Source organism: Tamandua tetradactyla, chromosome 4, assembly GCF_023851605.1.
Source record: "Tamandua tetradactyla isolate mTamTet1 chromosome 4, mTamTet1.pri, whole genome shotgun sequence".
NCBI classification, from domain to species: domain Eukaryota; kingdom Metazoa; phylum Chordata; class Mammalia; order Pilosa; family Myrmecophagidae; genus Tamandua; species Tamandua tetradactyla.
This window is the reverse complement of record NC_135330.1, coordinates 6320538-6388784: the sequence shown is the minus strand read 5'-3', so window position 1 is coordinate 6388784 and position 68247 is coordinate 6320538. Positions and strand designations below refer to the sequence as shown.

The 68247-nt window shown below is 51.8% G+C and overlaps 5 protein-coding genes and 1 long non-coding RNA gene across 7 annotated transcripts in view; all 6 read left to right on the top strand.

Annotated features, from left to right (window-relative positions):
* LOC143678735 (protein S100-A2-like) overlaps positions 1-4067 on the top strand; it is a 4954-nt gene extending 887 nt beyond the window's left edge. The window contains exons 2-3 of one of the 2 annotated variants that reach the window (XM_077155686.1): positions 2502-2649; positions 3585-4067. In XM_077155686.1, coding sequence (XP_077011801.1) covers positions 2502-2649; positions 3585-3848 — 412 coding nt within the window. In that variant the 3' untranslated portion in view covers positions 3849-4067. Of the gene's footprint in view, positions 1-2501; positions 2650-2913; positions 3385-3584 lie in introns of those variants that run through there. The other variant, XM_077155685.1, reaches the window with a different exon arrangement.
* Positions 4068-18178: 14111 nt separating this feature from the next.
* Positions 18179-20390, top strand: LOC143678734 (protein S100-A4). Its single transcript, XM_077155684.1, has 3 exons — positions 18179-18241; positions 19178-19333; positions 20093-20390. The coding sequence occupies exons 2-3, from the start codon at positions 19193-19195 to the stop codon at positions 20255-20257; spliced, it is 306 nt and encodes a 101-aa protein (XP_077011799.1). The 5' UTR covers positions 18179-18241; positions 19178-19192; the 3' UTR covers positions 20258-20390.
* Positions 20391-22860: 2470 nt separating this feature from the next.
* On the top strand, positions 22861-25882 carry S100A5 (S100 calcium binding protein A5). The gene is made up of 3 exons (XM_077155683.1): positions 22861-22889; positions 23955-24106; positions 25739-25882. Exons 2-3 carry the CDS (start codon positions 23969-23971, stop codon positions 25880-25882), a joined length of 282 nt encoding a protein of 93 aa, XP_077011798.1. The 5' UTR covers positions 22861-22889; positions 23955-23968.
* A 703-nt stretch (positions 25883-26585) lies between these two features.
* LOC143678731 (protein S100-A6) lies at positions 26586-28090 on the top strand. Its single transcript, XM_077155682.1, has 3 exons — positions 26586-26721; positions 27376-27530; positions 27874-28090. The coding sequence occupies exons 2-3, from the start codon at positions 27393-27395 to the stop codon at positions 28006-28008; spliced, it is 273 nt and encodes a 90-aa protein (XP_077011797.1). The 5' UTR covers positions 26586-26721; positions 27376-27392; the 3' UTR covers positions 28009-28090.
* A 1686-nt stretch (positions 28091-29776) lies between these two features.
* On the top strand, positions 29777-35919 carry LOC143678730 (uncharacterized). Its single transcript, XR_013173426.1, has 6 exons — positions 29777-29860; positions 30416-30536; positions 31095-31364; positions 34313-34390; positions 35193-35247; positions 35846-35919. It is a non-coding gene; the product is annotated as an uncharacterized LOC143678730 (long non-coding RNA).
* Positions 35920-39034: 3115 nt separating this feature from the next.
* LOC143680130 (uncharacterized) lies at positions 39035-50255 on the top strand. Its single transcript, XM_077156757.1, has 4 exons — positions 39035-39162; positions 41911-42135; positions 48703-48957; positions 49960-50255. Exons 1-4 carry the CDS (start codon positions 39035-39037, stop codon positions 50174-50176), a joined length of 825 nt encoding a protein of 274 aa, XP_077012872.1. The 3' UTR covers positions 50177-50255.
* The last annotated feature ends 17992 nt before the right edge of the window (positions 50256-68247 follow it).

Here is a 68247-nt window from a genome sequence, read left to right as displayed (position 1 = left end):
TGGGCTCAGTTCTGAATGGAGCCCGGGGAGGGGCGTGAGAGGCATGGGGGTGGCGAGGGGCTACCGGCCCTGGCCTTGGCCGTAGGCCTGGCCTCCTGGCTTGGAGAGCTGTCCAGTCCCATCTTCTCAGAGTGGGGGATGTCCCCCCGATTCCTGCCACCTCCCAAGGTGGAGAAGAAGAGGCCACGCTTGTCATCGTTGGTTTGCTTTGTTCTGTTTTTTCCTGGAAAATGAGAAGGTTCTCAAATTGCCTGTGGTGGTGAATGCATACCTGTGTGTTATACCAAGAGCTGCACTTTGTGTTTTTGTTTTAAACCCACGGGGGCTCACCCCAAACCCGGAGCCCTCTGCAGGCGTGTGCAGAGCAGCCCCCCTGCCTTTGCGGCTTCCCAGGCCCCCTCCAGTCTCCTGCCAACTCCAAGGGGGCCTTTCAGAGTACTTTTTTAAGAACACAGTTGCCTTATTATCTCGTCAGAGGTGCTCTGGGTGGGCCCTTAAAAGTAGCTTTGTCGGGCGGGCCACGGTGGCTCAGCAGGTAAGAGTGCTTGCCTGCCATGCCCGAGAACCCGGGTTCGATTGCCGGTGCCTGCCCATGTAAAAAACAAAAGTAGCTTTGTCTCCCCCACCCCCAGGCTGGCCTCTGCCCTCCTCCTCCTGATACCTCCCACCCCTACTTTCTCATGGTGGCCCTAGACCCCCCCCACCGGCTCTCTGTCTGTCTCTCTCTCTCTCTCTCTCTCTCACACACACACACACACACACACACACTCCTTACTTACTCATTCGGCCCATTAGAAAAAAATGGACAACTAAGGCCTCGGGGCTGTGGGTTTAGATCCCACGTGCTCGTGCGGGAAGCCGCCCCCCTGCGGCTGTGACTCACGGGCCACCCCAAGAATCAGCTCCCACGGCCAGGGGCTGCCCCCGGTGTCTGGGTCCAGGCCTCCTCCCCAGACGCCTCTACCCGGTCTGTGGCCAGGGCCGGCCGAGGCAGGCCTGAGCTGGGCCTAGAGCCCCGGGGCCTGCGGGCAGAGCTGGCGGCCTCTGGGCGGGAGGGACCGGGAGGGAGTGGCGGGCGGCCAGGCTGCGGTGGGTCAGGTTAAGGCAGGTTCAGTTTCCTTCGGGTGCCAAGTTGGGGCCGGGGGCATATGAGGCCCTGCCTGGGCGCCTGGCCGCTGGGCTTCCTTCCTAGGTCCCTCCCCGCCTGGGCTGGTGAGTGTCTCTCCTCGTCCTGTGATGGCTCAGTCTCCATGGCCGCTTGGTGGGAACAGCCTGCCGCCTCTCTGGGTCTCTCTTATTTGGGGGCCCTTCTGCGAAGTGTCAGATTGAGGGGTCTTACCCTGTTCTCTTCTGTGGGGGTCTCGGTTTGGGGCTTGTGCTGACGCTCTCTCTTAGGTTTCCCAGTCTGAGGGTCCCTCAGGGAGTCTGCCAGTTTGGGGGTCCCTCTGTGGGTCCCTCAGTTTGGGTATCTCAGTCCAGGGGCCCTTCTCTGGGGGTCTAGGCCTGGGCATATGAGCTGGGTGTTTGGGGGCTGCTTTAAGGAGACTCTTGAGTTTGGTTTTGGTTTCTGGGTTTGTTTTTGCGAAGTCCTAGACTCTAGCGGGCTAAGGAGCAAGAGCCAGGGTTGTCACACACAGGGCGCTCCCGAGTGGCAGCCCAGCCCCGCATACCGCCCCCGCCTTCTTCCCCCATGGCTGGTCCCGCTCTCCCGGGACCCGGTCTGGCCTTCCCAGGCCGGTCTGAGCATGCGCAGAAACAGGGCCTTGGAAAAAAATGACCTCCGAGGTCTCTCCTTGTGTCCCCAGACTTTTCCCTGATCCCTGGGCCCCGGACATTTCATTTCTTTAGTTCCAATCCAAAAGATGATCATGCTGCTTGCTGGTGGGGAGAATGTTTAGTTGCCACCACCCTGCCCAAACCCGCCCTGAGTCCTGGAGACAGCACCCCATGGCTCAGTGTGAGGGAGACCAGGGCCCTGTCCAGGCCGGCAGTCTAAGGAGGAAATAGCCCTGCCCCAAGAGCTGCCAGTTAGATGCGACAGAGATGCCCTCCGGCCTTAGGAGCCCCTTGTCTGGTAGGGAAGTGGCTCCTCAGGGAGCCTCATACTCCCACGCCACAGCCAGCACCTCAGCGGGCAGCCCATGACCCCCACAGGGAGACGCCAAGTGCCGACTGCCTGGCACAAGGCCCCCTGTTCTGTGGCATGACGGGGTCAGCATGGACACTCTGGTCACTTTGTCGTTTCCTTCCCCCGAGAGATTCAAATAGGGGTGCCCTACCCTCAGGGAGGAGCTGAGGCCCTGCCCTTGGCGACCCCTGAACACAGAGGGAGATTTAGCGGCTGCCCTAGGGACCCCTGGTTTGAGGGGAGGAGGCCGCCCCTGCCTTCCTGTCCGGAAGTGGGTGTGGTGCAGTGGCCCTGGGACACAAGGACAAAAGTGGGTCCTGCAGGCCCACGAACCTTGGGGTGGGTCCATCACCTGCCACCTCTGTGGCTCCAGATCCAAGATGTCCAGTCCCTTGGGGCAGGCACTGGCTGTGATGGTCACCACCTTCCACAAGTACTCAGGCCAAGAGGGCCACAAGTTCAAGCTGAGTAAGGGGGAAATGAAGGAACTTCTGCAGAAGGAGCTGCCCAGCTTTGTGGGGGTGAGTGGGGCCGGCCTGCAGGCAGGGGGCCTCCAACATCCTGGTGTGGGGGGGACAGGCCGAGCTGTCCGCTTCTGTCCCATGGCCGCACGGCGGGAGAGGGGCCCGTGCGCCAGTGCTCTCTGAATGGCGTGTTCCCTGAAGCAGTCCAGAGAACGAAGTGCTGCAAGTCCCTCTGAGTCCAGCTGTCCAGTCCCCTCATTGTAGAGTGGAGCAAACCAGAGCCCAGAGTGGGGAGGTAACTGGCACCAGATCACACAGCTCTCTCTTCTTTTCCATGTTTAAGAAGCTGTGTAGAGAGAGAAAACCCAGCTAAGACATGCATCCTGGGGCATTTTGCAGAGAAATACAGTCAATTTGCCCCCTCCCCTGCCCAAACTGACTGGTGGATAATCCCTCCTCCTCCTCCTCTTCTTTCTTCATCTCCATCTTTGTTAAACTTTTCTGTTTTGGCCTGGTATTAAGATGCGTTTGCCTTTTCTGACTTCACCCTGCTGGAGGTGAATGTGGGGGGCAGCAGTGGCCCCCCAAAGCTTTGGTTGCCTCGACAGCAAAATGGGGGGCATTGTTCCCACTTTGCCAGGTTCCCCCGGGCACTGGAACGAATCCCATGCTCAGAAGAGCGCCAGCCCACTGCCCGTCCCCACAGGCGGTGCCGGATGCTCCCACCAACGGTGTCTGTCTGTCCATCCTGCCTCTCAGGGCCTCCCAGTCCGCTGCTCAGCCGGCGGTCAGGTGGGGAGGGAGAGCTGGACCTGGGCCGTTAAGCATGTGTGTCTGCGGCGGCTAGCGTGTGTGTGTGCGTGCGTGTATGTTGTTTGGTGTGTGTGCATGTGCATGTGTCTGATGTGCGTGTGCGTGTGTGTCTGGCGTGTCTGTGTGTGTCTGCGGCGGCTGGCGTGGGCGTGGTGCGGACTCCCTCCCTGTGCCTCCAGGCCGAGATGGACGAGGCGGGGCTGAGGAAGCTGGTGGACGACCTGGATGAGAACAGCGACCAGCAGGTGGACTTCCAGGAGTACGTGGTCTTCCTGGCCCTTGTCACCGTGATGTGCAACGACTTCTTCCAGGGCTACTCAGAGCGGCCCCGAAGCGGGGTCTCGGCCCCTGCCCATGGGCCTCTTGGGCCCAGGAGGACTCTATCCTTTTCGCTTTTGTTCTCAATAAATGATTTTGTTTGGAGATTATGTCTTAGTTGCTGAGTGATTCCTGCAGCCCAGCCGGCTCCACCGGAATGCTGGAAACTGAGGGCACCCTAGACCCCACCCTCTTTGGGGCCCTGATCTGCCTTCTGGAAATCTTCCCGGGGAGATTGGCTGTGCCTTAGGTCTCAGACTTTGGCATTTCAAATCCTAGTAAAATTTTGGAAACTGAGACAGGTCGCCAGTATTTTATTTTGCCAAATAAAGATATTAAAAGAAATCAAATACCATCGACAATTACTATTGTTTCATAAAAAGAGAAAATTTCAGTTCCAACAAAGATGGAAGGAAATACTCTCAGAATGAAACAATGAATAGACCTTGGCATTGTACCAGAACCTGCTCAGAAGGCATAAGATGCTCTAATCAATCCTGTGAGCCTTCATATTAAAGATTCCTTGTCAGATTACAGGCCATAGGCTGTATATATGTATATGCTTTTAAAAAATTATTAGTGAAGCTGTTTTTCTTTCCATATCTGTCATCAGGATGGCTACCTCTAGTTTGCATTCTTTCCTCTCTTACTGGTCTTCTCTGAAAGCAACAAGGACCCAGTGCATGTCAGCATTCTGATTTTTTCCTTACCATTTCCCCTAAAACTATGGCCTGGGTTGCCATATATTCTGCATCCTCAGGTATATCAGGTGACAGTGTGACCACATGCTTTCCTGTTTCATAACAAGGGTTACCAACTTTCTAACCTGCAAAGGTTAGGTCCTCATGTTTTCTCCCTTTCCTTCCTTCATTCAGTCAATTCCATATTTTAGGTTCTCTTTCTTTACGAATCTTGCTTCTAGTTACCAATTCTCTACCAGTTAGGAATGTATTCAGTTAAATGTATTACAGAAAACCTGACAAATACTGGTTTAAATATAATGGCATTTAAATGCCACACAACAAGAAGTCTGGGGTAGGCAGTTCAGTGACTCAGAGATGCTCTTCTGGTTATCTATTGCTGCACGACAAGCCATCATGATGCTTGGAAGCTTAAAACATAGATTCATTGTCTCTCAAGGTTCGTACTAGACTGGACTCAGTTGGTGATTCTCACTGGGGTTTTCCCATGTTGTTGCAGATGGAAGTTGAGGCTGGAGCAATCTGAAAGTTCAACCTACACAACACCCAAGGTAGCACTCATGCCTGGCAACTGATATTGGTTGCCAGCTGGGAGCTCAGTGGGGCCTGTCACCTGGAGTGCCCACCTGTGACCCCTCTATGTGACTTGGGTTCTCAGAGCATGGCAGCTGGATTCTGAGAGAGAGAATCCCCAAACTGAGCATGCCAAGAAATCTGAATAGAAGTTGTCAGGCCTCTTAAGACAAGCTCAGAAATCCTAGAATATCACTTCTGCTGCACTGTATTGACCAAGCAAGTCTTCAAGACTGGTCCAGATTCAAGGAAAGGAGAATTAGACTCCATCTCTTAAAGTGAGAGCATGCATGAAGTTGATGGTCACCATCTTTGGAGATTATGCACTAAAGTCTTCCCTCTAGAGACCACAATTTATTTCCTTCCTACAACCTCCTTTCTAAGACCCAAAAAGTCTCATCCTGTTAAGGAATCAGCTTGAAGCCCAAGATCTTGTCATCTAAGTCAGGTCAGATGAGGATGAGGCTTTTCTGGTATAGTTCCTCCAGTATGGCTCTTTAAGTATGATTTCTCTTGACCTGAAGTCTTTTGAACAGCACACTCAATGTACAATGATAAGACAGAGACAGGTACTTGTAACCAATGTTCCCTTCAAAAGGTTCTGTATTTTAGAACCTAAAATGGGGGTGCAAGAGTAGTTTCGTGTACAATTCTTGCCTGCCATGCGGGACACCCAGGTTCAATTCCTGGCCCATGCACTTCCCAAACAAACAAACAAATGAAAAACCGAGCAAAGAAAAATTCTACACATGATGCTGCAATAAGGGGATGCCCACATGGAAAAAGAATGAAATGTGACACCCACCGTACAGCATACAAAAATAAAAATGAATAAATGAAACCTAAAGCATGTGGCATTAGTTTGGGGCCCAGACAGTGGTGCAAGCTGGAAGAACCCTCAGAAGGCTGTTAGTAGGGATTTGAAGGACAGTTCTTCAAATTGTATAATAGAGTATAATAGAGTAACTTAGCTACAAACACAGCTATTTCTTATGGAAAAGGAAAGGCTAACTCAGATAACGAAGCCTAGGGGCTAGAACCAAGAGCCAAGAAGAACCATTTATAGGAACCAGAACTGGGCTTTAATTAAGAATCTGGTAATGTGTCTGAACTCAGAATTGCGGTGCACCAATGAACCTTTTGAACCTTTCCTCCATCTCTTTCTTCCTTTTATCGTAGACATCAAGAAGAAGCCAGTTGGCCTTTCAGAATTCTGCTTGAGAATCTCCTGGATGTGATTTATCAGTTCTTTAGGCAGCTTTTCTGCTAAGTGCCCTCGTTACTCCAGACAACATTGCTGCCAGATGTTTCCTACAACATAACAGGGCTGTCTCTTTGGGGGCCTCTTGTGACAACCCCTCACTGTCCTTCAAATTCCTACTAACAGCCTTCTGAGGGTCCTTCCAGCTTGCACCACTGTCTGGGCCCCAAACTAATGCCACATGCTTTAGGTTTCATTTATTCATTTTTATTTTTGTATGCTGTACGGTGGGCGTCACATTTCATTCTTTTTCCATGTGGGCATCCCCTTACTGCAGCATCATGTGTAGAATTTTTCTTTGCTCGGTTTTTCATTTGTTTGTTTGTTTGGGAAGTGCATGGGCCAGGAATTGAACCTGGGTGTCCCGCATGGCAGGCAAGAATTGTACACGAAACTATTCTTGCACCCCCATTTTAGGTTCTAAAATACAGTATCTGCTCTTATAGGTCTTTGCTGAAAGATGCAAGGGAACTTTTGGGGTTTGAATCATGTCATCTAGAAAAGACATGTTCAAGTCACAGACCATGTTCAGTTTTTGAAGGCTTTTGAAGACATTCGCTAAGGGGTGGGTCATTTGCAAATAGGATCTTTGAAGATCTCAGCTAGATGAGGCCAAAGTGAATTAGGGTGGTCCTTAATCCATATTACTAGAGTCCTTAAAAGCAAAGAAAATTGGATCCAGAGGTAGAAGCCAGAAGTCAAAAGAGGCCATAGAATGAAGCAGATTGCCATGTGCTAGAGGCAGGGATGTTAGCCAAGGGGCCCCAAGGAGTGTGGCAAATCAACACCAGAATGTTGCAGACTCTTGGGGAAAGCATGGCCTGTCAAGATCTTGATCTGGGTCTTTTTTTGTTTGTTTGTTTTGTTTTGTTTTTTAAATTTTGTACCAAATAAACATTTTTTGCTTTAGTCTCATACAGAAGTTGAAGTTTTAAAATATGAATGACCATCTATTTTCAATACCCTGCAATATTGACATTTTTTGTTCTTCCTCATGCAAAGACATTTTTTGATTTGTACATTTAGTCACTATCCGTGTCCACTCTAGGCGTTCTTAGATTATATCGTCTCAGTCTTTATCGTCTATCTTTCCTTCTGGTTGCATTTGTGCCCCCAGGCCTCCTCCCTCTATCATTCTCACATTCAGCTTCATTCAGTGTACTAACATTATTGTGCTACAATGAGGTAGTATTGTACTATCCATTTCTGAATCTTTACAATCAGTCCTGTTGCACAATCCGTATCCCTCAGCTCCAATTACTCAATCTCTACCCTATTTCTAGCTCTTGATGGTCTCTGTTCTTAACTGAAATTCTCCAAGTTCACTCATTAATGTCAGTTCATATCAGTGAAACCATACGGTATTTGTCCTTTTGTTTCGGACTAATCTCACTCAGCATAATACCCTCAAATTCTATCCATGTTTTTACATACTTCATGACTATATTCTGCCTTACAGCTGCATAATATTCCATCGTATGTATATACCACAGCTTGTTTAGCTACTCGTCCGTTGATGGGTATTTTGGCTGTTTCCATCTCTTGGCAATTGTAAATAATGCTGCTATAAGAATTGGTGTGCAAATGTCTATTTGTGTCCTTGCCCTCATGTCCTCTAAATAGATACCTAGCAATGGTATTGCCGGGTCATATGGCAATTCTATGCTCAGCTTCCTGGGGAACCACTAAACTGCCTTTCACATTAGTTGTACCATTTTCAATTCCAACCAACAGTGGGTTAAGTGTGCCTCTTTCTCCACATCCTCTCTAGCACTAGTCGTTTTCTGCTTGTGCGTATGAGATGGTAGCTCATTGTGGTTTTGATTTGCATTTCCCTAACAGCCAGGAAAGTTGAGCATCTTTTCATGTACCTTTTTGCCATTTGTATTTCCTCTTCTCGAAAGTGTCTGTTCATATTTTTTGTCCGTTTTTTAATTGGGTAATTTGTCTTTTTATTGTTGAGTTGAACGATCTCTTTATGTTTTCTGGATACTAGACCCTTATCTGATATGTCATTTCTGAGACAATTAATTCTTGTAGCTTAAGTAACCAATATGCAGCCCTGGCAAACTAAGACAAGGTGAGTTCATGCTAACTTTCAAAACTTTCCCTAGTACTTTCTCTATCACTACAACAAATTTTCATTTGGTCTGCATCCCAAGGTACATCAGAGGACAGTTTGACCAAATGTTTTGTCATTTTTATAATTAATGTCACCAATGTTCCAGCCTGCATACGTCGAGCCCTCATATCTCACTGCCTTCCTTCCTCCATTCGGCCAATTCCACATTTTTGGTTCTTTTACTTGAGGACCTTATTTCTAGATATCACATTTCAGAATTTATTCAGCTATAAGTTATAGAAAACCTGACGAATAACAGTAGTTTTAATTGTCTTATGCAGCAGGAAGTTAAGGTTAGGCACTTCAGGGTTGGTTCAGGGGCCCAGAGGTGCCACCTGGGACCCAACATCTTTTCATTTTTCTGCTTTATAATATGTAGCACATAAGCTTTTGCTCTTATGCTTGCTGCTTCATGAGCACAAGGTGGCTGCTGATGTTCCAGCTGGAAGACAGAGCACCTGCAAAAAGGTTTTTCCTCAAGAGCCTTTGTGCTTTTACTGTAGAAGGGGTGCCCTCTCTGGGGGCGTGTACCTACATCTCTTTGGTCTAAATTATGTCACGTGGTGCTCCTCACTACAGTCAAGTATTTTAATCCGGGCATATTGTCACCTTGAAAAAAAAAGAAACCACGGTTCCAGTAATAAAGAGAGGATGACTAGGAGGAAAATGATGGTCAATATTTCCTTGAATTATTTCCTTACTTTTATTACTTCCATAGGATACTCTGATGCTTGGGAACCATCTAAAGGGTAGCTTGGACTAGAGTTCCCTAGAGATGGAAAGGATCTGAGGTCAACGGTGCTGGGAGAACCGGCCTGCTCTCATTTTACTGCACATCTGGGGCTGGCGAGGCATGACTGGGCAGGTCCTTTAGGATAAATGGTCTTCTTTCATAGCAATAAAAGGAGAGATGCTCCCCTTCCCAATATCTCTAGGAAAGGGAACCAGAAAATACAGGTCAGGGATCCGTGATGATGGTAATTACACTTCTTCAGCAGTTCTCAAAGCTCCTTTCATGCTCGCGAGCATTTCGGCCTCACAGTAACCCCAAGAGGAGCTATCATTAGGCGTCGTTTCCAGCTGAAGAAACCGTGTGGAGGTGGCATGGGCCGTTCATGGAGCACTCCCTCCGGCCAGCCTCTCTGCTGGGCCTGCCCGCTCAAGGACTGTCTCACTCAGTCCCCACAGAAACTGGATGAGAAACTCCTATCACCTTCTGAACTTTGCGGACGAGGAAATAGAGGCTGGAAGGGTTACATAAAGACTGGTGTCAGGACTCAACCTAGATCTGTAAGAAATGTCCTCATCCTGATGGGACACTGGGCCAGCAGCCTGGGCCACATCTCCTCCCCCCCAGCCCCCAGCCCTGTCCAATGCCTTGGACTTGCCTTGGCTGAAGGGGTCCTGGGTCAGCAGGATACTGAGCCAATGGGGTCTCCGTCTACTGAGTCACCGGGGGAACCAAGTCCCTTGCTGGTGGTAACAGATGCTGGGGCTGTTTGCGAGAAGGCCCGGCTTCTGCTGGGGCTTGGTAACAGATGCTGGGGCTGTTTGGGCAGGTGGAGACTGGTCTGCCCTGGCTGCCTCTGGAGCTGTCCCAGGCGAATGACCTGAATAGGGTTAGTGTCCTTTTCTTCTGGGTATTTGACAAACTAACGAACACCAGATATTCCTTTCCAGTCCCCCAAATCCACCCCCACGCTGGTGTCTTCCTCCAAATCTCAGTGCTGAAGCAGGGAAGAGGAGGGCCTAGAAAGTGGCACTGCTCAAAGGGTTGTGGTCTGGGCTCCCTCTCCCCCTTCCTCCGGAAGCTGCGGCTGGGAGGGGAGCCTCAGAAACACATCTCCCTCCCCCCGTGCTCAGAGCCTACCGGCACTCTGGCCTCTGCTCTTTTGGGCCAACCTTGGTGGCCTGTTGACCTTCCAAGAAGAAGGAGGCTCATGACAATCGTGGATTCTGAGACAAAGGAGTGACTGAGATTTGGCTCTCCATGCTCCCATCCTTAGGATACTTGATCTCACAACAACCTCATTGCTCCTATCTGTGAAATGGGCACAATAAGGCACTGACTCGGCAGTCAAAGGATATGCTAGGTCTGTGCCCCAAAGCCTCTCCCTGGTCCCAATTCTGAGCTGCTTTCCCTCTATTCTGGAGTAAAGTCCTTCCTGGCTCAGCCCCAGCCCCAGTAACCAAACACCCCCTTCCTACACTTACCCCAAACTTGGCTCAGATGATGAGAGAGGAGGTCAATTTGTTTGACAAAGGTTCATTGGTCCCTTGGGGCTATGGGATTGGGGGTGGTGTCACCCCATCCTTGGAGCCTGGCCCCTTTGGCCCGAGTCCATGGACCGTCCAGGCACCTAGGACATTTCATTCTATTTCTCTCTGAAGTGCAGGACCTGGCGCTGACCTGCAGGGTGACAGGGGTTTCCCAGGAGCCTTTGTAAGGAGATGGTGTTGAGAGTGAGGGCGCAGGTGGGCGGTAGGGGAGAGGGTCAGGGATGTAAGAAGTCCTGCCAGATCAGATAGCTTCCGCTCTCACCCTTCTCACGCCCCCACACCGCTCCTGCAGGACAGAGATCCTTATCTCCAGCTGCTGTGCGTTCCTTAGCGGTCACCTCCACATTTGTAGGGGGAGCTCTGGGAAGGCCAAAGGCCCAGGGTACGGAGCTGAGCGTGCGGACAGAGGGGGTAGCTGCTGACCGGGCCTCAGAGGCATACGGGGTGCGTTTGGAGCCCCTGCAGAAAGGCAGATTCAGGGCAGATGCGGGGAAAGAACTTCCTGCAAGGCAGCAGGGGTCCCGAACACCGCGAGGAGAGTGTGGGCAGGTAAGGGAAGAGCAGTGGGAACCCCGCCCTCCACGCCTGTGGAGACAGAAGGTTGGATGAAAGGGCCTGGGGGCAGGGCTGGCTCGCCCCACGCGCCTCCACCTTCTTTCCGATGAGTGATAAAAACTACTTTCACGACACTTGTCACATCACAATCTTAGGGCATCTCCATTTTGGAGGCAAGGAAATTAAAGTCCGAAGAAAATAAGGGGCATGCTGGAGTTCCGGAGGCAGGAGAGTGGTGGTACAAGGTTTCTTCCCCTGAGTGTCCTTTGACCCCCAAATACCTGCACCCAGTGGTCGTTCCCCCACCCACCCCTCATCTTCTGCCTGTAGGGTGAGCTCCTGCCACCTCTGCAGTCTCAGCCTCTCCCATCTCACTCCCAGCTGGCAACGCGCAAGCTGAGCATCATTAATGGCTAGCAGATGCAGCGAGGGCTCTGGAGCCAGGCTGCTGGGAAAATCCCTCATCACTGAGATAGGTCCTTACCATAACTTTCTTTCCCACAGCTATGCTTAATTTTTCTGCCCATCATTATACCACCTTTCTGCCATACATTTATTTGCTAGTGTCTGTTTCTCCTGCTACATTATTTCCATGGGCAACGAATAGACCTTAGACCTGGCAACCAGTTATGCGACCCTGGGCAAGCTGCCTGCCTCTTTGTGAACATTTCCTGAGCTCTTACATGGGCTGGGCACTATTTAACCTATGACGTTGGGTGTATTAACTCATTCAAGCCCCACGACCGCCCGACGCAGCTGTTGCTATCATTCTCCATCATTGACAGAAGAGGGAAACGAGGCTTGGAGGGCGTGGCTATGCTGGACGTAGGCTGAGCACCGACCTGACCCAGCCCGGACTTAACCACTGCTTCCCTCTGGCCCCAGCTCTGCTGCACGGCCTGCTCCTCCCTCCACCCTGACTCCTGTTCATTCTTTGCCTATAAACAGGGTTAATCACAGCCATCCCTGTCCCCCACTGCTCGCTGCCCTCACCCAGTGGGACTGAGTCTTCAGGCAGATGAAGGCCCAGGCAACAGCTGGGTGCTGGGGACTGAGGGTGCGGTCAGGGTATCATGAGTGACTCGGGCTGCCTCCTTGGGTGGAGGGTTCCTCTTTCCCGCCCCCTTCCCCCCCCACCCCGGCCTCGGGTTCTCTTTCTGTGAAATGGGGACGGGGGTCTCTCAGGCTCAGGATGGAGGAGGGAGACAAGTGACATGAAGGGACACCCATTTTTGGTAATCAATGTCAGCTGCAGCTGAAACCAGCTAAAAATGCTGGCTAGAGGGCAAAAACAGGAACAAAAACTTCAAAGCACTGAAGGGCTGGCCAGGCAGTAAAGAAGGACTGGGCTGAAGATAAAGTGAAGGCAGAACCAGGAGGTGTCTTGAGGGCGCCTGACCTTTGGCTTTGAGTGAGGAGGGTACAAGGCCAAGCCCAGGGCTCACCTGAAGAGACAAATGGGATCCCTGCCTCACTACCCCGCCGTAAAGCTGGGATGCCAAATTGCTACAGGTTTACGTTAACAACTAGAGGAAATCCCACCCCATGGGGCTGCAACGAGGGTTGCCTGGGAGCTGAACAGGGCTGGGGAGGAAAGAAAACCCCTGTGGAGCTCTAGCCAGGAGCCAGTCCGCCAGGCAGCCGCAGCCCCCACAGGCAGCCGCAGCCCCCCCAGGCAGCTTCAGCCCCCCCAGGCAGCTTCAGCCCCCACAGGCAGCCGCAGGCCACATTCATCCACTTCCCTTAGCCAGGAGGCAAGCAAAGCCTCAGGACAGACGACTGCAGGTGCCCCAGCAGTAACGCACCTTCATCCTATGCCTCAAAAATATCCTACAAATGACTTTCCAAGGAAAATGAGTGATTTACTCCAAAAAATGACCGAGCACGGAAGACGTGACCTGGGAAGCATGCAAGGGGGGTGCCTTGGCCTCCGCCTTCTCGTCTGTAACCGAGGGGTCTCACCAGACACTCTCAAGGTCTCCTCTGGCACAGGAGCTCTCTGAAGCACCAACCTAAGTGGATGCAAAGTGTGTCCCCCACTTTGTATTCTGGGGGTGCCTCTTCAGAGTGAAGCCTATAGACCTCCAAATGGGCAGGAGGCCAAACCCAGCTACTGACTCTGGGGGAGGGCAGCAGGGAAGTGAGAGGGGTGGGGGTGGGGTGGGGGTGGGGTGTCTGAGGCCCCAGGCTGGGTCTTTGATGTGTGCGTAGACAGGTGGGTGGATGGGGCCTGTAATAGAGGAAGCGGAAGGAAGGATACAGGGAGCCCCTGTGGGCATCCCCCATACTGACCCAGTTGGGCTCCCCATAATTGCTCTCTTCTTTCCTTGGGAAGCTACAAATAGGGATTCCCTGCCTCTGGGCTCTGACAGGTGAAACTCCAACACCAGTGGTGAGTGCCAATTGCTGCCCTGAGTTGGGTGTTAGGGGGTTTCAGGGGGCCCCCAATAGCCAGCCTGTCTTCTGGCCCAGGGCCTGGGCATAGGGGCAGGGGCTGGCCAACCGATAAGGTGAGGGAAGGCAGGTATGGCGGACTTGTGCATGCAAAGCTGAGGTCTGGCGCTGGGGGCAGAGCGGTGGGCTGGAAATGCAGGGGCTGCTCTCAATTAGCCCCCTCTCCCTCCTCTTTGCCTCCTTTGCTTTGTTTCTGGGGACCGGCTGAGATGGCTCAGGGCGGCCTAGGAAAGGAGGATTCCCAGCCCATCTCCGGGCACTGAACTTTGGAAACAGCAACAGCGGTGGCGCCAGGCAGGCTGGCAGCAGCCCAGAGGGCTAAGCACCTCCTGTGTCTCCCTTACTCCCTGGGATCTCAGTCCCTTCCTCCTCTGGGCACCTGGATACCCTGCCCCAAGTCTAGGCTATCACAGACAGTTAGCTGCCCCCCCCAGCCCCCCACCAGTCATGACCGTGAGGCCATTTGCTCCATGGGGTCTGCAGAAGGGACTCAGTAGGGAGAGAGCCTGGCCCCTGCTGCTCTGCGGTGCAGGGCTCCCGTCCCTGTCCCTGGGGGAGGCGGTGGTGAGTCACAGGCTCACATGGAAACAACTCTCCTGCCTGGCTGCCTTAGGGTTCCCCTGGCAGGGCATCGGCCCAGAAGGGTGGGGGGAGGGGATGGTGAAATTGGGGTTGGGGGGAGGTGGGCAACTCCAGGCAGCGCTTCTTGGCCTCTAACAGAACAGGGCACTTCTACAAAGAATCTTCTATCTCAAGAACCCCCAGGTCGGGGGTGGCCTCAGGGTGGGGCCATCAGGGTGGGGTCAGCACTGGAGCCAGCAGGGCCTCCGGAGACCATCTGGCCCGGATCCCCGGCTGGACCTGAAAGGCGGAACTAACCACATTTCACACACCAGGCTAGAGAGGGGCAGAGGCGAGCCTGGAGGATTTTCCTTGAGTTTGGGGAGGAGGGATTGTAGGGGAGGGTGTTGGGACGTCCCTCCAGGCCTCCCCCCACCCCCCAGCCCCACCTGCTATGTCCAGCTTCTCCAAACGCCTGAGGACAAGTCAGCCCTGGGTGAGGGTCTCTGTGCAAATTCTTACAAGAAGGAGCTCTGGGGTCCTGAAGGGGGCTGCATCTCAGAGAGTGGCACAGAGTGGGATTGCCACCTTCCTGGGTGCTGGGGGCTGAGAAAAGGTGGGATTCATCAGGAACCCGCAGGGGTGCAAGTGGTGGGGTGGGAGACACCCTCTTTCCTTGAGGGACATGCAGTGATGTTGGGGAAATAAGATCTTTGTTGAGAAAAATCACAAGGGGTGGGGGTGGGGAGGCAGTAATGAGATGAGTTAAGAGGAGCTGGTGGGGCCTAAGAGGGCTTCTCAGAGCTAGGGTAGCTTCTGGGGCCCCACACCTGACAGAGACTGAGAGAGGCCTGGGAGCACAGAGGGCAGAGGTGAGCAGGGACGCTGGCCTGGGACCCCACCATGAGTCGCCCTCTTGCTCTGTTGCAGAGAGAATGACCTGTCCCCTGGAACAGGCACTGGACACCATCCTGGAAGTCTATCGAAGATATGTCACCGCAGACGACAGGCCCACGCTTTGCCAGACTGAGCTCAAATTGCTGCTGCAGAGGGAGCTGCCCACTTGGAGGCCAGTGAGTACCCGGATGTGCCTCTCCTTCGAGTCTGCAGAGTCTGGGCCACCCACGAACAAAGGAAAGTGAGAAGGGAGGCTAGGAAGGGACCCACCTGGCAAGCAGGTGCCTCAGTTTTCTCCCCTGTAAAACGAAGTGACGACAGTCCCACCTGCTGCATTGGGAGGGTTGAGTGCAAACACCGTGAAGAATGCCTGGCATATAATAGGCGCTCAGTAGCAAACAGTTGGTGCTCAATAAATGATCTGAGAAGGAAGATTTGGAGTGGGTGGGCAGGGTTGAAATAGGTATGCAACTGGAACCGGCTGGCTGAGGTTGGCCCTCCGAAGCAGTGTGGATTGGGAGGAGAGGGGCTTCCTCGGAGGGGAGGGACAGAAGAGGGCCAGTCCCCCTCCCCCAGCTCCTCACCCCTCCCCCCCGCTCCTCACCCCTCCCCCACCTCCCGTCGCACAGACTGAGCTTCGGGAGTGTGACTACAATAAATTCATGAGCCTTCTGGACACCAACAAGGACTGCCAGGTGGACTTTGCGGAATACATGCGCGCACTTGCCTGCCTCTGTCTCTACTGCCACGTGGCTTGGAGAACTGTGCCCCGGAGGCTCCCTGCGCCCCGGAGACTGCCTGTGCCCAGTAGCCTGCGCCCAGGGGGCCGGGAGGTCCGGACTTGCCCCGCCTCTGCCCCGCGTGGTCCGGGGCAGGTCACCAACAGTCTCCCACATGCCCCTCTGCCCTCCTTCCTAAATCTCTCTTTTTTTCCTCTTTTTGGGGGTGTGTGTGTGCCTGGGCTGGGAATCGAACCGGGGTCTCCCACATGGCAGGCGGGAATTCTACCCTGAGCCGCCCCAGCACCCACCTATACTCTTTTTAATGAGGGATCTGCCAGGTCCACCCCGATATGCCGCCCCATATCATAGGCTGCGCCGCAGTGAGGGATACAGCAGCCGCGGGCCCCTCTGCGCCCCCTCTTCTGCCTCCCTGCTGCGATGCCGGGCCCGGGGGCGGGACGCGGGGCTGCTGGGGGGAAGTGAAGACCCGGCAGAGCGTGGCCCCAGTGAGGCCGAGCACCCAGGGGCCCAGTGAGACCGAGCACCCGGGGGCCCAGTGAGACCGAGCACCCGGGGGCCCAGTGAGACCGAGCACCCGGGGGCCCAGTGAGACCGAGCACCCGGGGGCCCAGTGAGACCGAGCACCCGAGACCCCAGTGAGACCGAGCACCCGAGACCCCAGTGAGACCGAGCACCCGGGGGCCCAGTGAGACCAAGCACCCGAGACCCCAGTGAGACCGAGCACCCGAGGTCCCAGTGAGACCGAGCACCCGGGGGCCCAGTGAGACCGAGCACCCGGGGGCCCAGTGAGACCGAGCACCCGAGACCCCAGTGAGACCCAGCACCCGAGACCCCAGTGAGACCCAGCACCCGGGGGCCCAGTGAGACCGAGCACCCAAAAGGCAGTTTAACTCCTAATAAAGAGCTGGTGTCAGCGTGGCTGGTTTGGTTCTGCTGAGAGGACAGGCCGGGTCTTGGGGCGGCCGCTGGCTGAGGCTCTGCCCTACCCGGGCCTTTGGGGGGAAGCGGGCAGCTGAGGGGCCCCCGAGCAGCCCACGCACCCCAGGGCCGTTTCAGACCCGGAGGAAATGACCTGGTCTCAGCAGCCCGGCAAAAGGGGTGGGGTCCCACGCAGTGACTCCCATCCTGGGGGAGGGGCCACAGGGCCTCTCTCTGGGGCCCCTGAGGGTGGAGTGCCCTCCAGGCGGGGCAGCCAGTGGTTCAGCGGGGACAGAAGAGCTGAGCTCGACCCAGCCCAGCCCTCGTGACAGGATGCTCTGAGGCGGGTGGGGCCGTGGGGCGGGGTGGGGGGGGTGTATGCCCAGCCCAGGGCTGAGGGAGCCCTGAAAACAGGATTCATGGGTTTAGGATGTCTGAAGTGTCTGCACCCAACCAAGGAGGGGTGCCCTGTGTTGGAAGGGGTAGGGGAGACCTTGGGGCAGACCCCATTCCTGAGGTCATAGTTACCGAGGGCCCAGACCCCCACTTCCGAGCTTCACTCTATCCCTGGGGTCCTCCCCCACCCTGAGCCTCAATGCCCCCGCCCCCGCCTCATCAGCTCAGCCCATCAGCCCAAAACCCCCATCCTTGAGCTCAAGCCCCTCCCTGGAAACTTAACCCTCATCCCTGACTTGTCCCTATGGGACCATTTCACCCCTGACTCCTGCCCCAACCTGGCTTCTGAATTCCTGACACGCACCCCTACGCCAGCCACCCCCACTCCCACCCCTGTCCCTAACCACCCCACCCTTGTTTCTTCACCCCATCTCTGAGCCCCGTCCCCCTCCACCACTGCATGCCACCTCACCCAGGTCCTTTGTTGACAGACATTCTGGGGCGTCCTGAGCCTGCTTTGGGTGTCAGCCAGTTCCCCGTCCTGAGTGCCCCCTGTTCCCCGACCCCATCACCATGGCAGGTGCCCTTTGGGGAGGGGAAGGGCTGATTGAGCCTGGGGCTCCCCACCAAGCCCCATACTGTCAGGGGCATTTGCCATCCTTCCCCCACCACCCCTGAACCCCTTTTCCCAGGCCCTCCTACTCCCTGACCCCCACATTCCATTCACACACCGCCCCCTCCTCTAGCTCCAGGAACCCCAGGTTGAGCTCTGTGCGCTGGGCATGCCCACCCAGCGGAGGTGTCTGCCCAGGCTCACTGGTGCCCACCCACTGTCCACCTGGGCCTGCCCGGGGGCAGGAAGCTTGGTTTCCTGGGCAGGATGGTCGAGGGGGCTGTGGCAAACATGGGCCCACAGCAGGAGGCCAGTCTCCCGCTTTCCCCCATCCCCTGCCATGGGCAGGGCTTGGCCCCGGGTATAAATAGGTCAGACCGCTGGGCTTTCCCCACTCTTCTGTCCCCAGCCCTCTCTCTTTGGCGCTTCCTCTCACTTGTCCTGGTGAGTTGTGGCTGCTTGGCTGGCATGCAAGGGGTGTCTGACCCAGGCTCCGGGGCAGGAGAAAGGGAGGTTGGTGGGGACCAGATGTGCTAAATGGATCCAGATGTGCAATTCAGATGTGGAGGCTCTGGGGTGGGATGTGTGTGTGCAAGAGAGAGAAACAGAAAGTGTGCAGGTGTACTGAAAGGCGGGGGCTGCAGGCAGTGTTGTTGGGGTGTGCTGTGGCATGTGTGTGACCCATGGCTTGTGCTTGCTGGGTTGCATATGGCCATGTGCGTACGCCCAGCAGTGGGAGGCAGATGGAGGCAGAAGGCACTGTGGGCTTCTGTCCGGCAGTGTCCCAGGAGCCTCTGCCCTGCACGGAGCAGCCCAGCCCGGGAGAGCCCGGCTTCCCCTCCCCTCCTCTAGTCTTTCTTCCCTTCTTTTTCCTTCTCTCTTCTCCCCCCTCCTCTTCTCCCCTCCCCTCCCATGCCTGCCTCTGCCACCTCACCCTGCCCCTCCCTAGGCCCGGCAGCTGGTTTTTTCCGCTCCAGGCCCCTGGGCTGGGCTCCAGCAGCCACACCCAGCCTGGAAGCAAGAAGAATGGCTCAGGGTGGAGCCGCTGCCCGGCTGGGGGAGTGGGGGGGTCTGTAAGGGGTGGAAACAACACTGTGGTTGAGACACGACCTGAGTGAGGCCCAGGGTGCTGGCGGCTTGAATCTCCAGAGCCTGTGCAGTGGACCCTGCCAATGTTTGCTGCCTGGAGCTTGCATCTCCCACTCTATACAGCCCCTGACGCCACCAGGAGCTGAGCCCCGCCTCTGTAGGCTCCCCCCACGGCAGGACCAGAGTCTCATCAAATGCTCCATGAGGGGTGGGGAGTGGGTTGGGGGCTGTGGATGCTTAGCTGGCACGTAGGGTAGATAAGGGTGCCTCTGTGAACCCCCCCACCCCCAGATCCTGATTGCTGCCATGGCGTACCCCCTGGAAAAAGCCCTGGATGTGATGGTGTCCACCTTCCACAAGTACTCAGGCAAGGAGGGTGACAAGTTTAAGCTCAATAAGTCAGAGCTAAAGGAGCTGCTGACCAGGGAGCTGCCCAGCTTCTTGGGGGTAAGTAGGTGCCCAGAAGAGGGGCGAGGCCCTGGAAGGTGCTAGTCTTTGCTACAGGTGGTATCTCTCACTGGAAGGGGGAAGGAGGGGGCAGAGAGCTTGCCCTGGCTGCCTTCAGAGAAAGACAGCCGGTGCCCAGCATGCACGGGTCCCCGGCGCAGGCTGATGGAGGGTGAGTTACCAGCTGGACGTGCAGCCAGGTGCTTTGTACTTATTATGTAACTTAGCTGAAGGGAAAGCTGACGCTCAGGGAGGCTAAGTAACTTTGCAAAGTGGTCCATGCATGCAACCGAGAGCTGCACCAGGACTCTTGCTGCCACTCTAGCAATGGAAAAATTTTGAGCTTCTATTTGGCTTGTGAATGTGCCGATGTAGCTATGGAGGCTGGCATACGCCTACAGATCTCCCCTCAAGCAATAAAGCAGCTCTCATCCATGTCAAACCGTCCCTTGTGTGCTGTTTTATGGCCATTACCTAAATGGAGTCTTAAAACAGCCTTGGGAAAAGATGTCCCGCCTTTTCAGTTGACAGCATCCAGGTAGGTATTCAGCAGAGTCCTTCTCACCCAAGGGACAGCCTCCTCCTGCACTAGCTTCGCCCTGAAGGTGGAAGGTCCTAAAGCCTGGGCTTCCCAAGGAGTGGCCAAGCACCTTCTCGAGCCCAGATCTGGGGGGGCACTCGGTTCTCGTCTGGGCTTCACTCCCTAGGCTATGGCGCTTGACCTGTCGCCTCCTCACCTGTCGCCTCCTCTCTCTCCAGAAAAGGACGGACGAGGCCGCCTTCCAGAAGCTGATGAGCAACTTGGACAACAACAGGGACAATGAGGTGGACTTCCAGGAGTACAGCGTCTTCCTGTCCTGCATCGCCATGATGTGCAACGACTTCTTTGAGGGCTTCCCCGACAAGCAGCCCCGGAAGAAATGAGTGACCCCGAGCTGCGGCTGCGGGGGCTTGGCCGGGCCTTGGCTGGGGGCCGTGGGGGCGGTGCCTTCCCCTGGCTCCTCCAGACTCGTGTGTGATGCTGAGCAACTCCAATAAAGAGTCTTGAAAGCTTTAAGGCTGCTGGTCTGAGAGACTTGGTGTGCGGGGTAGGGGCCGGGGGATACGTCCGGGGAAGGCGCAGGCTCATGGAGAGGCAGCTCAGCTGCAGATTTTTGGGGAGCAGACTAGTGGAGGGGAGCTGACCAGGATATGTGCATGGGGAAGGGGCCGGGGAGGACAGAGCTGGCTTTGGATGGCGCTAGGAGCAGGGAAAGGGACCACCGGAGACCAGGGGATCACAGCCAGCCAGCTCACCCCACCCACCCCTCTCCAATCTTGCCTGTGGCAGGACCTCTAACTGAGGCCCAGATGGGATGGAAGGTCACATCTGCTCCTGGTTGGGGTCTGGAATGGGCTTGGGTTGCCAGGGAGTGAGATGGAAGGAAGGAGTCATGGGGAGGGAAGGGGGGATGTAGCAGGCCGGGTGTGTGGGTGTGAGAGCCCGGGGCCACAGGGGGCGGGGAGGAGGGCTGGCCCGCAATCCTGACATTTGCAATCAGGACCCACAGGGACAGATTCATCCTTTCCTATCCATGGTTGGATAAGGAGGGAGACAGGGCTGTTCGCAGAAGTCATTCTCCAGTCCACTGTCCCTGGGATGAGATCTGCTATCAATTAGGAGTCACGTGTTTTCAGAGAAGGACAAAGGACCTGGTTGGGGTGGGAGGGAGATGGGGAGGAGGTGCCTGAAGTTTTGTTTTTTTCTTTTTTTTTTTAATTAACTTTTCAATTTTTAAAAAAATATGACAAGAAAGAAACCCAAACATTCTTAACATATGCTCATTCCGTTCTACATATATAATCATTAGTTCACAATATCATCACATAGTTGCATATTCATTGTTATGATCATTTCTTAGAACATTTGCATCAATTCAGAGAGAGAAATAAAAAGACAACAGAAAAAAATTCATACATACCATACCCCTTACCCCTCCCTTTCATTGATCACTAGCATTTCAACCTAAGTTTATTTTCACATTTGTGCCCCTTATTATTTATTTTTATTCCACATGTTTCACTCGTCTGTTGATAAGGTAGATAAAAGGAGCATCAGACACAAGGTTTTCACAATCACACGTGACTGAAGTTTTTGAGACAAAAATTCCAGACACATGATCTGATAAATGAAATTGAGATTTCTCTCCGCAGGAAATCAAGCATGTGTTGCTTCCACTTCGGGGAGACTAAGGCTCAATGGGCTGCAGGGGCCGGTGGGTGGGTTTCAAGTTAGACCTCAAGGCCATGCCCGGATGACGCGGGGCACCTTTAAGGAAGAGGTGAGTCAAGGTCAGGCCAAGAAGCAGGATCTGGGGCCATTGGCCCATCAAACTCTCCCCTTTCCTCTCATCCCTGTTCTCCTCTCACATTCCACATTCACAGGAAAGGGGCACGTGACTCAGCGGTTCCCTTAGAATTTGGCTACAGAGACGTGGGTGGAATTTTGGTCCCAGAAAAACGGGCTTCTCTGCCCTTTTCTCCCCTTCTTTCTCCCTTCTTCCACACCCCCCCCCACACTGACCCCCCCCCCCCAGGCCAGCCTTCCGGCCGCCGTCTTCCCTGGGACCGCCCTCCCCTGAGCCTCCTCCTGCAGCGCTCTCTCGTCTTCGGAAACTCCTGTTGCTCAGCAACGTGTTCCTGCTGCCTCCTGAGCCCTGCCAGCCGGGGGCGGGGGTGGAGCAGGGGGCAGCAGGGAGGGCCCAGGCAGGCAAGGGTTGGGGCCGTGGCAGGGACTGCTTGCTAAGCCCCTAAGTTGTTCTGTTCCCATTCTCAGAACAGTGTTCCAGTCTTCCTGAGATGCAGGCAACGCTCCCCAAGCCTCACCATGTCTATCAGTGCGCCTTGAACCGGGACCTGTCTTCTCATCCACAACCTCATCCCGTCGCCAGGCCCCTCGTCCTTCCCTGGATCCCTTCCCCAATTCCTGATTCTCAGTCCTCCATTCCAAGGGTCTCCAACAATTTTTAACCCATGAAGATTTGGGATGCTTAAAAGAAATCATTCATTTTAAAGCACTTTGAAAATCTTAGGCTCCAGGCTAGCTAATGACCTTGGCCCCGTCCTTGGCTAGAAACTTTCCCTACTGACCCCTAGCTCAAGGTCTGTTTGCTCTTAGTGAGTGGAAGGATGGGTGGGAGTGGCCCACTGGGGACAGTGGTCTACCCATACCTTCCGAGTTTTCTTTTCCCTGCAGCCTGGCTTGCCCTCTTCTGCTCTGCTAGCCCATCACTGTGAGTTCTGATGCAGGGTTTGAGAACCATAGTTTCTGGGATGTGTGTGCCATGGTGAACTCAGTGTGTTCCCACAGTAAACAAGGAAGGAAAGTGAGATAGAGAGGGGGTTTCTCCCCACCCCAGTCCCAGGAGGCTCTGACCTAAGCCTCCTCATCTCCCTGTACCCTTCTCATTGGTTCTCCCTGGTTTCCTGGGGACTGGGGCAAGGGAATAAAGGCAGAGGGCAGTGGGAAGGAGCCCGCTGCTGCTACTTTCATTCTCTGGTCTCACTCGCTCCCTTGGTGAGTTCTTCTTGGGTGATGAAGCTGGAGGACAATCAGCCATGTTGACCCATAAGGGAGGCCTGGCCCGAGGAGCGGGCATTTGCTCTGGGAAGAGTAGGCAGAAGGTTTGGAGTTGTGATGATCAGAACTTTCCTGAGAAATGGCTCTGGGGGAGCAGGTGGGAATCAGAACCAGCCAGGATGACCCTGTGTCCTGGCTGCGTCTCCTTGAGGTTTTCGAGTGGTGGGAGATGAATGACAGGTCTAGTTCGACACCCATCGGTGGGCTTCGGGCTGGAGGTGGGAGCCGACAGCTCCTTCCTTCTTGCTCAGGACCCTCCAGCAGGATTCGCCTGCAGCCCCCAAGCTCCTTGGGTGTTGTCCCCTTTGTGGTTTTCAAGTCTGAGCCACAGGAGCTCCACCTGCCTCGTGGAATCAAGGGCCCCATTTCATCCCAACCTCTGGACTCAGGTCTCAGAATGATCCTGGAGTTGTCGTATGTCCACCGCCCGGGCTCCTGGCCAGCCTCTGGGTGTGTGGGTCTCTGGGCCTTGAGACTGGAGACCCACTGGGCAAGTCAGTCACCTTTCTTTCTCTTACTTCCTGTTGACGCCTCATCTCCAGTTCCGGCTCCAGCCGCCTCTAGCCCCTGGACTCTCTTTGCCCTGACCCCCCCCCCTTCTAGAATGGACCCTCCGGGACAGCAGGTGATTCCGGCACTGCGGTACAGGAGGGGCTCGGGTGGAGACTCCTCTGGTGCCCAGAGCTCACGCGATGAGGCAGACAGAAAACCGTGACCCTTTCCTGTTCGGCCAGCCTGTCACCAGTTCTTCTTTGAAGAACCATCTTGGCATTCTTTTGCGCCCAGGGCCCTTTTCTCAAACACCCCATAGGCTGTGGAGCCTGTGGTCTTATAGGGTGACCCGGCAGGCTTCCTGCTCGGCGGGGCCCAGGTTAGCCTTGGGTCTCATTGTAAGCTGCCTGCATGCGGCTGTCTCATCGTGGGGTTCAGTCCCTGGTCCCCTGAGGAAGGGGCCTTAGAGGGGGCCAGTGTAGAAGGTGGTCGCCTGTTCCTCCCCCCCAGAGCTGTGCGCTGTGATGGAGACGCCTCTGGAGAAGGCCCTGACGACCATGGTCACCACATTCCACAAATACTCTGGAAGAGAGGGCAGCAAGCTGACTCTGAGCAGGAAGGAACTGAAAGAGCTGATTATGAAGGAGCTGTGTCTTGGGGAGGTAAGTGGCTGTTCCCTCACCCCCACTGCAATGGCTGAGTGCTTCCTGTGGCTGCCAGGGGGGCAGGGGGCAAAAAATAAATAAATTAGAAATAAAATAAATAAATAAATAAAAGAAGAGGCGGAAACAGCAAGCCCACTGTGGGAGGTGGGGCCCGGCCCTTGGCTGCACAGGGCCCCAGCCTGAGGGCGCACACGCGCTCGGCCTCAGGGCCCTCCAGTCTGAGCCTGGAGCGAGGTGGCCAAAGGGCACCTAAAGAGACCCAGGAGGAAGTTCTAGACCTCAGCGTGGGGGGTGGGCCAGGTTCACTGGGAAGGAGGAGCTGAGCATGGAGGGTGGGGTGAGCGCAAGGAGCAGGGTCGGGTGGGCCCAGCTCCCCCCGCGGTGGCAGAGCCTGGGCGAGGGATTGCGGGGTGAAGGGTCCAGGTGCCTGGGTGGAGCTGTGTACACCTCGAGGGCTCCTGATGGTTCCCCATGCGCCTGAGGGGCGTTGACGTGGGAACCAAGAGGAGAGGCCTGCTAACCCGAGAACACAGGGTAGGAGGGAGGCAGGACCGATTCCCACCAGCTGGAGATGATGGAGATGGTGGGAGGGAGGTGACAGTGAGGGAAATCGAGGCTCAGACACATTATATAACTTGTTCAAAGATACCCAGCTAGTGAGAGGCTAAGCTGGAATTTCAGGCCAGGCCTATGTCTTACCCTCCCTTTTCCCTGTAACACTCAGCCTAGGGGCTCTCCCATCACCCCGCATCCTGGTACCCGGCAGCCTCCACAGAGGAGACGCTCCCTGGAGTGTGCTCGGCTGGGCAGGAGACTGAGTCAGGTGTGGGTGTCCCGCAGGCTCCCCGCATCCCGGGCTCATGAGGGCAGAGGAGGGGCCACATGCCCTGCAGGAGTTAATGACAGGGGGGCCGAGGCTCAGGAGGCCTCAGTCTAACAGGAGGTCAGGCTGGGGCCAAGTCACATCGCCACAAGGCTGTTTCCGTCTCTGTATGTCCTGACATCCCGACTCCTGAGGAAAACACGGAGCTGAGGGCAATGCAAGGCGGGCAGGGCCTCCCGGTCTGTAGTTTCTTCCTGGTTCACCTCCAGGACCCTCTCTCCCTCCTTCTGGTGGAGCCGTGGGGAGGGTAGGGGAGCAGGCAGAGGACATGAGTGGGCAGCCAGGCTCCCTCTGCATGCCAGCTTTCCTGCCGGCTTGGAGGGACGGGGTGGCTTCTCAGAACCAATTCTCAGTTGTCTCTTAAAATGAGGCCAGACTGAGTCTTGGCTCATCTTCAGAGCCATACAGCCACCATCCCATTTTCATTAGGTGCTGGTAGGAAATCTAGATGATCTAGATTTATCTACAGCTGGAAATCTCCATCCATTTCTTTGGGTGGGGAAGGATGTGGAGGGGGTCGTGTCTGTACCAGGCTCCCCACTGCCATTTATCTGGATTCGGGAGGCATCACGGAGCCCTTACCCGCTGCCAGGCCCTGTGCTGGGCAAGACTCCCGGGGCGTCTGACCCGGCGGGGATCGGCCCTGGCCGGGGGCTGCCTTCTGGGGTGGGGGGATGGCCCCCCCCCGCGAGGTCAGGGCGGGCTGAGCGCCTTGCCGAGCTGGCCCTCCTCCTGGCCCCTCACAGAAGATGGAGGAGGGCAGCATCGACAACTTGATGAAGAGCCTGGACAAAAACAGCGACCAGGAGATCGACTTCAAGGAATACTCGGTGTTCCTGAGCACGCTGTGCATGGCCTACAACGACTTCTTCCTGGAGGACAGCAAGTGACCAGGCGGCCCCGCCCCCGGCCCCGCCCCGCCCTCCGCAGCCCCTCCCCCACGCCCGCCCCGCCCCGCCCTCCCCCACGCCCGCCTTAGGCCCCGCCCTCCTTACGCCCTCCCGGATGGACCCCGCCCCAACCTTCCCTCCCAGCGGAGGAAATAAAGATCTTGCACTTCGGGGCCTGGAAGCTGGTTTTGGAGTTGTCTCGTTCACGCTGGCTGGGCGCGGGGGCGTGGGGTGCCGGTGGCAGGGACTTGTCTTCCGTGGGGGCATGGGTGCTTCCAGATGTTCATCGGTGCACCATTGGGCGCCGCCGTCTCCCTCATCTAAGGTTGTCCCTGAGCCCCTCCGCACCCCCCACCCCCGAGCTGCGCTTCTGGGGCCCCCCGCGTTCTAGCACCCGGAGGCCGGGGAAGGACCGGGGCGGCCGCCGCTCCCGCCTCCTTCCCCTCCAGGTGCCCGCGGGCCAATCGAGCTAGGGAGGTTGGGGTGCTGGACGTGGCTGGGCTGGGCTTGCGGGTGTCTCCCCAAGACCCTCCAGTTCTTCCACTAGGGACCCCCCACCCCCTGCCGCAGCCCGGAGCGGCCCCGGGGCAGGGCGGGGCGGGGGGCGGGGTGCGCGTGTCCCGCAGGGCGGGGCGGGGCGGGGGGCGGGGTGTGCGTGTCCCGCAGGGCGGGGCGGGGCGGGGGGCGGGGTGTGCGTGTCCCGCAGGGCGGGGCGGGGGGCGGACGTGGAGGTCGGGCTCTCTCCGCAGCCGGCCCCCGGGCGGTGGCTTTAAGGCGGTCGGGGTGGCGGTTCAGAGCGTCCTGTCCGCTCTCCCTCCGCGCCTCTGTTCCGCGCTGCGGTGAGTTCTTCTCCTGGCCCGTCTGGGTCGTTCCAGGGCCGCCCGGTCCCTCGGGCCGGGGATCCAGGCGCGTCCCCGCCGGCGCCCGCCTGCAGACTGGGGCGGGGGGGACCTGTCTGCGGGGCGGGGGGTTCAGGAGCGGCCGCGCTGGGCCGGGCGGCGCCGCGGGCCAAGGCCACCGGATGGGGCGCTCCCCGGGTGTGCCTTTCTGGGGTGCTGGTGTGTCAGATCGCTGTGTGTGGCCGTGTGAGTGAGTGTATGTGTGGCCGTTATACTCCAGACTTCTCCGGGAACCCCTGGAGGACAGATCTCAGGAGTGCCCAAAGTTGCTGGTCCCATGTGCAGCGTGGAGCCCCGGCCTCTCCTGACTCTCCTGGCCTCTCTTCCCCTCGCCTCCCCTCGCTTCCCCTCGCCTCCCCTCCTCAGCGCTGGTCCCTCAGGGTGCTGGTCTGTTTGGGAGCCCAGCGCTAGAGGCTGCCCTCCTCCTCCCTCTCAAGCCCTGGGCCACCCCCGGGGACCAGTTGTCTGCGGCAGAGCCTTGAGGTCCAGCCCTGGTGGGGGTGGTGGGGGCTCTGCAGCAAGGCTCTTGGCTGTGCTCGGGAGTGAGAGGTCCCTGCTGTCCACTGGGCCTTGAGCAGCCCCCTCTGCCCCCAGCTCTGCCCCGAGAAGCCATGGCATGCCCCCTGGACCAGGCCATCTGCCTCCTGGTGAGCACCTTCCACAAGTACTCTGGCAGGGAGGGAGACAGGAACACCCTGAGCAAGAGGGAGCTGAAGGAGCTGATCCAGAAGGAGCTCGCCATCGGCTCGGTGAGCGCCAACCCCCCTGCCCTGCCCTTTAAGAAGCAGAACTGGGATACGGGGGTGGGGGACAGCACCGGGTGCCGGGCATTCACGCGTTTCTGTGTTCTGGGGCACCGGACCACAGCCCTGCCTGGGTGGGGTCCCGGTCCCCTGGGTGGGGGGATATACCCACCCTGATATTCCCTCCCCCTGAGGGGGGAGCAGGACTCAAGGAGAAGTAAGCCCTGAGCCTGAGGCGCACAGGGACCCTCTTGTGTGGCCACCTGTACGGGAGAGGGCAGCCTGGGCGGGGCGAAGGGAGAGGATGCTGGGTTCTCACGCCTGGGTCTGGACCCCCTTCTGACCTCAGAAGCTGCAGGATGCTGAGATTGCAAAGCTGATGGACGAGCTGGATCGCAACAAGGACCAGGAGGTGAACTTCCAGGAATATGTCACCTTCCTGGGGGCCTTGGCCATGATTTATAGTGAAGCTCTCAAGGGCTGAGGAAATTGGGAAAGGGACCCTTAGGGGTCCGATGGTGGGGAATTGTAAAATAAAATGTCTTTTTTTTCTTTGGTCAAATCTACACCCGTGTCCTGGCCTCATGATTTCTGATTTTCTCCTTCTGCTTGGTGCTGTGCCAGCTAGTCTGAAAGTTTGCTCAGAGGGTGGGTGTCGCTCATGACTCACCAGGCCAGGGTCCAGTGGCAGGCCCACAACGTGGGATCCACCCCGACAAGGCTGCTGTCACCCCTTAAGGTGACTTTATATGAATTACAAAAAGATGTCCCTTCTAGATGAAGCCGTCTTAAGGAAAAGTCCCCAGCTGAGAAGATTCTGGAAGAAGCTTAGAGAAGAAATGGTGCCTGGGTGGGGCTGTGCTGGGAGTGGGGGCAGATAGTCCCAGCAGGCCCCCAGAAGAGTTGAGTCCTAGTGAGAGAGGAACAAGTACCCGGAGGGGGGCCCCTAGGGCAGGGCAGGTCTGGGTTCTCACCACAGTGAAGAGGGCAGTGGGAGGAGGGCACAGCTGAGGTGCCTGAGGCCTGGCCCCATGGAGTCTTCTGTCTGAGGCCGATGAGGAGATTGTATGGCTTTGCTCACCACCGGGGGTGGTGGTGGGGGGTGCTGCACGAGCAGTGCATCATGGGGTGCTCATGAAAGGGCTGGGCTGGGAGTCCCTGGGGCCGGACCCCAAACCTGCTTCAAGCCCTCCAGTCGACAATGAGCAGACAGGATGAGTCACCTTGGAGCCACGCCTAGTTCTCAGTCCCTGTCAGAGAAAGACATCACTGAGTGGGTGCCCAGCCCATTGGCTGAACCCGTATCAGTGGGCAGGAGCCCTGGGTGGAAAGAAGGTGGATGTTCCCCTCAGGCTGATGGGGCATTTGCCTCACGTCTCCCCTCTAGTGCCTAATTCCAGCCGGGCAAGGCAAGTCCCCAAGTCCCCTCTGCCCCCCGCAGCCCCCCACCCCTGCCATGCAGGTTCTGGGGGAAAGAGATCTCTACCTCAGATGGAAAGCACCCTCCCCTTTTTTAGCTGTTTTATTTGCACATCACATAATCCATCCGAAGTGTGCAATCAGTAGTTACACATTCACCACCACATCAGTATGAGAACATTCTCATTTCTTCTGAAGAAAAAAATCCCATGCCCCTCAGACTCCCCTATAATTGACATTTGGCTTTGATTGTAACAGTGGCGTGTGCTTGTTCTAGTCCACGTGAAACGTCTCTTATGTTTATACAATTAACCACCGTCCTCACCCACCCCGGGTTTCGCTGCCTTATGCAGCCCCTGTTCTAATCCTCCGGCTTTCCCCCCCAGGGTGGCACCCAGGACGCCAGCCTGCCTCCTCCATCCGCGCTCACCCACCTCGCCCGCCACCCGCTCGCTCATCTTCCCACCTCCCTGGGGAAGTGGGTGCTCCCACAGGAAGGGGTCCACGTGGGGGTCCAGCCCCCTCTGCACAGCCGCACCCACGTCTTGGCCGTGGTTAGCCCCCTCCGGAGTCGCACTTCTTGTGCATCCCGGGGCGGGGCGTGAGGACAGAGGGCCACACACTGGGGGGCGGAGGGGGGGCTGCCTTTCTCCAGCCTCTCGGCCGGGCCAGTGAAAGCGGTGCTGGCGTCAGGGAGCCTGTCCCATGAAGAGGGAGACAGGACTTGGGCGCCCAGGGAATGCCAAGGTCGGGAGACCATTTTGCTCCTGGCAAACAACCAAAAAATAAAGCGACCCAAATTAATGTAAGACACACCTGCTAGGAGCAAGTCAACGAGGGGAAGGCACCGGGAAGTCGGGTCTGAGCCTTGTTCCTCGGCCTGCCGGGCTCTCAGGACGAGACCTGGGTACAGATCGGTATAAAGCGGCTGGGAGAGGGAGGGGGCGCTGTCTCCGTGGGCTCTGCTGTCTCCGTGGGCCAAGAGCCGCGGCGGAGGGGAGGGGCTGTTTGGGGCAGCTCTGGGTGGGGGGTGGGGGAGGGGGGCAGGCCAAGGAGTGGAAGAGAAACCACAAACGGCACCGTCTACCTGTCATACACAGGTGTGAGCTCCGAGTTTGCCGTAGCAGTGGAGGGTGACAATGTGGATTTAAAACAAACCAAAAAACCCAGCAAGGAACAGATCTTGCGTTTGCTGGGGACATGGTTTCTGACTTAAGCTGGGGGCATGGTGCAGCACGGGGTGGGGAGAGGTGTGCCAATAAGCCGTTTTTATTGCATTTGCATTTATTGCAATTACTAAAGTAGCAACTGAATGCTTGATCACACTCTCTCACGCAGTGTAGTCTGGGCTAGAGCTGTGGAAGGGGCTCGGCTGTGAGCCCAGGGCTTCCTGCCCCAGCCTTCCGCTGAGCCCACAGGTCCCGAAGGCTGCCCTGGGGTGCGGCTCTGCCCGTCTCTCTCCCCATGGACAGGCTCTTCCTCCCGCGCTGTTGACACTCCCCCGGATCTGACATGAACCCTACAAGCCAGCTGCCCTCGCACCCCGGGGACCGCAGCGCCCCACCCATTTCTGTGAGCTGGGCAGGGCAGCAGGTAAGGGAGCTTTAGTGCTTTGGGCCACAGGGTGTCTCTCTTTCTGTCCTTGGCCAGCCTAACCCAAAACTAAGAACAGTGCCACCACTCAGCATCTGTATAACCCTTTTGTTTTTGCAAGGTCCATTCAGGTCCATTGTTCCTTGGGATCCTCGGAGCTTTATTCGTAGTGTATATCATCATCCCCATTCAGCAAGCGAGAAGACCAGGCACAGGGAAGTCCCTCACCCAGAGCAAACCATAAGTTAAGGAGAAGCTGAGGTACTCCTTGTTCAATGTCGGTGCATTAGTGCTTATCTCATGCTTTGCTATTTCTTCTTCATCCTTTTCTTTTAAAGGTTTAATTTAATTAAATGTTGAGGATATGCAAAAAATTATGAAATTACTTATAGAACACATCTAAGATATAGCAACAATGACACAAAACCCATTTAGGTTAGGAAGGGAAGGCAATCATTTTGTAGGTGGAATCTTGATTAGATTATCTCCACAGAGATGTGACTCACCCAGTTGTGGGTATTAACCTTTCATTAGAGGGAAATGTGTCGCCACCTACAGGTGGGTCTTGATTAGTTTCCTGGAATCCTTTAAAAGAGGAAGCATTTTGGAGAGAGCCACGAGATCCATGAGAGAACCACGAGATCCATGAGAGAACCACGAGAACCCACACAGCCCGCGACCTTTGGAGATGAAGAAGGAAAACACTCCCGGGGCAGCTTCATGAAACAAGAATCCCAGAGAGAAAGCCAGCAGACGTTGCCACGTTCACCATGTGCCTTTCCAGTTGAGAGAGAAACCCTGGACTTCATTGGCCTTTCTTGAGCGAAGGTAACTTCTTGTTGGTGCCTTAATTTGGACATTTCTACAGACTTGCTTTAATTGGGACATTTTCATGGCCTTAGAACTGTAAACTCGCAACTTAATAACTTAAAAAGCCATTCTGTTTCTGGCATACTGCATTCTGGCAGCTAGCAAACTAGAGTACAGTCCCTTTCCCTTCCCTTTCAGCGGAGCTGCGGAAATCTGCCAATCCATTTTGTCAGGTTTAGTTTAATTACGGACAATAAAATAAATCCACTTAACGGGCACTTTAAGCCACACTGTATCTCAACAGGAGGAGAGCTAATGAGCCAGGGCGAGCACGTGTCAGCCCCTCTGGGCCGTGGATCCCACTCTGCCTACAGGATATCTTGAGTTCTACGTGCGGCTTGTGCCCCTCTGAATTATGGACCCAGGGAAGGAGGAAGCAATGCCGATAGGCATACTGAATAATAGTCCATCCTATTTTTTCTCCTATTTTTTTGTATGGAAAATAAATTTGAATTTAAGTTCTATTATTTTCACTTTGCACCCAGATTTGGAGCTCATCAGCTAGACCACTGCACTTAAACACTAGTATTCATAAAAATCTCCTGTGAAGGCTGTTGGAAAGTAGGCTTCTAGGGCCTCTCTGCCTTCCCCGAGAACCTCATTTAGTAGCGGTTTCAAATCAGTTAAGATAGATTTTGAATTTGGGTTCCAGTGGAGGCCGGGCCCAACATAATGGGAGACAGAGACAATAACACAAGACAAAAGAAGAGTTTATTACTCACAGGTCCGGGGAGAGAGGGTGCCATGGGGGTAGTGGGAAGGGGTATCCGCTCTAGTGGCTCAACCAGCAGAGGGGTGCCCGCGGGCAGCACAAGGGGCTGGGGGCTGGGGGGCCCTGTGCTGTAGCTTTACCGTGGTCCAGGACTGGAGGTTAGTAGATTTCCGGCGTCACTCAAGTTTGCATTCAAAGCAAGAAGGTGGAGGGACTGCGGGCCTCAGTGTGTAGGTGGGGCGGGTGGTGGCCGCAGCTCATGGAAAGCTTATGGCTCAGCTAAAGGGAGATGGCTGCCGAGGCAGCACCCTCACATTTTGATACTTAGGGCAGTGGGTCTGGGCTGGGTTAGGAGCCAGTATTTTGACAGCACCTCTAGCTTTTTTTTTTTTAATAGCATGGGCAGGCACCGGGAATCAAACCCGGGTCTCCGGCACGGCAGGCGAGAACTCTGCCTGCTGAGCCACCGTGGCCCGCACCTCTGGCTATGAGACGGTTGATCCTAGAACTCCACGACCACCAGCCTACACGACTGGGCGGGCACAGGACAGAGCAAGCTGGGTGGATGAGCAAGTGTTTGCATGAAGTCAGCGTCAGGTTAGCTCGCAACTCCGGGGCCAGGGCACGCGCAGTGTAAAGAAGGCAGTGCCCAAATTCTTCAGGGTTTTTGGTTCAGCACATAGTCTCATGCCCCCTGGCAGGTGAATTATGTACAGTCTCATTCGGTAAATCTAGGGTGATTTAGGCAGCCCCGGTTCCTGGGATTGAACCCCACTCACACCTGCTGAGGGGTTCCAGGTCTTCCCTACCCGTGGAGAAAGCCACCCAACGTCACACCTTGTGGCCAAGAGTCTTGAATTACTATCAGCTCCCAGGAGGGAGGCTGCAGGTCTGAAGAGCTGTAGGATGCCTGTGCCGGATGGGTTCTAGGGGTGGTCTAGTCCGTGAGTTAGAGTCTTCCCTGGGCAGGGCACTGAAAACAGCCATACAGCTCGTGTCCCGCACAAAAGGTGCTGTCAGGCCCTTTGGGGGGTGGGGCAGGGCTAGGGTTCGGCCTGGCAGCCCTTGCTAAGCCGCCCGAGCAGGCAGGGCTGCTTCTGTCCGGACGAGAGAGGCCTTGTCCCACCTGCGCGAAGGTGGGTAAAGGGCAGCCGGTGGCCACGGCTCAGGGCCCTCTTCCCAGCGTTTGGTGAGGACACTCCACTTTTAACTACAGTAATAAATTTCTCCTTAAAAATTCATTTAAAAACCAACCTAAGGGTTCTTTTTAAAAAAAATCTACCCAAAGTAGATTACAATGCATGAAGGTGACATAAAATCAACTTCACTTCTCAGCATCACAAACGTTTGTAATACAAAAAAATCCAGGGATGGAGACTATAAATAAGAAAGGTACAAAAGGTGTTTACCTAAAAAATAAAAAATAAATAAATTAATTAAAAATAGATTTTTTTTCCCCCCAAACTCTAATTGTAGTGTAGGTAGGCATCAGGGTAAGTGCTTCACAGGCTCTTCCTTTGGTAAGAATGCGCTCCTGCCGAGCTGCTTCTGGGGGCGTGAACGCGAGATGCTCACACGCATTGCACACGCAAGCACACGCACTCGCAGGGGTAGACACGTGGCTGAATTCTTGTGATTCTGGGCACTTGACGTCCATGTTCTTTAAGTGTGCCCACCTTCCTACGACAGTTGATAAGTTACCTCTTTGGAGGCAGGACGTGTTCTTGGAAGGAGCCCTGATGGCCAGTCTTTCCTGCTGGGGAGTATCTGGCTGCTTACGGGATCCTTTCCCGCTCCCCTTGCCTTTGTGTACTGTCCCCCCACTGAGGCTGTGAAGGGGCCCGTCCCCAGGTGAGTGAGGCCAGGCTGCTGCATGCTGGAGCGGCTGGATTTGCCAGACCACCCATCGGCCACCTCTTCTCTGCTGGCCTCCTGGCTGGGCTTCTTGCAGAGCTGCAGGGGCGTGGGAGGGGGTCACTGTGCTGCCCCAGCGCTCACAGTGTCCTCCAGGATGTCATTATTAAACTGTTTAGAGGCTGACCTGCCACGGCCGGCTCTGCCCTCCTGGCTCCCCCCGGAATTCGTCTGCTCCCCCTCTTTGGAGCTGCTCCCCAACATTAAGTTTTTGATACTTTTTTTTTTCTCTCTATTTTTGTTTTAAATCAGTGTGTTCCCACCCCCTCTCATTCTGCAGGGGAATCGCTGGAATCGCAAAGAGGAAGGAAAGAAATTTGGTGGCTTCACTTGGCCAGGATCCCACACTCAGACCGAGGTAGGGCGGGATGCAGGCCCCCCGCGCAGCCCGTCTGCACGCAGTCCAGCGCCTGAGGGGCCGTCTGCAAAGGCTTCTTTTGTTCTTTTTTATTTTCTAATTCTTTCAAAAGCTTCTTTTGATGTATTTATTTTTCACAATAAAAATACTTTTTGTCCTCCAAATTATACCAATAAATATGGGGACTTTAAAAAATTAAAAAAATTACTAGTGGCCAATGAGAGGAAAGGGTAAGGGGTATGGCATGTATGAGCTTTTTCTTTTTCTTTTCTTTTGCTGGAGAGATGCAAATGTTCAAAAAAACGGTCATGGTAATAAATACACAACCATGTGATGATATTGTGAGCCATGGGTGGCCACCATGTCAAGAATGTTTGCATGTTTGTTGTTTACAATAAAAATGTTTTTTAATTTTGGAAAATATTAAAAAATTTAAAGAGAAAGAAAATCACCTGGAATTCCATCTCCATGAAATCACCACCATTAACTATTTGATCACATACTTTCATGCATCTCTTTATATATATATACTATATATTGATATATATATATGAAATCTCATAGAAATGGGATCATGTAATAGACGCTGGCTTACTGATGCTCTTTTTCAAAGGCAGCAGTGTTTTTGGTTTGTTTATTGTGCTTACTTTCTTTTCTCTCTTTCGTTTTCCCCCCCCATACCTTTCCTGTCCCCACATCTCTTCTCTCTCGGTATCTGTATTTTAATATTTACGTTTATTAATTTTATCGTGTAATTGGATCAGAGACAAATTTCGTACTAATCACCTCACAATTAATTAAGGCCTGGGGCAACGCGATTAAATCCAGATGAACTGTCCTTCCTGCAGACTCCACAGGTGAGACATGAGGAAAAGGGATTTTTCTCTGCTTATAAAGGGGACGAAGGCAGCTGCCTCCCTCCCCTTCTGAAGGGTCTGTTTGGAAATGTACAGGGCCTGAGTCCCAACTCCCATCTTTTTGGAATGTAAATAAAATCTCTCCAGGAGCAGGGAGCCCTGGTCTCTTTGGCTTTTACTTCAGCCAGAGGTGTGTCTGGCTAAAGGGTTTCGACCCCTTTTGAGGTCCCTAAGGAAACAGCACTCTAGGCACCTCTGCACCTTGGAGCTGAACCCAGGAACCTCGCCCTGGTGTAAGGCTTTGGCCTTCTCAGGGAGATATTGTAAGTTTTATTATCCGTTCAGGCCTGACGCCCGGATGGCTCCGAGGCCCGTGGTCCTGGACAGGCCCCGTGAAGCCTGCAGAAGGCACCTGTAAGGGGAGGTGTCACCCCCCCCGCCCCGGGCCCTCCCACGGCAGTGCCCACTGGAGTCCGCGGAGAGGCTGCCTGGGAGGAGGGGTGCCACAGGGCTGCAGGGAGCAGAGAAGGGAAACTTCGGTGAGCCAGGGGCCGCCACACCCTGGGATGTCCAAGCAGATCTTTCTCTGTCTTCCCAGTGCCCGGCTCCCTCACCTGAGCCCTGCCAACCCGGGACACGGCCCAGCCTCTGCCGGGAGGACGTGAGAGAAGCGAGGAGGATGCTGAGGCACACCACCCTTGGTGCCCTGGCATTCGGACGTGTTTCGGCCTCCAGGCTCAGTAAGGCGTGGGGTGGGCAGGCCCACAGGGCTCCCTCTCAGCAGACGCCTCCTCCTCTTCCTCAGCGGTCCCTCAAGTCCCCCGGCTCTCCATGGCCGTGCCTTTCCCTTGAGACTCCACCCTCTCCTTGGATAAACCAGATCCCCTCAGAACGGGACTGGGAGCGGCCCCAGGCCAGGCGGTGCCCAGGGTGGAAGTGGGATTAGAGACCCTGGAGAGAGGAAGCGATGCGCGCTCCAGCCCCTTTCTCCCCCGCAGCACGTGCAGGCTGCCAGGCGTCTCCTCACAGACGATCCAGAAGCAGGGCTGCTGAGGACGTCCACGGGCACTTGTGTCATTTGGGGCTCTTTCCTCCATGAAATAACTATAAACAGTATGCTTTATCACTACATTGTTATAAAGACAAATACAAGCCAAGATGGGACCATTATTGTATAATCATCATCATTATTATGTTCACTTTTAATTCTGGCTTTAAAAGAAGTGACAATTAAATCATTTTCATAGGCCCCTAAAAGCACATGCCTCCTATGCTATAGAGTCAAGTACATCTCGCTGCAGGGGATGTGGAAAAATAGTCAAGTCTTTCTTTAAAAAAAAAACAACAGTCTTATTGAGATACAATTCACATACCATAAAAAAAAATCACCATTTTAAAGTGTGCGATTCAGCGGTTTTTAATATGTTCGCAGAATTGGGCAGCCATGGCCATGCTCCAATTCCAGAACATTTTCATCATCCACAGAAGAAGCCCCCACCTAACAGCAATCACTCCCATCCCCACCCCCAAGCCCCCAGTAACCACTAATCTGGTGTCTGTCTTTGCATTTGCCTGGCCTGGTCTTCCCCATGCACTGACGCCTGCAGTATGTGACCTTTTATGACTGACGCCTCACACTCAGCGCGATGATTTCCAAGTTCTCGCCCGCTGGCACTTCTGTCAACCCTTCATCACTTTGCATGGCTGAGTAACATCCCACTGAATGCATACACTACATTTTGTCTATCTATCCATCTATTGATGGGCATTTGGGGTGTTCCCGCCTTTTGGCTATTGTGAATAATGCCACTATGAAGAGTCACATGCAGGTTTTAGAGTGGGTGTGTGTTTTCAGTTCTCGTAGGTTTCCTCTGTGAGAAAATCAATGACATGACATGTGGCATCACTGATCCTCTTCCTTGTGAACTAGCAGTCCCGGCCTTACTCAGGCACTAACCCCATCTGCCTGGTATACTTTGCGAGGTCACCCTATTAGCTGTGTATAGTTCTTTCTGCATTATTGAGGTGTTTGGTCAAAACTCCAAACAGACTTTTCCAATCTCTGTGTTTTTCCCTGAGCAGAAAAGGGGAGCGGGGAATCGCACTGATCCTCTGCCATGCTGGGAAATCCAGCTGCCCAGTCTGCTGGGCTGGTCACCAGGACAGCTCCTGTGTGTGTGGTCCCCGGGACACGCCTCTGCAAGGATACTCGACAGGGCGGCCCAGCTATCTGTTACAGGTTTGTCTGTCCCTGCACGTGGGACTGTTGCTCCAGCACAGTGACTATGTGACACAGTGAGTCACACAGGCTGGGAACAGGGGAGCAGTAGAGCACAATGTTTAGAGCCTGGACTTCAGAATAAGGCAGACTTAGGTCCAAATCCTCACTGTGCCTTTGCTAGCTGTGTGACCATGGGCAAGTTACTTAACCACTCTGAGCTTCTGTAAAATGGAAATAAAAAGACCTTCCTGTTGGGGGTGTCATGAGAATTAAATGTATAGTTTCAACACTCAGCACCGGTATCATAGTAAATGATAATAATTATCATTACCATAATAAATAGTAACATAGTAAATAAGTATTAACATAGTTACAATGTAACACTATTAACAAGGTAAGTAATAAATAATGAACAACATAGTAAATATTTACTGTTAGTTAGTACTAACATTTTGTTGAGTACCTGGGAAGAGAATAGAGGCACCTTTCTATCACTAGATCCCTCAAAACTCAAGGGTGTGGGCCATTAGGAGCCCAGAAGTGCTGAGTCCTCAGGGAGGAGAAAGCCAGTGCTGGTGGCCTGCCATCTGGGGCCCTGGTGAGGACAAGGCTGAAGAGATTAGGGCTGAGACCAGAAGGTAAAGATGCAGGTAACAGCATTTAAAGTGGTCGGCTCTGGGAAGTGGGCCTGGAGGTTTGGGCAGGGGGAAGTTGTTGTCCATTATAAGGTAATACTTGACTATTATTTTTTCATAACCAAATGGATGTTTTACTGATAGATCAATTAATAGAGAAATAAAGATAATGTTTACAGTTGTAAAAGCAGTCATCAGAAGGGCTCAAGCTGGAAATAGTTAAAAGAAGTTGCCACTGGGAGAGGTGGCAGAAAACAATGCAGGATTCACATGTTATCACGTGTTGGTATTATTTGGATTAAAACAATAAAAAGAGCTAGGCCAGCAGAACCAAGCACAGCTGGAGAGATGAACCCACTGCAAAAGGAAGCCCATCTCATCTTTCCTGGGGGGATGGAGGTGGGGAGGGTCAGGGAGGATGGGGGGGCACTGCAGGCATGAGCAAGAGCGCCTGGGGAAGGCGGCTGCCTGGAGGAGGCGGCGCACTGGGGGAGGACAGGGGCAGGAGTGCCCACTGCGGTGGTCAATCAAAACCCGCCCTCCCTGAGAGAAGAGAGCAAGGCACTCGGAAGTTCTGCGCTGGGTGAAAACACTGAACTTTTCAGGAAAGCAGAAAGACATATGTTTCTTAAAATGTTTTCTTTTTCTTTAAAGACAGATAAGTTAAAAAAATTAACAATCACAAAGCGCTGTCATTCTAACAGGAATTTCCATTTTTAAAAAATATATGAACCTTTTTTGCCTCCGGCTTTTGCATTGCTAGGCCCCCGGTGAGTGCACGTTAGGGCACTGCTCCTTTCCCTGGACTCAATAGCATACACCTGCCCCTCACAGCGGCTCCAATCACTCACCAGGTGCAGCTGAGGGCGCGCCTCTGCACCGCCAGGTATGTCCAGGCTCCCTTTGGTCTTAAAGTCGTTCTGGGGCCGTGATGTCTGTGCGGCTGGGCTGCACCAGGGCACAGCTGCCCGCCAGGCTGGGCTCCCGGGGCTATCAGCTGCTGCACCGCTTGGGGCCGAGGGGACGTTTCCACCCACAGAGGGCCCAGGACAGGGACCGGTGCCTTGGGTGCTGATGGTGTGAGGACGGAAGGGTCAGCCCCAGTGGCTGCGGTCGGCCACCCCTCCCAGGCATGGTTCCTTCTCACCCACCCACCCCCCCCGGCACCCCCTGGCCCCGAATGGCCCAAATCCCCCACTGCTCTTCCAGCCTCGTTCCCTCCATGTCTCACACCTGTCGGGTCCCTTCCTTTCTCCCTTCCTCTCCCACCCCCCCATCTGTCCACACCAGAAGTCCCATTTTAACTGTGGCTCAAATTAATGGCGACAGAAAAACCAGACAAGCCCGGAGAGCTCATTCTTACCTGACAGGAACAAAATCCGTATTATGGTATTTGTTTCACACATTATTAAAACAGGGGTGAAGACCTGCATTCCATGTAAAAGTCTTCAGAATTATTAATATTAAATACACCAAAACTATGTATTTAATATATTTTGAATAAAAGGTTTTCAAACATACTACAAAGCATGAAATGGAACATGAAATTTTTAAATACAAACATTAAACATACATTAGTATCCTAATCTAAATTAATAGATAAAATAAATATATTACTCAAAAAGTAAACTACATTACAGAAAGAAAATTTAGTTAACGTTGAAGAAATGAAGATGGAATGATAGTAATCTTAAAAAAATGCAATCATAGAGAGCAACCTGCAACGACAGTGCTGGCCTTGAGCTGCGCATGCATTTTTGTGGATATTTTTCCAGATACTGAAGACATTTTGGTTTTACGCCTAGATGGGGGCACAGTGAGGAACCAGCTGGCTCCGTCTTCAAATAACTCATTTGATTGTTCGATAACTTTGAGATGCTCCTGAATTCCACCCCCCCAGAGCCCACAGTCTTTTGGTCAATAGTGGTTTAAAGCTTTTGTTTTAAAGAATATATATCCAGTTTTCCTTTGTCTTCCTCAGTTTCTTCATCTATTGATAGAGATTACAAGGCAGAGAAAGTGGTATAAATTTCAGTACTGTAATGTCTTTATTCCATTTGCCTGGCGATATTAAGAATGATTGTTCCAGCAGGGGCTTTGCTTCATTGGTTGGCATTTTCTTTCTCCTTTAGTGGGTTGTGGAGGGGTGGAGGAACGCTTCCTAATAGAGTAACCTATGTTTGATTAGAACATTTAATGTAAGTTGTAGTTCTTGGGTGCATCTCAATACATAAATGATTAAGATTTCAGATCAAAATATATGCTGTTACTATATCAACAAGAACGCTAACGTTTTGGTACCTAAGAATTACAAAATATACCAGAATACCGAAATATGGAGAACAAACTGTAATTGCTATCATTCTCTATAATGAGCAAGGAAAGAATCAAACCCCTAACCAAGGAAAAGTCCCCTTGCCTGCCCACATCCTCTCAGGTGGGGGAAGATCTTTAGGGTCTCCCCAAAGATGCGCCTTCTAACACACCAAAGAAAAGGCAGGCACTTCTGCTTTCTTACCTAATTTCTCCTACAGGTGCATAAATACCATTTTAACAACACTGCTGATGGTCAACGTCTGCTCATAACCTCTAGGACTGGACATTTAGATAATTTCTCTGTGTCTTTTCCTCCTGTCGGTTACAGATTACCTGTAAGCATATTAAAAAAAAAATAACAGCTTTTAGCATGAGAATACTGGTAAGTAAAAGCCTGACCAAGAAACTGGGAGGAGCTTCTTAAAAAAAAAAATCCGTGTGTGTGCTCGCGAGTGCTAGTCCCTCCCTGAAATTGGGAAAATGCCCCCCCCCCCTTTCCTGCTCTCCCATTTGGGGGCATGCAGCCATGAAGTCCACAGCACTGGGGGCGGGTGGACCGGGAAGCCAGACTATCCGCCCTTCCCTCCACGCAGCCTCCGGGCTGTGCAATCACCCGTCCTTTGGCGCCCCCTGCTGACCATCCGGCCTCACTGCTTGTGTCCCTGCTGGGGAGAGGCCTGGGTGGGGTGGTGGGGAGGTGGTGGGCGGTGGGACTGCGCAGGGAGTGCCTGGGAGAACCTGACGGTCAGATGTTTGGACACCAGCTGGCTGGAGCTGAAGCCAGACCCCTCTGCTCCTCTTTTGGATCAAGGCACGTTGAATGCATGGAGGGCCACCCCACAGAGTTAGGACAAAGATGAGTTCTATAGATTTCTTGGTCCCAGTTGGTCTTCCAAATTGGCAAATTAAGCTTTAGACTCTCTATTGGCTTTCCACCATGCCCATCGAACAAATCCTAACTCTTTAGGTTTGCACAAAAGAACCTTCACAATTTGCTCTCGGTCTCTTCTCCCATCTCATTCTCCGCAACTCGCCCCCTTTTCTAGGACCAGAACTGTGCCCTGGGCAGCATATTCCCGGATATTTGGAGTCAAATGAAGTCCTTGCTCCAATTATCTGGAGAGAAACATGGGGTTATGAGAAGCTGTAAATGCAACTTGGGTAGTTCCGTGGGACTGTGTGTGTGGCCTGATAGCTTCGGCAAAGGAATCACAGCTAATGTGGGATCCGTTGACAGATTAAACTGGAAACAAGTGGATTGAAACCTGGCACGAGAAGGTCAGTGTCACTTCTTTACACGAGGAAGTTGAAGTTTATTAACAAAGGAATGCATGTAGCATTCTCATGTAGAAAAAACTCAGGTAGAAAAACTATTATTGTGGTGTGCTGTGCTTGCTAACAGGTATTTTTGGGGGGTGGGTGGGGGAGGGAAACCCTGATCATGACATCACGGCGGAGATAAAGCGCCCACAAGTCCCCGCCCTACGGAAGCAAACGCCTGCCTCCTCCCTGCACCGTCTGCGAAGGTCGCCCTCTGCTGGCAGAAAGGAGGAGCGCCGCCCACGTGCTGCGCACTTGCCCTGGTCCCCGGGTGTTGCCTTTTCACATCAACCTGATTTCCTTCATGAAGTTTCTTTTGTCTCATGGCAGACCCACCCCAGTCTCTTATACCCAGCCCAAATTTTGCCTCCCGTCTTTCTCAGATTCCAGATACAGGTAAGTGTTCAAAGTTCCTCTCACCCACAGTACCTGGGCACATCTCACCCGGTACCCAGAGTGTGAACTACTCAGAGCAAGGGACCATGTTACCCTCATCTTTAATTAGCACAGGACCTGCCATGTAGGAGGTGCTCAGCAAACCTTTGTTCATGGATGGATGGACTCCCACATTGTGGAGGGCTGGGGGATAATGGACTGGGGGAGAGGATCTGTGGAAAGGGTGTTTCCATGGGGCTCTGACTTGTGCAAATCCTGGAGGACAATTTCAGCTCTGAGGCAGGGGGATGACCAAATTGGATATTTGTGCTCAGGCACAGTAGGTGGCTCTTGAGACAGCACATGCCAAGCCTGGGGACCGGAGGGTGTCCATGAGTTGCCATCTCAGAAGCACAGGGAGGGCTCAGTCTTACTGCCACGGTGCCAGCGGGGAGCATGGCTCTGGGCAGGCCTAAGACCTGAGATTCCACTAGAAGGTAAGCTCCGTAAGGGAGCCACGAGCCCTGGCAGTTGTGTTCGCTGCTGTGTCCCTCAGGCTTAGTGCCATGCCTGAAGCATACAGGTGCTTCCGAATTGTCACCCATTCATTAGAGGCACTGGATGTGATGGCATGTGAGTAGAAACAAGCCTCTATTCTTTCCAAATGCTTCCTGTCATCATTCTTCTCCGTCCCTAGATGAAATCTTGACAGCTGCCAGAGCCTTTCCAGTCACTCTTAGGGATTGTATCAGTATTCTGGTGCTGCAGTAACAAATTCCACAAGCTTGGTAGCTTAGAACAATGCAGGTTTATTATCTTACAGTCCAGTTCCGGAAGTCAGAAGTCTAGAATGGCTTGGCAGCGTGTGCGTTCCTTCTGGGCTCCAGGGGAGAATCCGATCTTTACTTTTGCCAGCTTCTAGAGGTCACATCCTTCACTGGCTCAGGGCTGGAGCACTCGAACCTGCTTCTGACCTCACCACATCTCCTCCGAGTCTAACCTTCCTGCCACCCTCTTACAAGGACCCTTATGATGACACCTGGACTACCCAGGTGACCCAGAACAGTCTCCTCATGTCAAATCCTTAATCACATCTTCAAAGTCCTTTTTGCCATGTGTGGTGGTTTGAAGTTGTACGTGCCCCAGGAAAACATGGTCTTAAACGTAATCCATTCTTGTGGGTGTGAACCCATCGTAAGTAGGACCTTTTGATGAGGTAGCTTCTCTCAGTCAGGAGGGGTCTTAATCCTATTACTGGAGTCCTTTATAAGTGGAGTGAAATTCAAATAGAGGAAAAAGCCTCAGGAAGCAAGAAATTGATATGGATGAAATCTGGAAGCCACCAGGGGGCGCCACCGCGTGCTCTCCGATGTGACAGAGGAGCCGAGGGTGGCCAGCAGCCCGCCACAGAGGCCATGGTCCTGGGGGAGAAAGCATCGCCTTGATGATGCCTTGATTTGGACTTTCTTTTAGCCTCAAGGCCATAAACTCATAAATTCCCATCATTTAAGCCAGTTCATTGCGCAGTATTTGCCTGAGCAGCCTAGGAAACAGAAATACCACGTGGGATAACATATTCACAGGTTCTGGGGCATGGGATATGGACTTCTTTGGGGAAAGCATTATTTGGCCTGCCGGTAGGTATTAACAGTCTTATTTCTCAAGCAGTGAAAAGTCTAGTCCAATCTCTCATCCCATTCAAAGCTCTTCCCCTGTCCCAGCCAGGACCTCCCTCAGACCATGGGGAAGGGCTGAGTGGGCAGCCTCCTCACCGTTCCCCACCTTGTCCTTTCACTCCTCCGTCCCCTTCACCTTGGCTCCTCTGGCTCTTCTAAAGAAGCGTCTTGGTCTGCCAAAACTGCTTTGATACATACCACACACCGACTGGCTTAACAACAGTAATTTCTTGTCTCATGGTTTGAGGGCTAGAAGTTGAAAATCAAAGTGTTGCCGAGACCGTGCTTTCTCTCTGAAGTCTGGCATTCTGGTGCTGCCTTCCTGCAGTGCTTGGGCTTCCCCGGTTCGCATCTCTGCCACCCATCACCCGGCAGTGGCCTTGACTCTTGTGTGGTTCTCTGACTTCTGGCTTGTTTTAAGACTGCCAGCAGCATAGTAAGACCTGATTTAGTCTGACCATACCTAAATAGGATGCTAGAAAATCCTATGCACCAATGAGTCCACATCTTGACTGATACCACCTTCTTCAAAGGGGTTCACACCCACGGGAAGGAGGTTTTGGACTAAGAACACGCTTTTGTTGGGGTGCATAATTCTATTTACCACAGGGGTAGGCCGAGCTGGCACCACAGGGGGTCCCCCGAGGGTCTCACTTGGCCCATGTATTCGTAATCTGGCCTTGGAGCCCTCACTGGGTGGTGGATGTGCAAACACTGGCTCTGGGGGGGTGGGGTAAATTCTGTGGTCTCCCTGCAATCCTGTGATGCGGTGACGCCCCCTTCAGGCCATACTTAAGACTGCCTTCAGCCCCCGGCTTCCAGCGGCAGTCTGCACAGGACTTCTTTCCTGGACTCACCCCGTCTTGTAGGCAGGGCCCTGTGTGGGGGTCCACATCTGGCCTGCAGGAGCCAGGCAATCGCTTCACCAGGGGTGAGGTGCGGCCTCACCCCCCACAGCGGCTCTCCTCACCTGCTGTTGGGACAAGCGGCCTCTAGTTTTCAGACATTTTTAGGTGTGAGTCAGGAGCCATTTCCTGCATTTCCCCAACTTCACAGCACACAGGCCAACCTCGCAGAGTGTTTCTCTTAAAGCTCTTCTCGCTGGGTTCAAGGTAGAGGAGAAGCACCTGCTCTGTCCTCCATGGGGTGGGGGTGGGGGACAAAGGGCCCCCCTGCAGCAGCCTCCCAGCTCACCACACTCCCTCCAGCCAGCCCCCAGCCTCTCCTTTCCTTCAGTGAGGGGCAGATAAAGTCACTGTGCTGTTTTTGGTTCGTCACCTCTCTAGAAAACTCTTCTTAGCCGATAAATAGCTTCTCTTTGGAAAGTGTGGGGACTTGGCCCCCCTTTCCCTGGGCTTTAGGGCTGCTGTAAAATGTGAGACAGCAGGGAAAGTTCCGCCTTGGCACCCTGTTACACAGGGGGTTGTGGGAAGAACGAGTGGCCTGGGGGTAAATAGGAGCAGGCGGGCTTCCCGGGAGGGAGGTGAGCACCCGGAGGGGCCCGGAGGGAGCCCGGCTCTGGGTGCCGCACGGACTTGGGTGTGAGCCCTGGCTCTCCCTTTTCTGGGTGTGTGGTCGCATTTTCTCTCACAGCGGCTTCATCTCTAACGTGGGGACAACTGCAGGGCCAGGACTAATGAGAAAACGGAGACCGGCGGGTGGCCGCGGGACGCGCCTGGTGGCGGGGGCTGGGGGGGGGGCCCGGCAGGGGGGAAGGCGGTAGCTGACCCCTGGGGAGGGGGCGTGGGAGGAGGAGAAAGGGGAGAGGAGAAGGGTCAGTCCCCGCGTCCCCGGCCCGACCCGGCCCGCTCAGTTCTCAGGACGCTTGTAGGGTCCGGGACTCAGCGCCCCTGGGGCGGCCTCCCTCCCTGCTCCCTCCCTCCCTCCTCCTCCTCCTCCTTCCTCCCTCCCATCGTCCTCCCCTTCCCTCCTCTGTCTTCTCCCTCCTCCCTCCCTCCCTCCTCCCTCCTTCCCCCTTCCCTCCTCCCTCCCTCCCCCTCCCTCCTCTTTCCTCCCTCCTCCCTCCTTCCCCCTTCCCTCCTTCCATCCTCCCTCCTCCCTCCTTCCCTCCTCCCTCCTCCCTCCCTCCCTCTCCCTCCTCTTTCCTCCCTCCTCCCTCCTTCCATCCTCCCTCCTCCCTCCCTCCCCCTCCCTCCTCCCTCTCCTTGGGGCAGCCTCCGGGCCCTGGGTCCCAGCCCAGGCTCTGACTCCAGCGCTCTGTGGATTCTCTGGCACAAGCTTAAGGGGAACGCTTGCTCATGGAGCTGGTGAGTCACCTGGCACCAGAGGACAGGAGCAGAAGGCTGGCGAGTCCATCGCACCCTGCGGAGGCTGTTGGTGGCCTGGGCCATTCCTACCGCGTTTCCATCCACCCAGGCGGACCCCCGGCCCCACCTCCTGCTGGGAGCCTCACCCCTCGTTCCTTGGGGGCCTGTTCTTCACCATTTCTACCAGTCGTGGCCATTCTCCCCGCTTCACCGCCTTCTACTTACTGGGCCACTGTGGTGGGCAGGTGGCCACAGCCTGGCCCAGCAGAGAGCCCGTCCCCTGCTGCTGTGGGCCCTGCCAGGCCCGCTGCACGTCGTGGGCTGGGCACCCTGACCTGGTTACAACGTAGCTCTGCGCGCGTGGGTAAGAGCAGGGAGGGACTCACAGTTGAAAAGAAACACGCCTGGAGCTGGGAGCTAGGGTTCCAGTGTGCAGTAGCCTAAGTGCAGGTTTTGTAAGCACTGTCGGCCGCAGTGCAGGGGTGTCAGTATGACAAGGTGGGACAAGAGGCCAGCCCGAGGACACCACGCAGTGGGCACCTCCAGCCGGGCGTCTTCTAGGTGTCCTGTGGAATTGCAGTTCTCTAGCTCTATTTCAGTAAACACCTACTTTACACACATGAAGTGTCAGCATGTTCTTCTCCATGAACCAAGTCCAGCTCTTGCCGGTGACATCACCCTGGACACCGCGATTGTTGAAGAGCATGTGACACGAATTGGAGCACTCAGGGTCCTTCACTGGGGGATTGCCACGTGTGGACGAATTGAGCCTGGAGCTGTCTGTGTCCCCTCTAAGGTGGGAAAGAATGAGATCTTCCAAGAAAGAGACAGAGTATCTAATGCTCCATCCATCCATCTAGGAACCAGGTGCTGTCATTTGAGTTTCTGAAGTTGCCCCTTTTCTTTCTAGTGATGTCACATGTCTCCTTCTACTTCCTCTTCTCCTCCTCCTCCTCCTCCTCCTTTTCTCTCTACTTTTCGTGGAGCTAGCCTTGTTGAGTTTTGTTATTTGCAGTCAAAAAGGGAGCTAAGCCATCCATTGAGGAGCCCTGATCTTTTTACTCTGTTGTAGCAGCATATGTCCTTGGTGACTGTTTCCTCCCTCCCCCACTGCTTGAGCCACTGACCTCTACCCATACTATACAGCCCTCTCCCCTCTCCACACCCACGCACATGCAACTGGGGGTGATTAGAAGAAAAGTATGTATTCATGTCCTTCCCCCCATCTGGTTCTTTAAATATCTCTGTGGGGGGAGGAGGTTGCTGAGGTTTACCCCCATTTTGCAGGCGAGGAGACGGAGGCCCAGAGAGGTGAAGCGCCTTTTCCGTGGCTCAGGGCTGGGGCAGGTCTGAGATGCCTGGCCTGCGCGCAGTGCTGGAGAGGGAGGGAGTTGTACTTAGACTTAGGAAAAGCAGTTAGTGTGACCGAGACTTCGTTTCTTCACCTGAAAAGTGGCAACAAAACTACCTATCCACAAGGCTGCTGTGAGAATGAAAAGAGAGCTTCCAGTTTAAAAGGCACCAGGCCCGCAGCTCCTGACATCACCACGTTCTCACGACACTGCTTATGAAGGTGTTGAGAAAGACTGAATCTCAGACACTAAATGCAAGGACCGAGGAAATCCACCATGCCCTGCTCTTCTGTTCTTAGAATAGTCTCTTTCCTCTGGGAATGTGAAAATGTGGGTTAGGGTTAGGGAAGACATTTTGTGTCTGAGCAGTGGGTCCCCAAATTGAGCGCGTGTGAGGATCATCTGCTGGTTAAGCAGACTGAAGGCCCCTCCAGAGACTCTGACACGGTAGGTCTGTGCTGGGGCCGAGAATTTTCATTTTTAGGATGTTGCCAGGTGACTCTGGTACAGTGGTTCCAGGGATCCCACTTTGAGAACCACCATCCTAGGGAGTCTGCTCCTGGGTGGAGCCAGAGACTGAGTGGTCTTTTCTGCCCCCCCCAACCAGGGCCACCCTGAGTGGTCCCTGGAGCCCCCCAACCCCACCCCAGTCAGCTAGCGGAGGTGGTGAGCACAGAAAAGGCAAAGGGATCAGATTTTTAGCTATATATTTGCATGGGCAGGCACCGGGAATTGAACCTGGGTCTATGGCATGGCAGGCAAGAACTCTGCCACAGAGCCACAGTGGCCTGCCCTGGCTCTTATACTTCAAGAAGCCCCTGTAGAGGTGTGAGATACTAAAGCATATGCAGCCCCTTCCTACGCCCAGTTCCCTCCCCCATCCCACTTCCCGGAGACCCGACACGGGGCGGGGGTGGGGTGGGGTGGGGGGCAGCACTAGTCCTGCTTAGTCCTGTTTGCCTGCCTCAGAGCTGACCCGCGTCAGTCTCTCTTGGTCCAGCAGGGGGCGACCCGGGGCCTGGCGACCGCTCCGAGCCTCCCAGCACCCCCCTCATTTGGGGACTCCACGTGGGTGGTGGGGCGGCGACACCCCAGGGGGGGAGAGGGGGCTGCTGTGGGAGGGTCGCCTCTCCCCTGCCTCTCGCTGCACAGGGCTGCTATCAACCAGATACTGACGCAGGGTTTAGTTTATTCTCTCTTATTCTCCATTTCTGCGTGTGCCTTCCTGTCTGTCTGTCTGTCTGAGGCAGCCGAGACCTAAACTTCCGCTTACTCTTCCCAATCTTTCTACAGCCAGCGAGACAGCACAAGTCCCAAAGAACTGCAGGCCAGGAAGGGTGTGTGGGAGAGAAGAAAAGGCATCCTGGCCGCCGAGCCTGGCACCGTGGCTGTAAGGCCAGCACCGCCCCGGGGGGCCGGCGGGGCTGCCCGCGTGCGGGACCGGGCACGGTGCATGGGAAACGCCGCAGCAGAAGCGCAGGCTTTCTCCCAGGGCCGGAGCTTCCCTGCGCGGGTTAGCCCTCCACACTGTTCAACACGGCAATTACAGTGAGTACCCAATGCTCTTCATTGCGTTCGCATAAATTAGAGGATGAAATGACTCACATTACAAAAAAAAATTATTGGATTATATAAAAGGGTCATGGCATCCAATTATTGGATTATATAAAAGGGTCATGACATCTTCTTAACAACATTAACAGAGGTAAAAAATTAAAGACATAATTATTCCAAGCACTGAGGATTAAGTATCAAGTGCAAATTAAGATGAGGCAAATCTGAAGTCATAATCATAAAAAAACTCATTACCTTACTTTTCTTTTCTTTTCTTTTTTTCCCCATTTGCTTGAATAGGAAGGTGAAATTCCAGGTACCCTGCAACCTCATGCTTGTCAGGAACGAATCACTGTATTAATCAATTTATAAACATCATAGTTAATCTTTGTAACGTATCATTATCCTCTTTTTGCAAGCAAGGAAACAGGCTTAGGGAGGTAAGGAGACATGCTCAAGATCACTTCTTCAAGTAATTTTTCTTTAAGAATAGATTATAATGAATATATATAAAGTATAAAAATGGAAAGCATTTAAAAAGCAGAAACAAGGAAACTTATTAGTTAATACACTGCTAATCTATAAACTGCTATACACTGTTGCACATTAATTGCTACAAAATTATGTACACAATGTGATTCCAATTTTCTGTAAAATGATAAAATATTACTCTGTATATGTAAAAATATTTCCCACATTGCTTTCAAGGGAGCATGAATTTCTGAGATGTAAATATTTTTTCTATGAAAAAGGGCTCTGGAGTAAAATAAGTTTGAGAAAATTAAGTGAAACAGTGTAAGACAGGTTTCATTATTGCAAGTCTTCTCAGGGCCCTCGATATGAGAAGTGGATATTTTTTCGTTTTGGGCGCCCAGCCCCTGGAGCCCTGTCCTACGGTGCGGAAGTTATATCTGTTTCTCCTTGGTGGTCACAGAGCCCGTCTCCCATTGCAGAAGCTGACAATTCCGGTTTACTTATTTCTCTTTTCCCCGGCAGTTTCACTGGTCAGATAGCTGTGCCCGCCCAGGAATTTCATCTGAGCAAAGCGCACAAGAAGCACGAGTGCTGGGGGCCCTTCCTGGCAGAGGGGCCTGTGCCTTGCCGCCCAGACACAGGGAGACCCCAGCTGTGTCCTGGCCAGATTGCTTCAGTGGCAGGATTTGGGCCACTTTTCTGTTTGTGTAACTTTTCTTTGTTCCTCTCCATCTACTAAACCCTAGTACTCCAGTCTTCCTGGTGAATCTATGGACTATCTAATATTATTTTTAGAAGTTTTTAATAAAAAAATTTATCGTGGTAACAGATATGACTCAAAATTCCCCATTGTAGCCTCTTTCGTGTGTACGATTCAGTAGCATTAACTGCATTTACAACACTGTGCTACTCTCACCACCATCCATTACCAACGCTTTTTGTCACCCCAAACAGAAACTCTGTACCCTTTAAGCAATGACTCTCCATTTCCCCATCCCACCCAAGCCCCCAGTAGCCTGAAATCGACTGTCTCTGAACTTAATGCCATTTTCATAAATTTTTTCCCTCTTCATATTAGCTTGAGGCAGTTTCTGCAGCTAGTATGATTGAATATTGACTGATACACTGTGCTAAATGTATATTGTAAATTTCTAACAGGAAGAAATTTCTCAAGGTCATTTGTCCTCACTTTTTTTTTTTTTAAAGAACACAATCGCCTGTGAAATGAGCATGCAATGGAACATAAACTGGAAAATTTTGACTAGAAAAAAGCCTGAAGGAAATACAGCCAATACATCTTAGTAAACATTTGGTTTCTCGTAACAGGTCGAGGACTTGACCTGTGTTTGTGTCTCCCACCAGAGATTTCATGAAACAGAAACTAGAAATCCATAATCGCAATGACGATGTGAGATGGCCCATATAGTGGGTGAGATAGTTAAACACTTCTAGAAGATTTCTAGAAGAATGCCGAAGGAGGTGTGCTGGTGGATGAAAGAGAGGGAAAGAAGCCTCAGATAGAATATGGTGCCTGGAAAGGACTGGGGCGGAGGTGGGAACTGATCACCTTTGGAACCCAGAGAAATGTGGGGCTCAGAGTTGGCAGGGGGAGGGAAAGTGAGGATTAACTACTGTCTCTGAAATAACAGGTCAGCCACACCTCTCTCCTGTCTCCTTTTTCCTGCTTGCACAGCATTAGCTGTCAGTCTCAGCTCTTCTCTGAAGAAGAGAAATAAGCACTCTGAAACTTCCTTCTCATCATTCCAGTACAAAGCCTTCTTAGTTTTGGCATTTGGGGAAACTCCCAGATTAACTCCTCAACTCTCTAACAAGTGAAGCTTGCCATTTAAAAAGCCCCTGTCACAGAAATGGTATTGCGAAGCAACTTTCTTATGCAGGGGAGAAACTAATTGGAAAAGTAGATATACATTTACAACTGCAGAGAAAACCCCTATCTGCTGTAAGAGCTTCTTAGAACAACTCATTTCCTATTTCATTAAAATCATCAAAATATGAAGAAGCAGAAAAGAGAAAGAATAAACTGACAAGAAGAATTACTGACCTAGAAGAAAAACAAAGTGTAGGAGCCAGAAAAAACTGCCTCCTCAGAGTGATTCAATAAATGGGTTTCTAGAAAAATGACTTTGGTGGAAAAAATTCATGTAATACAATAAGAAGTTAGAAGGTATTAGTGTAACGATGTAAAAACAAAGGTTTCTTTTCTTAACAAGAAATTAAAAACCCAATTGGAAACTTCAGAGAAAAAAGAAAGCCATAATCCAGCTATAAAGCACCCTAAAATGTGGTATGATTTTGAACAATTGGTGAAGTAAAAGCAAAATAATAATAATAATAATGATAATTTCTTTGACTTTAATGCTCAGAATAGTCCCATTTAAGAGACCAGAGGTTGTGACCCTGACCATTCAATAAAGACATGTCACCTTAACAACTTTTGTCTATGTAGTAAATAATAATTGTGTTGCCATATTAAAGCTAACTCTTTTTTTGGTTCAATTATTTATAATAGACCTATAAACAAAGCCTGGAGACTTAATTATGATTCAGAGCAGAATGTCAGTGTTAATGGACATGGCAATGTAAAAGTAAAGCTGCAACTGATAGAAGGAGGGAGGGTGGGGGGGAGGGAAGCTGGAGGGAGGGGTAAGGTGTTCATGTCTGCATCTTATCAAGAGTCAAGAGATGCCAGGAAGCTGCTGAAAACAAGAAGAAGTTCAGGCTTATTAGATGTTACAAAGTCTAATAATGTTGCAAGGTCAAGAGTAGAATTAAAATAATAGTGTAACAATCTCGATATTCAGGAGGGAGCCAGGGAAGGGAGTTGGGAAGGAGTACAAAGGAGAGCTAAACTCTCCCCTTTCATTGTAGGGAGTCAAAGAGCTCACCTCAAGGCAATACATTAAGAAACAGAAGCATAAGCCACATGATTAAAAAGAAAAAGTGGAAAGAGGAATCATTAAAATGGTTGCATTTGAGACAGGGGACTGTTGATGGGGTGGGGAACTATTATTTTTTACGGTAAACTTTTCTGAACTATTTAGTTTTGTGAATGCATCAGTGTGATGAAATGATATATATATATAAATGGAAGAGGCACCACAAAATACAAATGTTACAAAAATCATTTGTAATACTATGGATGATTCTCATTTTCTAATTTATGTGTAGAGTCCACATTTTGTGTGATAAACACGGGTTACTTTTTTTTTTTTTTTTTAGCTCAGATGCAGCTTCATTCAGTGTTTTAACATGATTACTTTACAATTAGGTATTATTGTGCTGTCCATTTTTGAGTTTTTGTATCTAGTCCTGTTGCACAGTCTGTATCCCTTCCGCTCCAATTACCCATTATCTTACCCTGTTTCTAACTCCTGCTGGACTCTGTTACCAATGACATATTTCAAGTTTATTCTCGAATGTCCGTTCACATCAGTGGGACCATACAGTATTTGTCCTTTAGTTTTTGGCTGGACTCACTCAGCATAATATTCTCTAGGTCCATCCATGTTATTACATGCCTCATAAGTTTATCTTGTCTTAAAGCTGCATAATATTCCATCGTACGTATATACCACAGTTTATTTAGCCATTCTTCTGTTGATGGACATTTTGGCTGTTTCCATCTCTTTGCAATTGTAAATAACGCTGCTATAAACATTGGTGTGCAAATGTCTGTTTGTGTCTTTGCCCTTAAGTCCTTTGAGTAGATACCTAGCAATGGTATTGCTGGGTCGTATGGCAATTCTATATTCAGCTTTTTGAGGAACCGCCAAACTGCCTTCCACAGTGGTTGCACCATTTGACATTCCCACCAACAGTGGATAAGTGTGCCTCTTTCTCCGCATCCTCTCCAGCACTTGTCATTTTCTGTTTTGTTGATAATGGCCATTCTGGTGGGTGTGAGATGATATCTCATTGTGGTTTTGATTTGCATTTCTCTAATGGCCAGGGACATTGAGCATTTCTTCATGTGCCTCTTGGCCATCCGTATTTCCTCTTCTGGTAGGTGTCTGTTCAAGTTTTTTTCCCATTTTGTAATTGGGTTGGCTGTCTTTTTGTTGTTGAGTTGAACAATCTCTTTATATATTCTGGATACTAGACCTTTATCTGATATGTCATTTCCAAATATTATCTCCCATTGTGTAGGCTGTCTTTCTACTTTCTTGATGAAGTTCTTTGATGCACAAAAGTGTTTAATTTTGAGGGGCTCCCATTTATTTCTTTCTTTCTTCAGTGTTCTTGCTTTAGGTTTAAGGTCCATAAAACCGCCTCCAGTTGTAAGATTCATAAGATATCTCCCTACATTTTCCTCTAACTGTTTTATGGTCTTAGACCTAATGTTTAGATCTTTGATCCATTTTGAGTTAACTTTTGTATAAGGTGTGAGATGTGGGTCCTCTTTCATTCTTTTACATATGGATATCCAGTTCTCAACACGGGTTACTTTTAATAATTCATTTAAAAAGATAAGGAAAAGAAACCCGAGAGCGGTTTCCTACCGGCCTGTGCTCATCCCCGACTACTGGGCGGGGCCGGGGTCCCTGCTGGTGCGGCTCCTTCTCCAGCCCCCAGGGGAGCCTGGCCGCGCAGGCGCAGAGAGAGTGGGGAGGAAGCCGGGCGCTAGGAGGGGCGCCTGCGGGAGAAGAGGAGGCGGGAGGCAGGGGGCCCTCCCTGCGGGGTCTCAGCACCTCCTGCCCCACACGGCTCCGAGGTCCGGCCCAGGCGGTGCTCGCACCCGCGAGGCCCTTCAAAACTTCCTGCCCGCGAGGTCCACCCATGGCGTTGTCTGGGGAGCCCAGAGGGTGCAGGGGGCTGGGGGTCTGCGCCCCTGGGCTGGGGTGGAGGGTGGGGCAGGGCCGCGGGCCTGAGAAAGGCCGGGGGTCCTGGGCGGGGCGGGGTGGGGGCGCAGCAGGGAGGGCGCGGCGCGTCTGCTGTGCCCTCCCCTGAGGACAGCAAGCTGGGGGGGTGGGGACAGCCGACCCGGCCAGGAGCGACTCCTCGCGGACTAAGTGCAGCTTGCAGTGAGTGGGGCCCGGCCACCTGCCCTCTGCCCGCCTGCCTGTCCCCCACCCTCTCGCGGGGTGCTCCCCCCACCCCGGGCTCTGCAGCCCCCGGAGTGACCCCGGGGGGGCCCGGCCTAAGGGGGGGCCACGTCCTGCTCTGGGGGGGAAGGCCCAGACCCCGCCCACCTCGGAGCTTGTCCCGGGGGGGTGACCCACCCTCTGTCCCTTCCCTCTAGGCTGAGGTCGGTGGTGGGTTTTGTGGGCCTCCAGGGTCTGGGGTGGGTGAGGATAAGGGGTGGGGGCACCGGTCAGAAGAGTGGTCGGCCCCGGGGAGCAGTCTGGAGTGAGGCCCCGGGCCATTGCCAGGGCCGGGCAGGAGAGGGCCGCAGGGGCGCTGACCAGGAGGGGGGGCGGAGGTGGCTCAGCTCCAGGAGGGCTCAGAAAGGGGGCTCAGAAAGGGGGCTCAGAAGGGGGCTGGGCAGGGCTGATGAGGCAGCTAGCCGGGTGCTGGGAAGGTGTCAGGGGATTCACTGTTGGGTCTGGGCGTGAGGGCAGGTCTGCTGGGGGCCCCCCAGAGCTCTGGCCGCCCGCAGCTCCCCAGCCTCTGCCTTACTGGGTGCCAGTGGGGAGGGGGGGTGGGCTTTTCTGTTGAGTGACTGTCTGGCCCCCTCTTGCCACATCTAGTTTTGATATAGAATACCCTCTTGCAGTGGGTTTTCGCTACTCTTAGGAAAGTTGACTTTTCTTCCTTGACTGATGCGACCTTCCCTGAGACTCTCTAAGCATTTAATAAAGCCATCCATACTCATGAATTCTTTGTTTTTATTTATACTGTCTGTTTTGCTCTGAGTGGGAATCAAGGAAGTGGTTAAATTGTGCACATGCTCACGGTATCAGGACAGATATTTCACGTGTGAAAACATGCTCCGGGGGCAGAGAAGAGAGCACGAGAAGGGAGCCCTCTAGACTTTGTAGGGCTCTCGGGGAAGGCTGTGAACATATGCAGAGGGTTGGGGTGGTGGCAGCTAGGGACAAGGAGACCCTTGTTGACATGTAGGTTACAAATGTAAGAATTTTCAACTTATTGTTTTTAAAAATAAATTTTTATTTTTTAAAAAATTTTTTTACTGAGATGGCTTCATGTACCACACAGTGCAGCCAGAGTGTACGATCAGTGGCCCACAGACATCATCACGTAGTTGTGCCTTTATCATCGTGATCATTTTTGGAACATTTGCATCACTTCAGAAATTAACTTATTAATTCTCACTGAGAGAAATATGCAAAGACTTAAAATATTTTGGAGGCGGGTGCTGGAAAAGTTTGACATGTCTGGAGGTGGTGTTTGTGGGTTTTGGACTCAGAGATGACAAACAGAGGCTGTGCAGAGCAGACACCAGATGCTGCTTCCGTTTGTTAAAGATGTTAGTTGTTCATTGTGGGATGTGGCTGGTTCGGATGACAGGAAATTGGCCTTTGTGACCTTGTCCTTCTCTAAGCCAGAATCGAGGCAGGCTGACCCTATTCTCACAAGGTCAGAGAAGCTGTGGGTCAGGGTGGCCTTTATCTCTGTCCTTTGGGGCCGTGACTCTAAAGGTAGAGTCTGGTCTTTGTGACACACAATAAATGTTCACGCTAGTTAGGTGACGATGACTGTGCAATTACAGGCTGAAGGATGTGGTGAAGGAGATGAAGTCCGTAAGCATTCATGGAAGGAGGAGGGCAGTGGGGTTGCTGCGGTTAGGGAGCAGGTGGAACCTGACCTAGGCTTGGAAGGTGGGGCAGCCTGCGGACAGGCAAGAGAAGGAGGGAGAACGTTCGAGATGGTGGCCCAACCTGGCGGAAGGCATGGAGGTGGGCTGTCGCTCACGTGTGCAGCACTGTGAGACTGGTCAGGCTAGAGGTACTGGGGCTGGACTGTGGAAGGCCTTCAGTGCCTCAGTGAGAGGGGATTTGAATTGATAAGGAGGGAATTATAACACACTGGGAAGAGGTCACGTATTTGGATATTTAGAAGTTGGCTGAAATATCACACCAACCTGCATCGGCAGAAACCAGATTGGACAACTTGGCACCGTTTCTTTCTGGATCATCAGCCCAACTCCCCTTTGGGGTCTAATGACTTGACTCACATCTCAATTTACCATATACCTGTTAAATCTCTTCCTTTACTATGACCATGGAGGTAGGACTCAGCCCACGTGGGCCCCTTGGCCGGGGGGTGTCTGTCTGGGGCTTAGCGTTGACATCTGATTCTGGGGAGCAACAAGTGGGGGGTGTTTCTCAGTAATTACTTTTGGGAGGAGGAACTTGGACCAGTTGGGATCATTTTGGTGGCAAAAACCCAGCATAGATAATATAAAAAGTATCTTATTTTCTCATGTAGCAAGAAATCTAGATGCAAGAGTTTCCCAGTTTGGTTAATTCTGCCAGTTTCTCTGTAATTCTTTTGGCTTCCCTCAAGAAAGATACTCCAGTAACTCTAAACGTACCCTTTCCCTGGCAACGTCCAAAGCAAGAGGGACAGTGGGGGCTTCCTCATCTAACATCTTTTTTTTTTAACCAAGGCAGGAAATCTTTCTTATAAACCTGCGAGAAGACTTCTCCTTCATGTCACCAACCAGAACTGGGTCCCCAGGACCACTTATAGATGCAAGGGAGGCTCAGAAGGCAAGTCTATGGCATTTTCAGTCTTTGTCATGGAAAGTGGTTCCACCAGCAGCAGAGAAGGGAGTGGCTAGCACACAACAGGGGCTGCTGTCAACTCAGAGGAGGAGGAGGCCGTGGGAGTGCCGCAGGGGAGAGGCGGGAGGCTGAGCCCTGGCGGGTGCAGGAGGAAGAGGAGAGCTGTGAGGGTAAGAGTGGCCTCTGAGATGGTGGCCAAGGCAGGACCGGGGCTTGGTGCGTTTGTGTGTGAGGATGCCCCATCCCACTGTGCTTGTGTTTGCTTAGATTGTGACCAAACCCTTTTGAGTCCTTATTTGTCCTCCTGCCAGTTTCAACCACAAGAAATTGCTGTGAATCCGTGGGGTGAGGCTGGTGCTTAGTCACTGCCAAGATCCCTTCCTTGTCTGTGGGAGGAAACTACCCGACCATCAGGCCCTCCAGGGGGTGGGTGGAAATGCAGACTCGGGAAGGATTAGGGACCAGAACAAATCTTTCCCTTGACTTTCCAGATCTGAATACCCACACAGCCCTGGCCTCGGGAGTGCTCACCTTTGAGGTGGGGGGATGGGACACGGGCTCTGATGAGGACAGGTTGGGCCAGGGGGTCTCACTGTGGACAGTCTTTTGGGGGGCATTACTCTATATGGGGGGTACTAAGCCTGGGTGTGGGTTTGGGGTGCTCGGCAGAGGGGATGTCTAGGGGAAGGGTTGAAGGGATGGATCCAAGGGCCTTTGGTGGAAGCGGCACTGGCTGAGAGTTCAGGCAGTAGAAAAACAAGTAATCTCAAGCTGGCCCATTTTGCCACTTCAGAAGTTCCCAGACCCTTTGTGTTTGAGTGGAGGCTTCACCTTCACCATGTACCTGCACATCTACCCAGGGGTTTGCAGCCTGTGTCCCATGTCCTGGGGCCAAGGGGAGATAGCCAATGCTAAGGATACTCTAAAAATGGTGAGGGTGGAGTTTCTTCTAGATCACACATCAGTACACCTGGAGCCCCTACCCCCGCTCCAAGAGAACTGAGGAGCCTTCAGTACTTTCGTCTCCAATGTTGTGTCATCCTCCCTGGCTTGCCAACTAAGTGGTCAGGAAATTACATAGGTATTACCTTACTGGGGAATAAACAGAACCCCTGTCCCCACATGTCAAAGAAGATACAGGTGTCCTCATCGGGGATCAGGGACCCTGGGTTTAAGTTTCAGTTCTGCCACTCACCAGCAGTGTGGCCCTGAGAGTCTCACTTGGTCTCTCTCGGCCTCAGTTTCCTCATCTGTAAAACAGCAACATTGGTCATGGGTGCCAAGCCAGTGTAAAACCAAGCAGGGTAAACTCTACTAGATCTCAATGTCTGAGAGTCATCTGTGGTTTGATGCTCTGTCCTCCAGGTGGCCCCCCACTTTCCAAGCATTTGCACAGCAGCCATGCTCTCCCCAGATACTTGGGGCCTAGGCCCCACCCTTTCTGAGCACTGGAGTGGTGGTTTCACTTTGCCTGAAAACTGGGTGTAGGCCCCCACCCTCTCCAGGCATTGGCGTGGCAGCCAAACTCTCCCTGAACAGGTTGGAACCTTGACTCTCCAAGGGCAGGGGCAGGTGGACTGTCCTCTCCAAGTGCAGGCGCAGAAGTGCCCTTTCCTCATATGCAGGTGGGCCTACCTCTTTGGACTAAGAAGATATTTTCAGTCCAGACTTCTGCATTCTTTGTTCTTCCCTTGAAGTCATTCTTCCTTCAGTTCGTCCCTTCTCTATTCCTTTTTGGCTTTGCTTCTGTTCATTCACATTTCATAAAACCCATGTTGGCTTTGCATACATTTCGAGGGGGAGAGTGGTCTAAACAACCTCAAAAGGACTTTCCATAGATCCTTCCTAGATAACTTCATTTCCAACCTTGGCTTCTTCTAAGATGTCTGACGGGATCTATTTTCAGTCACATTCTCTTAGCAAAGGGTTGTTAAATCCTTCACAAGGAGTACTGCCCTCTGGAGACTCACTTCCCAGAAGCCCCATGAGGTCTCTGACAGAGCCATTCCTCGCCCTATCTGGATAGGCTCAGAATTTCCTAAATCATCAATTTCTGGCTTATTTGTGCTTATGAGCCCAATTCTCAGGTTTCCTTTTGCATTTTACTAAAAGCTTCAGGGAGAACCCAGGCACCTACCACACTTAGCTTGGAAATATCCTCTGCTCAGTTTCTAGGTTCATCTCGTACAAGTTCTTCTTTCCATCTGACATCACAACTCAATTTTGCCAACTTCTCTGCCACTTTATAACAAGGATCACCTCTCCTCCACTTTCCAGTAACATTCATCATTTCCTTCTAAGCCCTCATTGGAAGTAACTTAATTGTCTAAGTTTCTACCAATAGTCTCTTCAAAGCAATTTAAGCATTTTTTATCAAGTTCCTCACAAGTCTTTCAGCCTATACCCATCACCCAATTCCAAAGCCATTTCCATATTTTCATGTATAGCATACTACATTAAATAGCAGAACTTTAACCAAAAACTGTCTTAGTTTCCTAATTGTTGTGACAAATATCACACAATGGATTGGCTTACCAACAGAATTGCATTGGCTCACAGTTTCAGAGATTAGAAGGATTGCTTCCTTCCAGGGTCAGCAGCATTTTGGCTAATTGGCAATCCTTGGGTTCCCTGGCTTTCCTGCTATATGGTGATGTCCTCCCCCTTCTTTTCTGGGTTCTGTTGATTTCTGGCTTCCTGCTCCTCCCTGTGGCTTCCTCTCTATGTCTGAAATTTATTCTACTTATAAAGGACTCCAGTAATCAGGTTAAAAATCGAGTGTCATTCGGTTGGACCACAGCTTAGCTAAAATAACATCTCCAAGGGACCCTGTTTACAATTGTTAATTCAATCCACCACACCCACTGGACTGCTTCTACATCTATAGAATGGGGAGGAGGAGTAAATGGATTCTTATATGTGAAGCACTTAGGGCAAAGCCTGGCACAAAGTAAATCCTATAAAAATGTTAGCTATTTGTATCTTTGAAAATCCTAGGGATGCTTGTCCACTGGAGACTGATGTGCTGTTTCCAATTGTTGAGAAGAGTGACCGTTTCCCCAGATGAACCCCAGATAAGGCACCTGGCTTGTGCTGAAAGGTGGGGTGTATGACTAAGATGTTTCTTTATCATCTGTGTTCTCCTCAGTTCACCAAGATGATCCTCTACAGGAATCAAGATGGCCCAAGGGCTTGTGGTTTTCCATCTCCCATTTCTTTTTTTTCAATCATGGGAAGGTACCGGGAATCGAACCCAGGTATCTGGCATGGCAGGCGAGAACTCTGCCACTGAGCCACCGTTGGTTGCCCTTCCATCTCCCATCTCGTATCTTCTCTGAGGGAATCAGTCACTGAGTGCAGTGCTGTGCAGAATCCCTCACGATATTTAATTGTTCCTCTCTCTTTGCTGACTACGTGTCTCATCTACATCTAATAACTGCTCCCACCATGGCGTCCAACTATTTATTGAGAGCTCACTCTGTGCCAGGCAGGCACTGTGCTAACCACTTTATGCATGTTACTTTATTTAATCCTTAACAACTCTGTGAAGTGAAATTTATTGTCCCCATTTTACTGGTGAGGAAACCAAGGCTCAGAAGTAACTTGGCCGGGTCACACAGAGAGAAGTGGTGGAACCAGGATGCAAACCTGGGCCAGTGGTCTTCACCACAGTGTGGCACCATCCGCCTCCTCCACTGGACTGGATTTTCTCAGCACAGCCACAGCCTCCCACAGCCTCCCATGGTGCACAGGCTTTGCATCCTGAGCCTGGCATTAGACATGTGAGATGCAGACACAATGAAGACACCAGAGTATCTGGGCTTCCTTCCAGGATGTGCCTGCTCTCCAGAACTTTCCTAATTGCGATTTCCATACGATGGTTAAGCCCCAGCATGGACAGACTCAATCCTATCTGGGTTTCTTCTTTCCTGGTGACTCTAGGACAAGAAGTCATGCAGGGAGCGCAAGGGATAGGCCGCTGGAGGGGAAGGTGCATCTGTCCCTCCGGATGTCTCGTGGTCTGTCACTCCCAGTAATTTGGGAGGGGCTTCTACCTCAGTGGCTCTTGGTGTTTTGGGTGGTTAGCACTTGGATGAGGCAAAGACCCCCATCTTCTAGAGGATATTTGCTTGCTACTTGCTCCTACCCCAGAGACAGGGAAGAAGGAGGAAGCCCCAATAAGCCATCCATGAGGTAAGCTTCTAGGAAGAGCCAGCAGAGACCATAGCGAGGAGAGCTTGAGCAGACCTCATCTCATAAGCAGGCAGAGCAAGACAGGACCTGTACGCTGTCTCCTTCTTTCTCCTATATATAAGCAAATAACACAAAGAATGCATAATTACCAAAAAGCTTAAGATAATAAATAATTACATAAGCAATTGAATCTCAGTTCTACTGCCCCTCGTTATTCTCTCACCTCCAAAGGTATCACCATCTTGAATTTGATGTTTATCATTTCCAGTGTGTTCTGTATTGTTTTATTGGTTTTAAAATTTTATCTAAATGAAATGATCTAAATGAAGACTCTAAATGAAGGCTGGGTTTATCCTTCTGAAACTTGATTTCTCTTTGTTTAGCATTATCTTTGTGAGATTCACACATGTCTAAATGTATAGTGCTAGTCATTAATTTTCACCATTCCGTAGTACTGTATTGTGTGTTATATTTCATTTTATGAATTCTCTGCAATTTATTTGCCCATTCTCCTATTTATGCTTATCTCCTAGTAGATAGATTCTTTCTATTGCTTTTACAAACAATAATTCCATTAATATCCTTACATATGTAGCCTTGTACACATGTGCAGAAGAGTCTCCAGGAGATGAACGTAAATATGAAATTCCTGGGTCATAGGAAATTGCATTTTCAACTTTATTTGGTATTGCTGAATTTTTCTCCAAAGAGGTTATGCAAATGTATACTCCCGTCAGCAGTGTATGAAAGTTTCTGTTGCTCTAATTCCTTGGAGACCAATATTATCTTCAAATTAAATATATTTCTTAATCCGATATCTCAGTGATATATTTGCATCTTGCTTTTCCAGTATTCCTCTTCTGCCAACTGCCTATTCTTTTCCTTTAAACATTTTTCTGTTGGGTTGCTTTTCTTTTTCATGTTAATTTGTAGCTCTTTCTATATCTTGGATAGTATACTTTTGTCAGTTGTAACAAATATTTTCTCTCAGTATATGGCTTATCTTTTTTTTTTTTTTAACAGCCAACAGTTTAATAAGCTCTGTGCTGGAGAGGCCAGAAATTCTTGGCTGGATATCAGAGAGCCCTGGGAGTTCTCAGTGAAGTCAAGTCCCCAACTAGGGTTTATGCTGTGAAGATTTTTTTTTTAACTGAAAAATCTTCACACACACACAGTCCATACATGGTGTACAATCAGTGGCTCACACTAGCATCACATAGCTGTGTATTCATCACCATGACCATTTCTAGAACATTTACATCACTCCAGAAAAAGAAATAAAGTTCAAAAACTCATACATCCCCTACCCCTGCCTCTTATTGATCGCTAGTATTTCAATGTACCCATTTATTTTACCCCTTTCCCCCCTATTATTTATTTAAAAACATTTTTAAACTTTTTTAATTGTTAAATATATATACAAAGAAAAGAAAAGAAAAAAACAGTGGTTTGCAAAGTACACTTCAGCAGGTAGATAAAGAACAGAATTCAGGGTTTGTTATGGGTTACCATTCTACCATTTCAAATTTTTCCTTCTAACTGCTCCATAACACTGGAGGCTAGAAGAAATATATTTTTTTCTTTTTTGTGAAAAATAACATATATACTAAAAAGCAATAAAGTTCAAAGCGCACACAGCAATTAGTTGTAGAACAGATTTCAGAGTTTGGTATGGGTTACAATTCCACCATTTTAGATTTTTACTTCCAGTTGCTCTAAGATACTGGAGACTAAAAGAAGTATTAATATAATGATTCAGCACTCATACTCATTTGTTAAACCCAACCTTCTCTGTACAGCTCCACCATCACCTTTGATCTTTCTCCCACTCTTTAGGGGTATTTGGGCTGTGCCCATTTTAACTTTTTCATGTTGGAAGGGCCTGTTGATAATGTGGGATGGGGGATGGAACTAGCTGATATTCTAGAGAGGCTGGGCCCTCAGCATTTCAGGACTTACTGGTCCAGGGAATTATCTGGAGGTTGTAGGTTTCTGCAAAGTTACCCTAATCCATGGAACTTTGTAGAATCTTGCATAATGCCCTAGATACTCTTTAGAATTGGCAGGATTGGTTTTGGTTGGGGTTTGGCAAGCTATGATAAGTAGCAATGTCTAAGTGAAGCTTGCGTAAGAGTGACCTCCAGAGTAGCCTCTCAACTCTATTTGAACTTTCTCGGCCACTAATACCTTATTTGTTCCACTTCAATTCCCCCTTTTGGTAAAGATGGCATTGCTGATCCCACGGTGCCAGGTCCAGACTCATCCCTGGGAGTCATCTCCTATGCCGCCAGGAAGACTTTCACCCCTGGATGTCATGTCCCATGTAGGAGGAAGTACAATGATATCTCTTGCAGAGTTGCACTTAGAGAGAGAGGGTATATCTGGGCAACAGAAGAGGTCTTCCAGAAGTACCTCTTAGGCATACTTATAAGTAGGCTAAGCTTCTCCACTACATATATAAGCTTCACAAGAGCAAGCCTCAAGATTAAGGGCATGGCCTTTTGATTTGGGTGTCCCTAATGTTTGAGACAATATCTGGGATTTCCCCGGTGATAAAGTTTAATAGTTCCATACTTTTTCTCCCATCCCGTAAGGGACTTTTCTGATACTTTTTGATTATCTGCTCAATATACTCTGGGATGTATCCAGGCATTACATTAAGCTATACAGGATTAAAGGCCCTCATTCTTATTCTGGGATTCCTGTGTTTCAGTTGTTCAAATGAGCTATCCAGGCAGGTTGAGTTAGAGTATGTGCTACAGAAAATTTAGGTTCTTTGGTCTCAAAGAGTAGATGAGGTTCTAAAATATAGACAATGTATTCCTTACCCCTGTGTTCTAAATTACCAAATCTCAACATGATTGGCTTCATTCTTAACTCTAAATACCAGGTTATGTATATAAAACAACCCCTCAAAATTCAGAAATAATAATTACCATTCTGGGCTAAATATGACTGCTATAAGAGCTTACAATCTAGGCCCCTGTTTTCTTACAGTATTTTCTAAATAAAAATAAGAATTATTTTACATACAATAATTGCTCTTTCGTTTCTGGTTTATTTTGCCTCACCAAATGTCCCATGGGTTCATTCAGAATGTTGCATGCCTCACGACTTCTTTCCTTTTTTGTAGCAGCTCAATAGTTGATCAATATTTATTTATTTATTTATTTATTTATTATTTTTGGCATGGGGCAGGCTCTGGGACTCTAAACCCTGCTCTCTTGCATGGCAGGTGGGAATTCTAGCACTGAGCCACCTTTGCACTGCCCAATCTTTATTTTTTATACTTATTTTTTTATTCACCTGTCCATAACCTGGATAAAAGGGGCATCAGACATAAGGTTTTTCACAATCACACAGTCACAATATAAAAGCTATATTGTTATACAATCATCTTCAAGAATCAAGGCTACTGGAACACAGCTCTATAGTTTCAGGTACTTAGCTCCAGTATACCATAAACTAAAAAGGGGATATCTATATAATGCATAAGAATAACCTCCAGGATAACCCCTTGACTCTGTATGGTTTGTCTTTTTGATGATGTCTTTTGATCAATAGAAATGTTAAATTTAAATGTAGTCTTTTGTTTTTCTGGGTTATGTTCTTTTTCTTCTTGCTTATGAAAGTCTTCATTATCCTGAGATGAGTCAGATCTTTTCCAACATTTTCTTCTTAAAGTTTTAAAATTTTTGCATTTTTACAAAACTCAAGTTTTTAAAGCAGCTAAAATTTATCTTTCATATACGGTGTGATGTGGGATGGAATTCAGTTCTATTTTTTCCCCCTGTGGATAAGTAATTATCCCAGCACTGCTTACTGACCAGGCCCATCATTTCCCGCTGATGTGGAACCCCCCACCCCCACCCCATCCTCCCCCATCACAGGTCAAGTGTCCGTGTCCATGTGGCTTCCTGGGATCCGTCTCACTCTGCTTCTCCAGCACTGCCCCATGTCTTGAGTGCCTTGATGACCACTGCCCTGAATAGTCTTCCATCTCGCAGGCCGAGTCTCCCCTCCTGCTCATCGTATTCACAATTACCTAGGCTCTTCCATATCCACTTTAGAACTGGCGTTTTTGGTTAATTTGAGTTTTAGATATCTTAATATTTTATTCTATAGCAAATGGCATTATTGAAAATTTTAAATTCTTTCATGCTGGTCTGTAGGAACCCAACTGAACTTTGCATAAACCTATAAACGTTGCCTGGTGCTCTGCTCTCCATGGGCAGACACTGAAGGAAATGGGGGTCACGGCGCTGTCAGGGGGGCCTGGCCGAGGCTGGAGGAGTGGAAGTCCTGGTGGTGACATTAGGTTAGGAATGTCAGTGTGGTGAAGGACAGAGGGACAGCGAGAGCCATGTGGCCGTGAGGACACTGCATCGAAAAGAGAGCTGGAGAGATTTTTGTAAATGTTGAGCCAAAGGAGTTCTGGGGAGAGGAAGTGGTTCTTGGTAAAAATTTCTGGGAAGATTTCTGTATGATGTTTCAGTTAAATCCCTAGTCCTTTAAGAAAAACCTTTAAGAAAACCTTCTGCTTCTGTCTTCAGATTCGAGCCTGCTTTGAGTGTGGCTCGGTGCACAGTCAGCCAGGATGATGGGGCGGGGCGGAGGTGTGAGCGTGTTAATCGGATTAGACTGGCGCAGAGCAGCTCCCCACATCTGCTGACCCAGCGCCTGCACCCACACGGGCTCTGGGGTGGGGGTGGGGGGCAGAGCGAACGCCCTGGAAGGAGGCGCTCCTGTGAGACGGGGCTTGACATAGCTTTGCTTGGAAAATGGGGAGATGGTTTGTCTCTTCCTTTCCAGTACCATCTCAGAATAGCCCAGAAATAGCCTGTAAAACTTGGGGACCATGAGGCGATGTATGCTAGACCAGCATGTAGTGAGCCCTGAGTAAATAATAATCCCACTCTCCCCCTTCCTCGAGAGCCAGTGTGGACAAAACGGGTGGATGGCCCAGACGAGAAGGCCCCGGGTGCCCACAAGAGGCCACGGCGCTGACAACCCCATGGGAGACTTGGCTGTTGGAGCTCATGTCTAGCCCTGTTCCAGGAGCCTGGATGGGACCCTCTGAATGTCTGGTTTGGCAGAGCTTTACAGCTGTTCCTCTCCTTTCTCTGCTGGCATCATGGGACTCTTCTCCCCTTCCTCCCCAGCCGTGCACCTCTGAGGCGCTGCAGTGACAGCGCGCGTCTCCTCTGCTCTGCACTCTCAGGACCCCTGCGACCAGAGGGTCTGCAGGGAGGATCTGCAGGGAGGAGGAGACTTGGCCAGGGCACTCAGGGGTCCCCCATACTGAGGGGGGAGGCTGAGCTCCTGCCCTGAGTGACCTGCCCGCTCCCGGGGAGCCCCCAGGGTGAGGGAGGAAAGCTCCTGCTCCGAGAGCGGATCCAGTCTGAGGCAGGAAGCAGACGGAACAACAGTCAGGACGGCAGGTCCGGGGTGATGCTCCAGGCAGCGGTGCTCTGAGGTGGGGGCTGGAGTGGGGGTGGACATCAACAGTGGCAGATTTTGGAGAACTTGGAGCTGAATTTGCAGCCACATTCAGAGCCAGTCTTGGGTGGAGAGAAGGGACAGCAAGTGACAGGGGATGGCTTGGGCAAAGCCTGGCTGTGAGAAGCGAAATGGAGGACAGAAGGAACTTAGACTGGGCTGCACAGGGGAGAACAGAGCCGAGGCAGATTTGGGCAGTAAGAGAACCAGCTCACCTGGCACTGGTGCCAACACCCAGGGCTGATCCTCGCAGGGGCACTTCCCGAGCAGGGCTCTGTGTCGGCCGGGCAGGTGGAGCCACGGTCCTGGGCTGACAACAGGGATGTGGAGGGCAAGGTTCCTAATTCCCATGATGAGGAAGGAGTTTAAGAATGTTTAGGGCTGACAGTGATTTCAGAGGCGTTGCGCTTCCATAGTACAACAGAGCTGAGATGGAGGCAAAGTAGCGCCTTGAATCCTGCCCGTCTCTCCCTCAGGTCCTCTTGACCCATGCACACCTGTCCACATCTGCCGTCTCTCCCAGGGCCTTGCTTTCAGCTGGCTGCCAAGTAGTCACCATCAAGTGTCAGCAGATGATAGAGGAGTATTTCCATTGTCATGACTAAGTCAGCAGAGAGACACTTGGATCTTACATTGCAGCAGGGCCTGGGCTGGCAGCTATTGATGCAGCTGTGAAAAAACAGGAGATAATCTCTTCTACCTTTCTCCAGAGGGGTCCTTCCTGCAGGGCAGTGACCCTTCTGGGGGTTCAGGGAAGGTCTTTCCTGACAGTTGCCTAAAGCACAAGTTACCAGGAGGGAGGGGGGTGGGAGGGTGTTCCTGGTGGATGGAATGGCATGGCAGAAGCCTCTGCGGGGGAAGGAGGTTGGCCGGTGATGGAGGAGCTGGAAGGAGGCCAGAGCAGAAGGAGAGCAGTGAGCAGTGGGCAGAGGGGTCCAAGCCTGGAGGACAGGGTGAGAGTATCCAGGGCTTTAAACAGCAGGGAGCTTGTACCTGATTCAAGAAGAAATGGTAAGCCTCTACCCCTTTTTTGTTTTTTTAAAATTTTTATTGTGGTAACATATATGAAAAACTCCTAATTTTTATTGCTATCATGTGTACAATTCAGTGATATTTGTAATACCCATAATATTGTGCTACCAACACCAGCATCCAATACCAAATTTTTTCAACATGCAGAGATTCTGTACCCATCAAGTAATAACTCCCCAATCCCACCTCACTCAACCCCTCGTAACCTGTAATAAACAATCTCTCTATATTTGGTTATTCTAGGTAATTTCATATAAGTGAAATAATGCAATATTTGTCTTTTTGTGTCTGGATTATTTCTTAATCAATCATGAGATCTTCAAGGTCCATCCATTTTGTAGTGCATATCAGAACTTCTTTTTTTTGTGACTGAATA

Excerpts from the sequence above, each read along its gene's own strand:
- LOC143678734 (XM_077155684.1), top strand. The coding sequence starts at position 19,193 with ATGGCGTACCCCCTGGAAAAAGCCCTGGATGTGATGGTGTCCACCTTC. Across the intron at positions 19,334-20,092 it reads AGCTGCCCAGCTTCTTGGGG|AAAAGGACGGACGAGGCCGC; the intron begins GTAAGTAGGTGC and ends CTCTCTCTCCAG.
- S100A5 (XM_077155683.1), top strand. The coding sequence starts at position 23,969 with ATGGAGACGCCTCTGGAGAAGGCCCTGACGACCATGGTCACCACATTC. Across the intron at positions 24,107-25,738 it reads AGGAGCTGTGTCTTGGGGAG|AAGATGGAGGAGGGCAGCAT; the intron begins GTAAGTGGCTGT and ends GGCCCCTCACAG.
- LOC143678731 (XM_077155682.1), top strand. The coding sequence starts at position 27,393 with ATGGCATGCCCCCTGGACCAGGCCATCTGCCTCCTGGTGAGCACCTTC. Across the intron at positions 27,531-27,873 it reads AGGAGCTCGCCATCGGCTCG|AAGCTGCAGGATGCTGAGAT; the intron begins GTGAGCGCCAAC and ends TTCTGACCTCAG.
- LOC143680130 (XM_077156757.1), top strand. The coding sequence starts at position 39,035 with ATGTCTGTGCGGCTGGGCTGCACCAGGGCACAGCTGCCCGCCAGGCTG. Across the intron at positions 42,136-48,702 it reads TTCTCAGATTCCAGATACAG|CCAGCGAGACAGCACAAGTC; the intron begins GTAAGTGTTCAA and ends ATCTTTCTACAG. Across the intron at positions 48,958-49,959 it reads TGTTCAACACGGCAATTACA|TTTCACTGGTCAGATAGCTG; the intron begins GTGAGTACCCAA and ends TTTCCCCGGCAG.